Genomic DNA, 72089 nt, shown 5'->3' on the forward strand with positions numbered 1-72089 from the left:
TTGTCCATTTTATTGGCATATAGTTGCTTGTAGTAATCTCTCATGATCCTTTGTATTTCTGCAGTGTCTGTTGTTACTTCTCCTTTTTCATTTCTAATTCTATTGATTTGAGTCTTCTCCCTTTTTTTCTTGATGAGTCTGGCTAATGGTTTATCAGTTTTGTTTATCTTCTCAAAGAACAAGCTTTTAGTTTTATTGATATTTGCTATCATTTCCTTCATTTCTTTTTCATTTATTTCTCATCTGATCTTTATGATTTCTTTCCTCTGGCTAACTTTGGGTGTTTTTTGTTCTTCTTTCTCTAATTTATTTAGGTGTAAGGTTAGGTTGTTTATTTGAGATGTTTCTTGTTTCTTGAGGTAAGATTGTATTGCTATAAACTTCCCTCTTAGAACTGCTTTTGCTGCATCCCATGGGTTTTGGGTCATCGTGTTTTCATTGTCATTTTTTTCTAGGTATTTTTTGATTCCCTCTTTGATTTCTTCAGTGATCTCTTGGTTGTTAAGTAGTGTATTTTTTATGCTCCATGTTTTTGTATTTTTTACAGATTCTTTCCTGTAATTGATATCTAGTCTGATAGCATTGTGGTCGGAAAAGATACTTGATATGATTTCAATTTTCTTAAATTTACCCAGGCTTGATTTGTGACCCAAGATATGATCTATCCTGGAGAATGTTCCATGAGCACTTGAGAAGAAAGTGTATTCTGTTGTTTTTGGATGGAATGTGCTATAAATATCAATTAAATCCATCTTGTTTAATGTATCATTTAAGGCGTTTGTCCTTATTTATATTCATTTTGGATGATATGTCCCTTGGTGAAAGTGGGGTGTTAAAGTCCCCTACTATGATTGTGTTACTGTCCATTTCCCCTTTTATAGCTGTTAGTATTTGCCTTATGTATTGATGGTCTCCTATGTTGGGTGCATAAATATTTACAATTCTTGTATCTTCTTCTTGGATTGATACCTTGATCATTATGTAGTGTCCTTCTTTGTCTCTTGTAATAGTCTTTATTTTAAAGTCTATTTTGTCTGATATGAGAATTGCTACTCCAGCTTTCTTTTATTTTTTTTTAATTTATTTATTTTTGGCTGTGTTGGGTCTTCATTTCTGTGCAAGGGCTTTCTCTAGTTGCGGCGAGTGGGGGCCACTCTTCATTGCGGTGCGCAGGCCTCTCACTGTCGTGGCCTCTCCCGTTGCGGAGCACAGGCTCCAGATGCGCAGGCTCAGTAGTTGTGGCTCACAGGCCTAGTTGCTCCATGGCATGTGGGACCTTCCCGAGCCAGGGATCGAACCCATGTCCCCTGCATTGGCAGGCAGATTCTCAACCACCGTGCCACCAGGGAAGCCCTCCAGGTTTCTTTTGATTTCCATTTGCAAGGAATCTCTTTTTCCATCCCCTCACTTTCAGTCTGTATGTGTCCCTAGGTCTAAAGTGGGTCTCTTGTAGACAGCATAGATATGGGTCTTGTTTTTGTATCCATTCAGCCAGTTTATGTCTTTTGGTTAGAGCATTTAATCCATTTACATTTAAGGTAATTATTGATATTTATGTTCCTATTACCATTTTGGTAATTGTTTTGGGTTTGTTATAGTAGGTCTTTTCTTTCTCTTGTGTTTCCTGCCTAGAGAAGTTCATTTAGCAGTTGTTTTAAAGCTGGTTTGGTGGTGCTGAATTCTCTTAGCTTTTGCTTGTCTGTACAGGTTTTAATTCCTCTGTTGAATCTGAATGAGATCCTTGCTCAGTAGAGTAATCTTGGTTGTAGGTTTTTCCCTTTCATCACTTTAAAAATATCCTGCCACTCCCTTCTGGCTTGCAGAGTTTCTGCTGCAAGATCAGCTGTTAACCTTATGGGGATTCCCTTGTATGTTATTTGTTGCTTTTCCCTTGCTGCTTTTAATATTTTTTCTTTGTATTTAATTTTGATAGTTGATTAATATGTGTCTTGGCGTGTTTCTTCTTGGATTTATCATGTATGGGACTCTCTGTGCTTCCTGGACTTGATTAACTATTTCCTTTCCCATATTAGGGAAGTTTTCAACTATAATCTCTTCAAATATTCTCTCAGTCCCTTTCTTTTTCTCTTCTTCTTCTGGCACCCCTATAATTCGGATGTTCGTGCATTTAATGTTGTCCCAGAGGTCTCTGAGAGTGTCCTCAATTCTTTTCATTCTTTTTTCTTTATTCTGCTCTGCAGTAGTGATTTCCACTGTTTTGTCTTCCTGGTCACGTATCCATTCTTCTGCCTCAGTTATTCTGGTACTGATTCCTTCTAGAGAATTTTTAATTTCATTTATTGTGTTGTTCATCATTGTTTGTTTGCTCTTTAGTTCTTCTAGGTCCTTGTTAAACGTTTCTTTTATTTTCTCCATTCTATTTCCAAGTTTTGGATCATCTTTACTATCATTACTCAGAATTCCTTTTCAGGTAGACTGCCTATTTCCTCTTCATTTGTTTGGTCTGCTGGGTTTTTACATTGCTCTTTCATCTGCTGTGTGTTTCTCTGTCTTCTCATTTTGCTTATCTTACTGTGTTTGGGGTCTCCTTTTCACAGGCTGCAGGTTCATAGTTCTCATTGTTTTTGGTGTCTGCCCCCAGTGGCTAAGGTTGGTTCAGTGGGTTGTGTAGGCTTCCTGGTGGAGGGGACTGGTGCCTGTGTTCTGGTGGATGAGGCTGGATCTTGTCTTTCTGGTGGGCAGGACCATGTCTGGTGTTGTGTTTTGGGGTGTCTGTGACCATATTATGATTTCAGGCAGCCTGTCTGCTAATAAGCGGGTTGTGTTCCTGTCTTGCTATTTGTTTGGCATAGGGTGTTCAGCACTGTAGCTTGCTGGTAATTGAGTGGAGCTGGGTCTTAGTGTTGAGATGTAGATCTTTGGGAGAGCTTTTGCAATTTGATATTACATGGAGCCAGGAGGTCTCTGGTGGACCATTATCCTGAACTCAGCTCTCTTACCTCAGAGGCACAGGATGACACCCGGCCGAGCACCAAGACCCGGTAATCCACACGACTTAGAAGAAAAGGGAGAAATAAATACATAAATAAATAAAATAAAAGTTATTTAAAAAATAATTATTAAAAATTTTAAAAATTAAAAAGTAATAAAAAAATAAAAGAAAAAAGCGAGCAACCAAACCAAAAGACAAATCCACCAATGATAACAGGTGCTAAAAACTATACTAAAACAAACAAAAAACGGACAGACAGAATCCTATGACAAATGGTAAAAGCAAAGCTATACAGACAAAATCACAAAAAGAAGCATAAACATACACACTCACAAAAAGAGAAAAAGGAAAAATATATATTTATCTACATATTAAAAAAAAAAGGAGGAAGAGAGCAACCAAATCAATAAACAAATCTACCAATGATAATAAACTCTAAATACTAAACTAAGATACACATAAAGCCAGTAACAAATTAGATGCAGAAAGCAAACCCCAAGTCTACAGTTGCTCCCAAAGTCCACCGCCTCAATTTTGGGATGATTCGTTGTTTATTCAGGTATTCCACAGATGCAGGGTACATCGAGTTGATTGTGGAGATTTAATCTGCTGCTCCTGGGGCTGCTGGGAGAGATTTCCCTTTCTCTTCTTTGTTCGCACAGCTCCCGGGGTTCAGCTTTGGATTTGGCCCCGCCTCTGCGTGTAGGTCACCTGAGGGCATCTGTTCCCCGCACAGACAGGACGGGGTTAAAGGAGCAGCTGATTCGGGGGCTCTGGCTCAGTCAGGTCGGGGGGAGGGAGGGGTACGGAATGTGGGGCAAGTCTGCCGGCAGCAGAGGTCAGCGTGACATTACACCAGCCTGAGGCCGCCGTGTGTTCTCCCGGGGAAGTTGTCCCTGGATCACGGGACCCTGGCAACGGCAGGCTGCACAGGCTCCCGGGAGGGGAGGTGTGGAGAGTGACCTGTGCTTGCACACAGGCTTCTTGGTGGCGGCAGCAGCAGCCTTAGCATTTCATGCCCGTCTCTGATGTCCGTGCTGATAGCCCCGGCTCGCGCCTATCTCTGGAGCTCATTTAGGTGGTGCTCTTAATCCCCTCTCCTCACGCACCCCAAAACAACGGTCTCTTGCCTCTTAGGCAGGTCCAGACTTTTCCCCGGACTCCCTCCCGGCTAGCTGTGGCGCACTAGCCCCCTTCAGGCTGTGTTCACGCAGCCAACCCCAGCCCGCTCCCTGCGCTCCGACGGAAGCCTGAGCCTCAGCTCCCAGCCCCCGCCTGCCGCAGCGGGTGAGCAGACAAGCGTCTTGGGCTGGTGAGTGCCGGTCGGCACCGATCCTCTGTGCGGGAATCTCCATGCTTTGCCCTCTGCACCCCTGTTGCTGCGCTGTCCTCCATGGCTCCGAAGCTTCCCCCCTCCGCTACCCGCAGTCTCCCTCTGCAAAGGCGCTTCCTAGTGTGTGGAAACCTTTCCTCCTTCACAGCTCCCTCCCTGAGGTGCAGGTCCCGTCCCTATTCTTTTGTCTCTGTTTTTTCTTTTTTCTTTCATCCTACCCAGGTACGTGGGGAGTTTCTTGCCTTTTGGGAAGTCTGAGGTCTTATGCCAGTGTTCAGTGTGTTCCGTAGGAGTTGTTCCACATGTAGATGTATTTCTGACGCATTTGTGGGGAGGAAGGTGATCTCCACGTCTTACTCCTCCACCATCTTGAAGGTCTCCCTGTGCCCAGGCTTTTGACAAGGCTTTTTTCCTCAACCCTCAGGGCTCAGCTCAATTGTAGGCTCTTCAGAGAGACCTCCACAGACACCGTCCTATCTAGTTACCTGCTAAGTTGCTTTTTTCCTTCAGAGTATGCAGCATAAGCAGTATCATCTTATTTTTTTAATTTACTATTTATTGTTAGTCTCCTCCAGTCATCCAAGTGAGTTCCACAAGCGCAAAGATCTCACATGCCTTGTTCATCCTCTACCTCTAGCACCAAGCACAGCAGCTGATCCATGTAAGACCTTCTAAGTATTTGTTGAATGAATGGATGGTGTTCTGGGGGTACAAAAATGAATAAGACAGAGTCTTCCCAGTTTTCCTGACTCACTTTACCCAAGCCAGAAGCCTAAGAGCTATCCTGGACTCCTCCTCTCCATGATCCAATTTGATGAAGTCCTTTGGTCCTTATTGTTTCTCAGCTGGATTACTGTAATAGTATCTCGATCCTGATTTTTCCACATTTAGTCTTCCCCACATTTCAAACTCCAGACCATCTTCCAAACTTACATATCTATTTATAAGTGATAGGCATGTTCTCCAGCTAATCCAAGATTAGTAAAATGTGATTTCTCATGCAGATAAAAATAAACATGAGTTCCAATATTTTCCCCACGTTCCACTTTGTAGACTGCTACATTCAAAGCACCTCCAATACTGACATTTCCAAAATGCATATCTGATTATATTGCTCTGTTTTAAATTACTGCAGCAATTCTTCAGTACCTTTAAGATTTGATCGTATGAATTTTATCCTTTGTTTCGTTAATATGGTGTGGCACATTGATAGATGTGCATCTGTTGAACCATCCTTGCATCCCTGGAAAAATTCCACTTGATCATGGTGTATGATTCTTTTAATGTATTGTTGAATTTGATTGCTAATATTTTGTTGAGGATTTCCACATGTAAAAGAATGAAGTTGAACCCCCTTCCTCACACCATATACAACATTTGACTCAAAATTGACAATAGACCTAAATGATAAAACCCTTAGAAAAAACATAAGAGTAAATCTTTGTGACCTTGAGTTAGGCAAAGCCTTCTTACGCATGACAACAAAAGTGCAGTAACCGAAGAAAAAATAGGTAAGTTGGACTTCGTCAATATTAAAAACTTTCATGCTTCAAAGTCACCACCAAGAAAGTGAAAAGACAGCCCGCAGAATGGGAGCAAATATTTGTAAATCATATATCTGCTAAAGGCTTTGTATCTAGAATACAAACACTTACAAATCAATAACAAAAAGTCTACTCGATTTTAAAATGGGTCAAAGATCTGAATAAATATACAAATGGCTAATAAGCACATGAAAAGATGCTCTACATCATTAGCCATTAGGCAAGTGCAAATTAAAACCACAGTTACACTGTAGAATGGTAGTTGCCAGGGACTGGGGTGAGGGGGAAATAGGGAGTTATTATTTAATGAGAGTAGAGTTTCAGTTTTGCAAGATGAAAAATTCTGGAGGTCTATTTTGCGACAGTGTGAGGTACTTAATGCTACTAAACTATACATTTTTAAAGGGTTAGGATGGTAAACTTTATGTTATGTATTTTTTACCCAGTTAAAAAATTTTGATACCACTTCACACCCACTAGGATGGCAATAATAAAAAACATAATAACAAGTGTTGGTGAGGATGTGGGAAAACTGGAACACTATACATTGCTGGTAAGAACATAAAATGGTGCAGCTGCTTTGAAAACAGTTGGGAAGTTCCTCAAAATGTTCATTGTAGAATTTTGATATGAACCAGCACTTCCACTTGTAGGTATATACCCAAGATTAATGAAAACATAGGTCCATGTGAAAACTTGTAGCCAATGTCCACAGCAGCATTTTTCATAATAGCCAGAAAGTGAAAAAAATCTAAATGTCCATAAATTGATGAATGGATAAACACAGTGTGGGATACCTATGCAATGGAATTTTATTTGGCAATAAAAAGAAATAAAATACTGGTTTATGCTATAACATGGATGAACCTTAAAAACATTATGCTAAGTAATGTTCTGTGGCCAGTCAAAAAAGGCCACATACTGTGTGTGATTCCATTTGTGATTCTACATGTGATTCCATTCCATGTAATGTCCAGGACAGGCAAATCTATACTATAAAGAAAGTAAATCGGTGGTTGCATAGGGCTGGGGAAACATGGCAGGGATTGGGGGTGATGGCTAATGCACACAGGGTTTTTCGTGTGGGTAATCACAATGTTCTAATATTGACTGTAGGGGTGGTTGGAAAGCTTTGTGAGTACATTAAACCCTTGAATGGGGCAATTGTATTGATATGGTATTTAAACTATATCTCTATTAAGCTGTTAAAAAGAAAATAAAGGCAAAACCAAAAAAGGCCATGCAGCTTTTGCCTTGTTCACCAAAAACACTTACTCTTGGAATCCTGAGCCCCCATTTAAGAAATGACTATCCTGAGGCCACCTGGCTGTGACAAAGTCCAAGCCACATGGAGAGGCCACAAGTTGTCCTAGCTTGGCCCGGCTTTCAAGTCATCACAGCCCAGGCACCAAATACGTACATGAAGAGCCTTCAGATGATTTTAGTCCTCTGGACCTTGAGTCACTTTAGTCATTTGGGTCTTCCCAACTAAGGTCCCAGACAGGCCCATCCCTGCCATATCCGGTCCCAATACCTGACTACACAATCTGTGAGTATAATAAAAGGGTGATGCTTTTATACAACTCCATTTTGGGATGGTTTGTAAAGCCCACGCTTCTGGTTTTCCTCCTACCTCACCGTCTACTTCTCAGTGTACTTGTTCTTCCCAATCTCCCTGAATGCTGGAGTATCCCCTCAGTCCATGGACCACTTCTATTCCTGTGCTCACGTCGTCGGTGATCTCATGCAGACTCATGGCTTTAAATGCCATGCTGATGACATCGCATCAAGAAAAGATGAAATCTATCAGCCAGATCTTTCCCCTGAACTTCAGAGTACTATATTCACCTGCTTATTTGAGATCCCTACTTGGATTTCCAACTGGCATCCAAAATGGAACAAAAACAAAATTGCTCTTTTCCTCCAAACCTACCTTTTCCCAATTGTTTCCATCTCAGTAAATTGCACCTCTCAGCCTTGCAGTGGTTAAGGCGTCTTTGTCTAGATATACACAGCTCACTTCCTGGCCTTCTACAGGTCTCTATTATCCTGGTGAGGCCTTCCTTGACCATCGTATTTGAAGTAGAATCCTCACTTCCCGACTCATTCATCCCAGCTTTGATTTTCTCCATAGCACTTAATCTCCACCTGATATATGGTATTGCTTACTAATTTCTCTCTCTCTCTACTAGAATGTAAGGCCTATGAAGGCACGGGTTTTTGCCTATTTTTTTTCTACTGCCGTATTCTCATGCCCACACAACGTGTAATGTCTTTGGCACTCGTTAATTTTTCAATTACTGAATGAATAATTAAATGAGTTCAGGGAGCAAACAGAGATGAGATCAATAACACAAGCAGTGTTGGCCTCAGAAGTATCAATATATATAATATACCTCCTCTTTGGAGGAAGAGAGAAAAGAATGTCTACTGGCTTTGAACATCTAAACAAAGCAGTAATGGTAATACCTGTCACACATAGAGCTTACTATATGCTATGCCCAGGTCTAAGCACTTCACATGTATTAACTGGTATAAAACTCAACAGCCTATAGTTAGGTTCTATTATCACTATTTTTCTAGATGAGGAAACTGATCAGAGTGAGTGAGGTTAAATAATTTGTCCAAGGGACAAGTGGCAGAGCTGGGAAAAAACCCAAGATATATGACTTTGGGGGTCTATCATCTTCACGTACCTTTTTTTGTGTGTGCGGTACGCGGGCCTCTCACTGTTGTGGCCTCTCCCGTTGCGAAGCACAGGCTCCGGATGCGCAGGCTCAGCGGCCATGGCTCACGGGCCCAGCCGCTCCGCGGCACGTGGGATCTTCCCGAACCGGGGCACGAACCCGTGTCCCCTGCATCGGCAGGCGGACTCTCAACCACCGCACCACCAGCGAAGCCCTTCACCTACCTTTTGAAGGTTCTTTTCTGAAAGTGAGACAGCAGTGGTGGGGTACAAAACTTGACAAGAGTGGAAGAGAAATAGCTATTGGGAGTTCGGTAGGGGGTCCATTAGGAAAACAATAAAAGGATTGTTGAGCAGCAGTGAAGACCTGGAAGCAACTAAGCAGAGAGGCTTCATGGTGGACTCCATAAATTGGATAGACCACTTGATCTTCTGTGGTAACAGCAGGAAAGAAACATAGTTGAGGTAAGCCAAGCGTGTGGGTTGCTGGGGCAGGTAGAGTGGAGAGGCCAAGAAAGCAAGGCAACATGGTAACACATTTGAAACAGTTGAGCCAGCAACCCAGGAGCAAGTTCATGAATTATTAGAATAGACTCAGGGACCCAGGAACTAGAGGTCATGATGACAAGAGAGAAACGATTCAGGAGAAATATAATATAGGGAGATGTGAAAAGAGGGGAATTCAGTGCTCAAAATCTAGGTAATGGAGTTAGGGAATTATCCAGTGGAATAAGGGCCATCTGAGGCAGGAATGAGTAGAAGAGGCTGAAATCACCTCCACCGACCCTTCCTAAACCCCAGATTACCTATATCGATGCTACAAATTCCCACAAGCCAAGACAAAATTTCATTCCACAATTAATGAGGCTTAAAAAATACAATAGTCCCAGTGGGAGATAATTCACAATTATCTGTGATGTGATGAGATGATTTGTGTTGTGTCCTTAAGCAACAGTTTTTAAGTTCCTCCCCTAGAGCTGGTTTCGACATTAAGAACCCTCATAGGTACCAAGTTGGGAAGAAAGAGTCACTGAAGGAGGAGGTGGCTACTCACCTATCAGGTCTGCTTAATGTATCCCTGGTTGAGATTTCTGGAAAGTACCAACTACTCTACATAAAGCAAATGTTTTATCTAATGATCCATAAAATAAATAAAATGCTTTTGTAGATGTTCTCACAAGATGTCCCTTATTCACTGCTATTGGCAAATTCTGCCATAAGCCTCTAAGAGACACTATACTTGTTTTTACTTGATTACCTACCAAATTCCTCATATTTATTACTACTGAGGTCAGGAAAAACAATTCCTTTAGTTGCAGCAAGGGGAGCTAAGGGCAAATCATCTTTAAGAGTTATGAAAAATAATGGGTGAATGGATAAATGAAATGTGGTATATACATATAATGGAATATTTTTCAGTCTTAAAAAGGCAGGAAATTCTGATACATGCTGCAACACAGAGGAACCTTGAAAACACTGTACTCAATGAAATAAGCAAGACACAAAAGGACAAATATTGTATGATTCCATGTATATGAAGTACCTAGAACAGTCAAATTCATAGAGACAGAAAGTAGAATGGTGGTTGCCCAGGAGCTGAAGGGAGGGGTAATGGGGAGTTACTGTTTGATGGGTATAGAGTTTCAGTCTGGGATGATGGAAAAATTCTGAAGATGGATACTGGTGGTGGTCACATAACAATGTGAAAGTACTTAATGCCACCAAACTGTATACTTAAGAATGGTTAAATGGTAAATTTTATGTTATGTATATTTTACTACAATAAAAAAAAGTTATGAAAAACGGAATAAGATTGCAGGTGGAAGCTATCTCAGATGAGAAAGCAACCATGTATCTAGGACAGTTTAGGTACACATAGATCTGTAAAGGGAAGCAGAATGGATAGGATGGGCAAAATGATCCCTGAGTATTCCCCCAACTGACCTACAAAGTGAATTTCCCAGATGAACTGCTATACAGCTAGCCAACTGCAGCAGGGACTGTAGCATTTGACCACTCTGCTTCCAGGGACAGAATTAGAACAGGGCCTTAGGAATTACTAAGATAGGGATGTGCTTCTAATAAGCCATCAACGCTTCTGTTAGGGACAAATACTTGGAGGTCAGGAGCCTTGTCTGATTCTTTGTAGCCCAGACTCCCAAAAGGTATCTGGCCCCTAGAAGGTATTTAGTACATAGCTATTGAACATAGATGAAATTTGATTTGGTTTATAAAATGGAGAATAGGTAATGTCTTTTTGAGAGTGTTATATTTGATGGGAATGAAATAATAGTACATAAACACACTGATACAAAGATAAGGCATTATTCTTAACACAAACAGGACAAAGGAGGCTTGGAAATCTCCCTGCATGTCACAGTTTACTTGCCATGATCTAATTTCTTAGTGAGTGAGAGGTAATTTCCACTGAAGAAACAGGAAGCTCTGATTTACTATTTTCCTTCTTAGTCATCTTGGGAAAAGTGGGGAATGGGGCTTTTTTGACTATCAGGTTACTCAACTCTTAAGAGGATGTAACAAAGGATGAACAAAGTGATTTACTATTCAGAAGGACATGGGGTTTACTTAGAATAAAAAACACCCTAGAAAAAAAGAGTCACTTGTTTCTTTTAGTGATTTTTCTGGCTCTAAACCCCTTCAGTTTTGATGGGTTCGTGTGCAGGAAGAACTCTAAGGTAAGGCATTGAGAGCCTCGCAGATCTTCCCTGGTAGGTCACATCCAGCTATTCTAATCATATTGGACAATACATTTAATTATCCAATAAATTTTATTATCCATGTTTTATATATCTGCTTCCTATAAGTGAGTATCATTTAAGTCTATGATACACTGAGAACAGTCAAGAATTGTTTCTTGCATTTATGATTTAAGAAGCTATATTTAAAGATTAAGACTTGTGTTTATGTGACTATAATTATAAGGAAAATTAGAAACCGAACAGCTGGATATTTATAAAAATGGATATTTCAGGAAAGGATTTAAAGTTAGAAGCCCTTTCCAACTCTTTTGTAAACCAGAGAACATACAATTATTTTAAGAAGGATTTCATTTTTACCCAACTGCATTTTAGATTTCATCAAAGGAAAAACATTCAGAAATCTTAAGACTTTTACTTCCTCGAATTTTAGATGGATTGCTTTTCAAAATTTTTCTAATCAACATTACGTGAAATCCTCTAGCTGATAAAAGGCCAAATGTTTACATTCTTCTCAAGAGGTTGAATGAATTTTTATGCATTGACCCAGAATGGGATTCCAGTATTTGCCATACTGAACAGCAAGGAATAATTAATTTTCACCATCCACGTACCGTACAAATATGAAGTTAAAATAGAATTTTCACTGACGGTTAACACTGTAGATTCCATGTTATGATTAGTTCCAAGAACACAAGAACACCGCATCTTCAGTGGGAAGTGTACTTCTCAGTTGTAACAACATCCTCAGAGACTTTTCAGTTTGTCTTTACCTTGCTCTTTTTGACTGCAAAGTGCAAAAGATTCTCGAACAAACTGCCTGCACATTGGGCACTGCTGAAAATACTTAACACAGCCATCACACAAGCACGTGTGTCTACATGGCAAGAGCACCCAGTTCACGGTCCCATTCTGGCAAACCACGCAGTCCTTGCTATTCTCTTCTGGAGGCTCCATTTCACTTTCAGATAGTCCAGCCTTTTCCAGCAAACTTCGGTCTGTGTTTTTTTCCTCTGGAGAGGAACTGCTGGAGGGAGTGGAATTATTATTTGCTGACATGAAAAGTTGCTGAAAATCAAAGAAACACATGTAAAGATATTACAAATGACAATTACGCTTCAAATCCGGGGGTCATAAGACGTGCTAAAAATTTATGAGCTAGCAAATCCAGTAACAAATAATAGCTAACTTCTATGATAACTAACTGAAAAATATTATCTCTTTATAGATAGTCATTCTTTGAAACTCTGCAAACAAAAAAGACAGAGGATAAAGACTAGAGGGTACAACTTACCTTAAGATCATGAAATTGACCTTGAGCCAGGAGTAAATATTGATATAATATTCTACAGGAGAGTTTATAAGTCTCATCAGGAATATGAATTACTGACACCATGGAAATCTAAGATAAAAATTGAACACCAGTCAGTACACACCTCCTTATATTATTTCACAGATATGTGAAAAATACTTCTCAAATAAAAATAAGAGGTTGATAAATTAGAAAACTTACAATAAGTTCCTTAAATCACAGTCACAAAAGAGGACCCAGTTACATATTTTTACCAGGATTATTTTATTTATACTCAAATTTACAAATTCAATGTTATTTCAGCAAAAAATTCAGCAAATTCAATGTTATTTCAGCAAAAATTTCAACAAATTCAATGTTATTTCAGCAAAAACATTGAATTTCAACAAATTCAATGTTATTTCAGCAAATTCAATGTTATTTCAGCAAAAAAAAACCTGTTGTTACAACTTATACAGCTGTATAAGTTGACTAAAATTTTCATATGGAAAAATAAAACATAAGAACAGCTAGGAAAGGGGCTTCCCTGGTGGCGCAGTGGTTAAGAATCCTCCTGCTAATGCGGGACACGGGTTCGAGCCCTGGTCCAGGAAGATCCCACATGCCACAGAGCAGCTAAGCCCGTGCACCACAGCTACTGAGCCCGCGAGCCACAACTACTGAGCCTGCGCTCTAGAGCCCATGAGCCACAACTACTGAGCCCGCACACTGCAACTACTGCAGCCCACGCGCCTAGAGACTGTGCTCCGCAACAAGAGAAGCCACCGCGATGAAAAGCCCGCGCACCGCAACGAAGAGTAGCCCCTGCTCGTTTCAACGAGAGAAAGCCCATGTGGAGCAACAAAGACCCAATGCAGCCAAAAATGAATAAATAAAATTTAAAAAAAAGAATAGCTAGGGAAATATTGAAAAGAAAGCTATGAGAGGGACTAAGCTCAGTCAGATATTAAAGCATACTACAAAGCCTCTAAAATTAAAACAGTGTGGTACTGGCACATGAATAGACAGGTGGATGGAACAGAATAAACAGTCTAGAAACAGACATAACTATATATACAAATATGACAAAGGCAGCATCTCAAATCATTAAACAAAGAGAGCCTTCTTAATAAAAAGTATTGGGGCAACTGGATATCTGTTTGGAAAAATATAAAATTAGATGCATTCCTCATTCCATACATAAGAATAAACTCCAAAAGCATAAGAAATCTAATTGTGAAAAATAAAACTAAGCAAGTACTAGGAAAAACATGTGAATTTCTTTTTAGTTTCAGTGTAGAAAAAGACTTTCGAACTATGACCCAAACCCAGAGGCAGATAAATTTGACAAACCTAACTACATAAAAATATAACATTTGCATGACAAAAAGCACTATAAGCAAAGTCAAAAGACATATGACAAGCTGAAATATATATTCACAACGTATATCACAGACTAGGGGTTAATATCTCTAATTTATAAAGAACTTTTAAAAATTGAAGAAAAAGTGAATAAAAATCCTATAGAGAAATGGGCAAAAGACATGAACACATAATATACAAAAAGATAAAAACATGGTCCTTAGCCATATTAAAAGATGTTCATTTCACTCACAATATGATAAATGAAAATTAAAACTTGACTGAGATATAATTTCTTTCTCATCAGGTTAACGATAATTGAAAAGCTTGTCAGTACACTCTATGGAGAAGTCATCACTCTCATATACTGCTGGTGGAAATGTGTTAAAAAAAAAAAAAACAACTCCAAAGGTACAATTCCAATGGAGGGGAATTTGGCAGTATGTAACAGAAAGAAATGTATTTACTTAGCCTTCAACCACATAACCTCAACAATGTTAAAATACGGACACACAGGTTATTCAGTGCAAGATTATCTGTTATTGCAGAATACTGGAAACTACCTGAATGTCCAACCACAGGAGATTGGCTGAATAACTGTCATACATGGATACCCTACATACAATAAAGTGCTAGGCAGCTATAAGTGAAAAAAGCAAGAACATGTATAGTATATATAGGGTGCTACCTTTTGTGTAAGAAAGAAGGAAAAATAAGAAGAAACAGAAAGATATCTGTATTTTCTTATCATTACAATAAGAAACATAGGAAGGATAAACCAGAAAACAACTTGATCATCTGTACAAGAACTGGGGTGTATGAGAATGGGGGTAAGGGATGAAAGCAACATCTGAGTATACCACTTTATATAGTTTTTTGACTTTTGAGAGAACTAATCTGAGTAATTCATGGACACAGTTTTTGACTATAAATCCTCAGTTTGGGGCAGGAAATAAGGAAAGGGCAGTTTGAGGACCAAAATAATCATATTCAGTAATGAATTATAAACCACTGGGGGAAAAAGGAATTCATGAGGCCATGAGGATAACAAATAGATAAACAAAGAGGTAAATCGGAGGACTCTTGCTTGTAATAGAATGCTGAGGGCTGACTGGAGGGCTGGAGTTGGAAAATAATCCTTTTTTTTTTTTTTTTTTTTTTGCGGTACGCGGGCCTCTCACTGTTGTGGCCTCTCCCGTTGTGGAGCACAGACTCCGGACACGCAGGCTCAGCGGCCATGGCTCATGGGCCCAGCCACTCCACGGCATGTGGGATCTTCCCGGACCGGGGCACGAACCCATGTCCCCTGCATCGGCAGGCGGACTTTCAACCACTGCGCCACTAGGGAAGCCCTGGAAAATAATCATTTTGCAACCATCATGGTAAAGATGAAATCTGGTAAGAATCATTAATGGATATTAAATCCAGGGGGAAATTTTACTAAAGAACAGGATATTTGTATGGTCTTAAAGTGCCTCCCCACACACTGCTTATTACTTGCAAGGGAGAGAAAAAAAAGGAAACAGTGGAAAATTGGATAACACCTTGACTGAGAGATCAAAATTTACATCACCAATGAGGGAAAAGAACCTCCCATTCTTCTACAGGCGATGCCCTGAAACACACACATCATCACCTGCGTGGTACACTGGCTGAGAATGCTCAACTCCAATCTAATCATGATGAAACATCAGACAAAATGAGAAATGTTCTATTTTACAAAAACAGTGTGTGGGGCTTCCTTGGTGGCGCAGTGGTTGGGAGTCCGCCTGCCGATGCAGGGGAGACGGGTTCGTGCCCCGGTCCGGGAGGATCCCACATGCCGTGGAGCGGCTGTGCCCGTGAGCCATGGCCGCTGAGCCTGCGCGTCCGGAGCCTGTGCTCCGCAACGGGAGAGGCCACAACGGTGAGAGGCCCACGTACCGCAAAAAAATAAATAAATAAAATAATAATTTAAAAAAAACAGTGTGTGCATGTGACTCTATTCTTCAAAAATGCTAATGTCATAAAAGACAAAAGAAAGGCTATGGAAATGTTTCAGATTAAAGGAGGTTAAAGATACATGACAAATACAACATCTGACTCTAGACTAGAATCTGTACTGGAGGGGAAAATATGTTGTAAAGAATACTGTTAGACAGACTGACAAATTGGAATATATATTATAATAGATTAGATAAAATATTATATCAATGTTAGCTTTATAAAGTAGATAACCATATTGTAGTTATACAAGAGAATATCCCCATTATTAGGAAAACACACTGAAGTATTTGGGTGTAAAGAATCATCATGTATACAACTTATTCTCAATTCATTAAAAATATATATATACACATACACCCATAAATATGTATGTGGGCAAATAGTGAAAATGGTGCAAATGTTAACAATTAACAATAGGAGATCAGGGTAAAGGGTATATGGATGTTCTTCTACTTTTTTATTTTTGCAAGTTTTTGAAATTATGTCCATAAAGAAAGTTAAAAAACAACAACAACAACCCTATTATGGTTGTAAACATACAAGATCCTTTACAGCCTTATAAGGATTTATTAATTTGGCAGTGACTTCAGAGGCTTTTAATACTAAATCAAAACGACAGGACTGGTAAAAGATAGTAATGTTATCTCCCACTACTAACAATCCTGCCATTTAATTTAACATGAAAAGCCTCTGAAGCTACTATCATGCTAGTTATGAATATATATATATAGTTGTAGATTAACATTTGATATGGAAAAGATGTTTAAAACATACTATTAAATGAAAGCAGATCCCAAAATAGTATGGACAATTTGATCCCATTTTTGTTTTAAAATTACATACATAAAGGTCTAGAAAGATACAAATATTCACAGTGGTTATCTTTGGATGATAGAATACAGGTGATTTTCCTTTTTTGGCTTATCTAGATTTTCTACTTCTGTTTCCTGCCACAAACATGTATCATTTGAGTAGTACAGAAAATAAACTAGTATAATTTAGTAAAAATGAAAAAAAAAATTAAGTCAAGGTCTTGCAGTGACAATCCCTACTTTCCTTAACTACCTAAAATAACAAACTGGTTCCTAACTACACAATCTGAATGTAATTTATTACTGTTACAATAGGAGTGAGAGAGTTAAAAAATTTCTTTTTTAGATTTAGAATTTCTGACCCCAGATAAAATACTGAAAAACCAAATGCCCAATTTGCTTTTAAAATTAAGAACAGAGAACATTCATACAAAATATACTAATATGCTTTAGTGCCAGTGTTAGGCCCCACCTGAGAGATAAGAAAGCGAGAAGCAAGGATTAACAGGAAAAAAAGAAGGGAACCTACTGATAAGAACAGAAGATACAGAGAAGGACCCAGGCAGGGAGGTGTATACAAAGGACCTGAGAGCCAGGTACTTTGTCTGCCCTGTGGGAATAAGCCTCCCCCAACCACAGCCGGGCCAGTTGCATCAGGGACCTGAGAGCAAATCTTTCCCTGTTTAGAATGCCACTGAACTGTACACTGAAAAGTGGTTAAAATGGTCAACTTTATGTTATATGTATTTTACACCTCCCAACACCAAACACACACACACACACACACACACACACACACACACACACACACACACACTCACTCTCTCTCTCACACTCCTTCTCTGTTTAGACTGAGGAGGAAAGTTAGAAAATAAGGAAGAGTCTGAGTACTCACGTTGACAAAGAGCACCAGCAGCAAGAGGGAAAGGAACCACAGGGGAAGCTGAGAGGAAGGTGACAGATCTGACCCTTTCTGTTTCGAATGAAAGGAAAGAAGTAGGGGAGCGTAGAAGAGATGGGGGACACAGTGGTGAGAGAAGGGCTATCTTGCCCAGGTAGGCAGAGTGAAGGACGGAAAGGCTGGACATATCAAACACCAACTTAATAGGTGTTATTTATCTTCAGTTGAAAAGAGTGGGAGGGCCGAAGGGAGGGAGAGGGGAGACAACCAGAAGAGCTCTCCTATGGACTATTCAGGAGCTTGGCTGTGAGGCTCTATATGGCTCACTAACACTGCTTGGTATGACTTTTTTTTTCACTTATCAAATTTACTGAGCACCTATTGTGTTTCAGGCACTCTGTTAGGTTCTGGAAATACACTGCTGTTAGTATGACTTTTATTTGGAAAAAACAAACTGACTTCAGCTCAATGGAACTTCAATTTCATAAAATTAACCCCGATCCCCAAAAAACTAGAGGCATAACTTATTGAGCAGGGTCTAGATCTCCCAGTTAGGGTGTGCACCTTCCAAAGCTCAATGTGTGCTGGTTTTGGTGAGATACTCCTGTTAAAAACAAAGCATACTGCCACAGGACTACAAAGGCTCAGAATCGAGCCCTGCTTCCATCTCTTATTTCCTGAATGCCTGGGAGTTTTCTTTAGTCTCTTTCAGTGTCTATAAGACAGATGCCCTAACACACAAAGTTGTTGGAAGGAATAAATATGTTAATGGTAGCGAATGTACTTTGTATATTACAAAGTGTCATAAAAATGTTACCATATCTTTATTCATCAACATATCTATTTCATGCACTTCAGAAAAGTAGTAAATTGTGTATAAAGCCATTCTAATCATGATAGGATTTCACCAAAAGTTTATTTCACATACAAGCTTCTACCATACTTATAGGAATGTCAGGCTCAGGACCTTTTAGACGTCTAACATGCTTTTATCTTCCTAATTGGGATAAACTACCAGACTAAAGAAATAATTAGCACATAATGAGAAAAGGAGATTAAAATAATTACTGAAAATATAGGGACCAAACACATATAAGATGTAGGTGCAGCAGGGGCTATGATGGAACCAAGATGACTGCAAACATGCAAAGAAAAGAGTGGATACTGTCTTAAAATCAAGCCCTTCAGATCATTACAATGCTTATTTATTCAGTGCTAAAAATGCTAGGAATAAACATGCTTCCCAACAGACCTTTTTCTATGTGGCAAAAATGACAGAATATAGGATGATGAAATTAATGTAATTCAACTCTATCTTTCATTTTCTAAATAAAATCATATTCTTGCAATCCATATGGGAAAAAACAAGTCATGCTCTGAAGGAGCATTACACATATAAAACGCATACAAGTGTATTTCCCATGTATTCATTTTCCAAAAAAATGTGTCCAGGCCAAATGTATATCCTCAGAAATTAAAATAAACCTTTTCCTATTTCACCAAATAATTAAGACCCATCATCCAAATCACTTAAAAGTTAATGTTTCCACAATTTTAAGATTACTTACAATATCATAAATTTCTCGGTTATCTTCATCAGCTAGGGTCAACAGTGCTACCAATGGATAGCGAGATCTGGGCACTGTACCAAAGTCTTCAATTTTAGTATCTTTTGGTAACTGGCAATATATTTCTTCTTTGCTGTCCTTTTTAATACTTTTTGAAGATGTAAAGAGAAATTGCCACTATAAGCAAAAATACAATATACCAAAGGGGATAAATAATAACTTAGCAACACTATTTTATCTATAAAAAGTCTAAGGTCTAAAATTTTCATGTGCTAATGGATATATCAGATAAAAGGATACAAATACTGCTCTTGATAGAGATATTCACTATACAGAGCATCTTCTAATGCTTGAGGAGTGTTTATTCGGAAGCAATGAAAGTGCTTCTTCAGAGCTTCATATAATTTTTGGACACTGCACCCCCAGTAGCAAGTAAGGAGGCTATCTTCAAGGCAATCTGTTGTCAAAGTTATGCCAGCTGTGGAAAACAAACGAGACAAAGAGAAGAAAATTACCTAATGCTATGTCTACTACAATTATACATAGCCAGTAACAAAAGCTTCCTTTTGGTTGCTGGCCAGGCTGACGGCAGTTAAAGGAACTCATTAAAGGGTATGTGACTATAAATGAAGGAAATGGTCTCTAAAACAAAAGATATAAAAACTTCAATGTCTACACAATTTTAAAGCGCTGTCAGTAAACTCTAATTTACATTATTTCATATTTATTCTTGGAAGTTACAAAGATTTTTTTGATGACTTCAAGACTCTTCCCACATAAATTTAAAAAACTGAAATACAGTTCACTATTGATAACCTACCACTCTAATAGTGTACATAATCCTAACTACAAGAAGTAATAGAGCTGTCTCTAAAAGTGGATGCATACCACCCATGCGGTCCAGAAGATGATCAGTGGAGTAGGAAAAATATTAAGAAGAAATTGAGCCTTACTAACGTTAACATACTCATTGACAACACTGATATACTCTTGTCACACAGTTAATGTCCCATGTAATATGCAAAATATCCTAAGAAAGAGTGGAGATTCCAAAACATGGAGGGTTTAATAGTGTTGCCCTCATTCATTTGTTTGCTTTCGGCATAGTAAAATATATTACAATTTAAGTAAACCTGATTAAGTGGACATATAAGTTATAAAGTGGACATTCAAATTATCTTATATAGTTTTGCCTATTTACCTAACACTTACATAGGACTTACTATGCGCCATCTATATGATTTTTTCCCTTGCTCATTGCAGTTGTAGCAATATAAGTTCAAGGGCAGCAGCATCCAATGTCTCATACTGCTGGCAGTGCAAGCTGCAACATCTAGTGCTCAGTGGCCATGGCATACTTACCAGAGCAAAAGGGCATGGTTTTGGTCATTGTTCCTGGCTGAACAGCCTTGGTCTCTGATTATGGCTCTCCAAACCTATGGGCAATTCTGTAAGCTACTCAATGTCCTTGGAGTCATTTCTGTTGTTTGCAAATAGGAATTTTTATTGATACATTATGTATTTTTTAAAAGGTGATCAAGAGTATGAGTTGGAAGGAGATACACAAACACAAGCAGATGCTCTACAGCAGGGGTCCCCAACCCCGGGCCGTGGATGGGCAGCGGTCTGCCGTAGCCTGTTAGGAACCAGGCCGCACAGCCGGAGATGAGCAGCAGGCGAGAGACAGAAGCTTCATCTGCCGCCCCCCATCGCTCGCGTTACCGCCTGAGCCATCCCCCCAACCCTGCCCCGTGGAAAAATTGTCTTCCATGAAACGGGTCCCTGGTGCCAAAAAGGTTGGGGACTGCTGCTCTACAGGACACCAAAAATTGAGCTTTACACTTTTCTTCTCACTATTCAGTAGTATGTATACAGAGTCTCAGATTCTGAACATGTACAGTAGCAGCACGTAGAGCAATTTCTAATCATTGTTAAGCAAAAATCTTAATTGGCAGGAATTTCACATAGGTAATTGGAACAGAATTTGATTTCAAATTTTTAAATAATGCCCAACATCAGGTATTAATTCAAGAATGGAAAATTCAGTTAGTTATTTTTCTTGATTAACTATTGAAAAGCTGAAGAGGAACACTCTATTAATACAAATTATATATATATACGTATATGTATACATATATATTAAAATCACACATACTTTCCTCTATGTCACTAAAGAACCGCAAAACATGAGGAAAGGAAAAAAAGTTGGACGTAGACAGGACAGGAAAAAATATAAAAGGCATATAAAAAAAAAGTTGAAAAAGAAAAAAAAAGGAACCCAGAAAATGATTTCTTAATATTATTATATTACTGGCAAAAATGCAAAAAAATGTGAAAAGATCTATGTTTAGAGCACTAGTTATAGGAAAATGCTGGAACCCACCCAAATATCTATCAATAAGGGATTAAATGAATAAAATATGGAATACTTTATTTTTGTTTAACATCTTTATTGGAGAATAACTGCTTTACAATGGTGTGTTAGTTTCTGCTTTATAACAAAGTGAATCAGCTATACATATACATATATCCCCATATCTCCTCCCTCTTGCATCTCCCTCCCATCCTCCCTATCCCACCCCTCTAGGTGGTCACAAAGCACCAAGCTGATCTCCCTGTGCTATGCGGCTGCTTCCCAATAGCTATCTATTTTACATTTGGTAGTGTATATCTGTCCATGCTACTCTCTCACTTCGTCCCAGCTTACCTTTTCCCCTCCCCTTGTCCTCAAGCACATTCTCTATGTCTGCATCTTTATTCCTGTCCTGCTCCTAGGTTCTTCAGAACCATTTTTTTTTTAAGATTCTGTATATATGTGTTAGAATACAGTATTTGTTTTTCTCTTTCTGACTTATTTCACTCTGCGTGACAGTCTCTAGGTCCATCCACCTCACTACAAATAACTCAATTTCGTTTCTTTTTATGGCTGAGTAATATTCCATTGTATGTATGTACCACATCTTCTCTATCCATTCATCTGTCGATGGACGCTTAGGTTACTTCCATGTCCTGGCTACTGTAAATAGTGCTGCAATGAACTTTGTGGTAAATGACTGTTTTTGAATTGTGGTTTTCTCAGGGTATATGCCCAGTAGTGGGATTGCTGCATCGTATGGTAGTCCTATTTTTAGTTTTTTAAGGAACCTCCGTACTGTTCTCCATAGTGGCTGTATCAATTTACATTCCCACCAACAGTGCAAGAGGGTTCCCTTTTCTCCACACCCTCTCCAGCATTTACTGTTTGTAGATTTTTTGATGATGGCCATTCTGGAATACTTTATAATGAAGTACTGTAACTCTTAAAAAAGAATTGAGCCATATCAAAATATCTGCATGTACTATCGTGGAACAATCTTCAGAATATATTGTTACATGAAAAAAACAAGGTGAAGGGAAGTATATATAGTATGTTACTGTTTATCTCACAGGAGAGAATATCTATATATATGGGTTTACTTACACTAAAAAAAGAACAATGGAAGGATAAACGTTAAAAAAAATATATAAAAACTCAACTTACAGAACATAGAAACCTACCCAGTGTGTTTGCTTTGTAAAAAGAATCAGAGTTCCAGCGGTTCAGAGCTGCATACAAGACTTGTGTACAGACTTTGTACATCTGACTACAATAGGGAGTGTCAGAGTCTACTCACCACTGGATATTACTCATACTTTAACATAATATGTCTCTGAAATTAAATAAGTTAACAAAAAGAACTACAGAATCTATAAAATTCTACTCCCTACAATCTTTCATAAACTTTTCCATTAACAGACTGACAAGAGAATGTCTCCCTTTAGTTCTTCCCACTTCTTTGCAAATAGAATTCCCATTCTTAGATTTTCTTAATCTTCTATAATTCAGTGTGGACACAATGGCATCTTAGATCTGTTGATCTAACAGATCAATAACAGATCATTAACAATACTGGGACACAGCCATAAACCAGAAAATTCAGAAGCCAAATTAGGTGAGGCAGCATGGATGTGACTTCTCTCAACCTGCCCTTACGTGCCTAGCTGTAACAGCCAAGTAAAGCACAGCACAAGAGATAGCCTTGCAAAAAACTGGAAAAAAAAAAAGGACTACAGTCAAATGAGTTGAGCCGTTAAAAAAGGAGAAACCCTAGGGTAGAAACCCTAGGGTAGAAAAGCCACAAACCTTGAAGAAGAAGCCCTGAGAAAGAAGAACTATATACAAGGAGATCATGCATGAGGATAATAAAACCGGAGGGAGTACTGGGAGCTGAAAATTTTAGGTTGTAGGGAAGAGAGGTTCACAAATTCCTCCAAAAATGCTATGTGTGTCATCTTGCACAAGGGAGCTGTTTACAAAAGGACAGCAGAATTCCTGAACCACCACGGTTCTGCACATTTTAATCAGGAATGTTTTCTAAACAAGTTAGTTTTCTCTGTCCTATCTTGAAATTTGTTCTTCCTAAGTGCAAAATGTCAGAATGAACCCCTTATCTACCACTGGGGGAAAAAAAGGTCCTTAGTTCCCTTTAAGTCAATTCAACTCAACTAATACACCCTGAGTACTTACTTTTTTTTAAAAATAAATTTATTTATTTTATTTATTTATTTGGCTGTGTGGGGTATTTGTTGCTGTGCACAGGCTTTCTCTAGTTGCGGTGAGCGGGGGCTAGTCTTCATTGCGGTGCACGGGCTTCTCACTGTGGTGGCTTCTCTTGTTGCAGAGCACATGCTCTAGGCATGTGGGCTTCAGTAGTTGTGGCACATGGGCTCAGTAGTTGTGGCTCGCGGGCTCTAGAGCACAGGCTCAGTAGTTGTGGCGCACAGGCTTAGGTGCTCCGCGCCATGTTAGATCTTCCCAGACCAGGGCTCGAACCTGTGTCCCCTGCATTGGCAGGTTCTTTTTTTTTCTTTGTTTTGTTTTTGTTTTTCAGCAGTTTTATTATGATGTGCTTATAATGATTTTCTTTGTATTTATTCTACTTGGGGTTTGTAGTGTTTCTTGAGTCTGTGGCATCAGATCCTTTATCTGTTTTAGAAAATTCCTGGTTATTGTATTACTTTTACAACATTCTCTCTCAGCTTTCCTTCTGTAATTAATGGTGTGTGTGTGTGTGTGTGTGTGTATAATGCTCTTTTTTATCATTATTCCTGAAGTATAGTTCTTCAGAAATCCCTAACAAAAATCATCTGATACTTGTCAAATTCTCTATTCTTTGGAAGAATGGGACTCAGTACTTTGGTTCCACCTGTCCTAAGAAATTTCAAAAGCTCTGTTCAACTTCACAGCCTCTCAGCTACTGTTTTCTGCTCAGCTTCTCAGTCTCTTAATTACTCAATTATAAACAAAGAAAAACACCAAGAGTCAGGCTAATGGCAGGGGACTCTTAACCACTGAGCCAACAGGGAAGTCCCTGAGTACTTACTTTTAATGTCATTAAAGCTTCTACCCTGGGGACATGGAAGCATCATAAACCCACATATATTAAATAACAACAAAGCAATCCCAACAACCCGCACCTAGTAAACAGAGCTGAACAACTAAGATTAAAACTGATTCTCTGCTTTATTTTCAAGTAAATCAGGTCTCCAGATGTTCACCCTTCCTCCTCTATGTGCCAGGCATCTTAGGTACAGCAGTGAAAATAAAGACCTGCATTTTTAAACTACCTATCTACACATCAAATGAAATAACCTCTTACAATCTCACAATTATTGCTCAGAATATTATTTCAATGTTCTGGTTAGACACCTTCAATAACATCTGCCATTCCACAGTTTAAACAAATGAATTTTATTCTACTGAGTATAATTCCCAGCAAAACGTTCTTCTTATTTCCCCACAGAACATAGATAAAGAATGACATGCATTGCAAAACTACAATGAGGTACCACCTCACACCAGTCAGAATGGGCATCATTAAAAAGTCTACAAATAACAAATGCTAGAGAGGGTGTGGAGAAAAGGGAACCCTCTTACACTGTTGGTGGGAATGTAAGTTGCTGCAAGCACCATGGAAAACAGTATGGAGGCTCCTCAGAAAACTAAAAACAGAATTACCATATGATCCAGCAATCCCACTCCTGGGCATATATCCAGACAAACCTATAATTCAAAAAGATACATGTACCCTTATGTTCACAGCAGCACTATTCACAATAGCTAAGACATGGAAACAACTTAAATGTCCATCAACAGATGAATGGATAATGAGGATGTATAGATATAGGATGGAATACTACTCAGCCATAAAAAAGAATGAAATGCCATTTGCAGCAACATGGATGGACCTAGAGATTATGATACTAAGTAAAGTAAGTCAGAAAGAGAAAGACAAATACCATATGATATCACTTATATGTGGAATCTAAAATACGACACAAATGAACCTATCAGTGAAACAGAAACAGAATCACGGACATAGAGAACAGACTGGTGATTGCCAAGCGGGATGGGGTTGGGGGAGGGATGGAGTGGGAGGTTGCAGTTAGCAGATGTACGCTTTTATACATAGAATGGATAAACCTACTGTGCACAGAGAACTATATTCAATATCCTATGATAAACCATAATGGAAAAAAATATTTTTAAAAATGTATATATATGTATAACTGAATCACCTTGCTGTACAGCAGTAATTAATACAACATGGTAAATCAACTATACTGCAATTAAAAAAAGAGGGACTTCCATGGTGGTGTAGTGGTTAAGAATCCGCCTGCCAATGCAGGGGACACGGGTTCAATCCCTGGTCTGGGAAGATCCCACATGCCGTGGAGCAACTAAGCCACAAGCCACAACTACTGAGCCTGTGTGCTGCAACTACTGAATCCCTCACGCTTAGAGCCCGTGCTCCGCAACAAGAGAAGCCACCACAACGAGAAGCCTGCGCGCCACAACAAAGAGTAGCCCCCGCTCGCCGCAACGAGAGAAAGCCCGTGTGCAGCAACGAAGACCCAACATAGCCAAAAATAAATCAATAAAATAAAGTTTTTAAAAAAGAATGATATGCATTAGTATTTGAAAAATTAAAATACTTCAGTAAGCATGCTACAAGTCTGCACACTTAAAAATTTTTTCACATACTTCACTAATGCTACTGTTAGCATCTAGTGTGTTGGACATAGCAGAGAGGTCTTCTACTTACTGGGTATCTTTTCATTTGCTTCTAACATTTACAGGGTGGGCTCTATTTGAGACTTTTTCTGCATGAAAGACAGACTGATGGATTTCCTCACACATTCCAGCTCACAAGTGTCCTGTATTTGTTTGCTCATGATGTAACAGTTCTTCTTTTTCAGTGTTTCCAGGCTTGTGGAACTGTGCTGCAGGAAGGACAGCTTTGTGCTGGTGGATTTTTTTTATTGGCAGTCCTGCTCAAAAGCCAGATGTGACATTATAGCAGGTCTAAGTACATTTCCATAGAGGTTAGCGATCAGGAAACCACCACAGTTCTGCACATCTTAATCAGTTTAATCAACTAAACAAGTTAGTTTTCTCTGTCCTATCTTGAAATTTGTTATTCCTAAGTGCAAAATGTCAGAATGAACTGCTTATCCACCATGAGGGGGAAAAGAGGTCCTTAGTTTCCTTTAAGTCATAGGATAATCATACAATATTTATAGGTAAGGAATAGGAAAAAGAAATTTTGTACTTTTTCAACATAAATCAAGATTTACTTAAGGTTGGACTTCCCTTGTGGCACAGTGGTTAAGAATCTGCCTGCCAATGCAGGGGACACGGGTTCAAGCCCTGGTCTGGGAAGATCCCGTATGCCGTGGAGCAGCTAAGCCCATGTGCCACAACTACTGAGCCTGCGCTCTACAGCACGTGAGCCACAACTACTGAGTCCGCGTGTCACAACTCTGAAGCCTGCATGCCTAGAGCCCGTGCTCCGCAGCAAGAGAAGCCACAGCAATGAGAAGCCCACGCACCACAACGAAGAGTAGCCCCCGCTCACTGCAACTAGAGAAAGGCCCCTCACAGCAATGAAGATCCAACGCAGCCAAAAATAAAAAACAAATAAATGAATTAATTAATTAAAAAAAAAGATTTACTTAAGGTTGATAATCCCTGTTGACTATGTACACTGATGACAACTGATTCTAGAAGTTAGAGGCTGGAAGATGACTAGACAAGAAGGTCACAGGTGCCAAGGGAGAGGATGTCAAGAAGGAAGGCCTGGCCAACTCTGCTAAACACTGCAGAGAGAGCACTAACTCAGGCCAGAAATGCGTCCCCTGGATTTTACGACTGGGGGGACCAGAGGTGAGGGCTGAAGCAGTAATTAGTGACCTTGGAGAAGGCCATCTCAGTACAGGGATACAGCCAAAAATCAGACCGCAATCATCGGAGGCGTAAAAGGGAACGAGCTAAGAGGAGAAGGCAAATGCAAACCACTTTTAAGAAGCTTGGCTGCAAAGGGAGGAAGAGAAAGAGGACAGTCGTTAGAATAAGATGACAAGTTGAAGAAGTTTGGGGTTGTTTGTTTAGAAGGTACCAGAAATGTGAGCAAGTGTGAAAAATGATAGGGTCTTAGCCCAGAAATTCTTGTAGAGCTACAGAACTGTGTGGAGAACTGCCTACTCTATATCTCTACTTAACTGTCACAGAAGCATTTCAAAGTCACAATTTCAAAACTGAATTCATTACCTTTCTTCCAAACCCTGTTGCTCCTCCTGCACTCCTTACCTTGGCGATAGGATCTGTCTATGGAGGACCCACGCAAAGAACGTGAATTTTCCTTGACTATTCTCTCTTACCTGTCCCACCCTATGTTTTATACATAACAAACTACTTATTGTTTCTCTAATGTATTATTCTGTTTATATCTCATTGCTGTGCTCGTGCTTCTCTCTCTACCTAGAATTTCTCCCAATCCCCAAAGATAAACACCTACTTATCTCAAAACTCTACTCACCAAAAAAAAAAAGGGGGGGGTGAGAAAAATAAGACAGAGGGAGACACACACACAGCACACTCCTCTTTACGAAGCTTTTCCTGTATATGCTTCCCCAAACTTAACCCTTTTCCTTCTTTCTTTTACTCCAGTGGTTCCTAGATGATCTTGCAGACAATTTATTTCCCCAAGTACAGAAATAAACAACCACCATTTATTATTACCATTTAATATCAAAATACCATAATTTCAGATGAAAAGATGGCTGTTCTTCAGAAGGGTAGCAACCTTACATTAGCTATACTTATACTACACTGCCTTACTTTTCTCACTGCACTGAAGAACAATGAAAATGGCACAGTGTCCTAACAGACTTCTCTTATTAACACCTGTGATACTTAATTTACCTCATACAAATGCCTCTATTTACTAGTTGATAAGCTCCTTAGGAGCAAGGTTTGTGAATTATTAGTCTTTGTATCTCTGGTATGTAGCATAGCTCCTGGAACAGAATAGGGGCTCAATAAATGTTTGTTAAGTCTGAGGAGGAGAAAGCAGTAGAGAAAGAAAATTAAAGGGCTAAGCAGTAGAGAAAGAAAATTAAAGGGCTAATTAAAAGGCTATAGAAAGAGAGAAAAATCTTTGGAAAATAGCCACCAACTTGTAATTGAAGCTGAAGATGGACTGGTGATCTCTAAGCCAAAAGGATTCTTGACTTGTCTCATTTGCTTTTTGAAAACTCTTGTGTTGAACTGGGTCTCTTCCGAATTTCTCAGAATTACTGGAACATCCCAACCAAACCTGAAGAAAGGTAAAAATAAAATAAGACATAATTTTAATAAATATTGAAACTTTATATGTAAAGTTTGCTGTGCTTTATTAGTTATTCCTCTTAACATAAGTATCAGAAAAATAGATTCAGTTACTCAAAATTTTACATTATATTGCAGAATTAATCCAAAACTAAGAGATATTAGAGACCCCATAGAATTGCAATATAGTGTTTGGCTGGCTGAATCAACATACTCTTGAAAACAGAGAGTTCTACTGTTAATTATTGTTGATTACAAAGGAGTGCCATGATTATAGATAAAATGAACCTAACACGGTAGCAAAAAGATAGAATTATTGAATTTCTTAAATGAAATGAAAAGCAAATACATATTTAATGTGCAGACTACTTGATATTATTTATGGGACAAGAGAACTTTTAAACACCAAATATAGCCCTTCATTAATAGAACATATTCTCTACTTTTAAATTTCATGTAAAAATGTGATAATGAACAGACTTAGAGGGAAAATGGAAGGGATAAACTCAATTCCTTATAAAAGTAGAAAGCAGCTGAGTTTACTCAGTTTAAACAAAACAACTTAAAATGAAAACACATTAGTTAAACCAGGGGACTTTAGGTTAAGATAGCACAGTTAGATTCATACTTTAATGCACTCTTTTCTCTCCACACACTTAGCAGTGATAGATGAAAAAAAAAATAAAAAGAGAAATCAGAAGGACCACACTGAAATGAGTAAACAAACAGCAGGTGTGTTTAAACAAAGCAATAGTACTGCTCAGCAATGAGAAGGAGTAAATTATTACCACAACCACATGGCTAAATCTCAAAAACAACATACTGTGCAAAAGAAGCCTTACATAAAAGAGTACATGCTCTATGACTCCACAATAGGAAATTCTAGAGCAAGCAGAACTAATTTATGGTAGAAATAAAATACAGAACAATGGTTCTTCTAGGGGTGCAGGAGTATGGACTGACTGGGAAAGGGCACAAAGAAACTTTCTCTGGTGATGGTAATGCTCTTACCTTGACTGAGGTTTGAGTTGTATAGATGATATGTTGGTAACACTTAAGATTTGTACATTTCACTGTATATAAATCTTACTTCAAAAGAAAAATACAGAGAAAAACAAATATTCAACTCTAGCTAAAAATATGCAATGCTTTAGTACTTAATGGATAAAGAGTATAACTTACTTTGAAGTAATCAAGAAATTAACATGGATTGATGGTTAGATAGAGGAACAGATGGATGGACAGATATGTAATGAAGACATTACAGTGAAATGTTGATTGTAGAACTTAAGTGATGGGCATATGTGTGTTCACTATGTAATTCTTTTAAGTTTTCTGTATGTTTGAAAATTTTAATAATAAATTGTAATAAAAAAGAGACAGCTGGGTTAAAAGACAAATCTTTACGGATCTGAGAAGGAAAAGAAATACAAAGTAATGAGTAAGGCAGATGCCATGGTTTGATGGGTTCTGAGTCTGGCAGCAGGCAGTGGCAACTAAGCCTTCACACGGTAAGAGGGCTTACAGGTTGTCCACTCAAGACAAGGGCCAGAGCCAGGGTCACAACTTGAATCCAGGAGCTGGGTTAGGCTTATATCAATATGGGACAACACTTTCATTATAAGACCTACTCCCTGATGAGGGGGTCTAGAAATCTGGTTAAACAAGCAAGGATGAGGACAAAGAAGGGGGGCAGGGGACTTCCACTAAAATTTAGGTTGCAAACTAAAATTTCAAAACACATGAATAAATCTAATGCTAAGAGAAAGCGAATAAAATTAACAAATGAAATAAAATTTCACTCTAAATGATTTTAATTTTATAGAACAGTTGGATAAGCCTGTTCTGGTCCTGCTTTAAAAAGCTGAAAAGCAAGCCTCTAACAGATCAAAGCATTCCAGGTAAGTTAACTGAATCCCAAAACAAAGTTCAGGAATATTTGTATGAATACAAAAACATCCAGCACCCAATAAGGTAAAATTCACAATGTTTAGCATCCAATAAAAAATTAACAGGCATGCAAAGAAGCAGGAAAATATAACCCATAATGAGCAGAGAAATGGTACAGATACTAGAATTAGTAAATAAGGATATCAAAATAATTTTTATAACTATATTCCATATGTCAAGAAAATAAGTAAAGATCAAGCATATAATATAGAGACATGGATGATATAAAAAAGATCTGAAGATGAAAAACACAATGTTTTGGGTGAAAAATACACTGGATGGGATTAGCAGCAGGTTAGATATTACAGAACAAAAGAATAGTAAATTTGAAGACATAGCAGCAGAAAGTATCCAATAAGAAACACAAAGGAAAAAAAGGCTGCACAAAAGAACAAAACATCAGTGAGCTGAGGGACAAGTTCGAGCAGGCTAACATACATGTGACTGAAGTCTGCAGCGGAGGGGAAGAGACAATACAGGAAAATTACAATACCACTCAGGAACATAAATGTAAAAATTCTTAACAAAATTTTGGCAAATTAAATCCAACAGTATATAAAAATATGTCGAGACCCAGCAAAGTTTATCTCGGGAATGCAAGGCTGGCTTAACATTACATTAAAAATGTAATGTAATTCACCACATTAACAAACTAAAAAAGAAAAACCATACAATCTTCTCAATACATGCAGAAAAACTGCTTGCTAAAATCCAATGTCTAGTCCTGATAAAAACTGTCAGCAAACCAGGAATGTAAAAAAAGAACTTACTCAACCTGATAAAGAGAGGCAATAAAAAAAAAAAGTATAGCTAACATCATACTTAATCAAAAACTGCTTTCTTCCTAAAGTCAGAAACAAGATACTTAATAGCCATGTATCCGTAAGCAATCACTCAACCTCTCTGTAACTGTTTCCCCACCTGTAAATGTCTATAACAGGGCTTGGCACTATGTAAGTGCTTACAGTGATGATGATGATGGAGTGGACTTAGGGGTTGGAAGAGAGAAAACAGAAATCCAGTAACTTCTCCTCTTTGATTCTCAGAATCAATTACCCCACAGCTTTTGTCTCCACTGCTCACCATTGCCCCAGTGCCCTTTAGAGGTCAAGTCAGGCATACGGAGTGGTAGGACACAAGATATAACCTTCCTGTTACAGCCATAACACCTTCCCTTTCTTTCCTTCGTCCCTTGGAGTGAAAAAAAGCAAAGAAAAAAACACCACTCTACGCATACTCCTCATTATATTCCCTGGCCCTTTCCTCATTATTTAATTCTCCCTACCTCTCCCCACCCTTTTCTTTCTTTACCCATACTGCCTTACTCTTTATACCCACAGTACCAGCAGTAAAAGTTAGAAGTTAGAGCTCATGGTGTTCATTTCTACTGTAGGTTCAAGTACTGTATTTCAGGTACTTTATAATGTTGTACTTAAAAATTTCAATTAAAGAATCCTTTAAGGCAGGGGTCCCCAACCCCTGGTACCGGTCAGAGGCCTGTTAGGAACTGGGCTGCACAGCAGGAGGTGAGCTGCGGCTGAGCGAAAGAAGCTTCATCTGCCGCTCCCCATTGCTCACATTACCGCCTGAGCCATCACCCCACCCCTCCCCGTCCGTGGAAAAACTGTCTTCCACAAAACCCGTCCCTGGTGCCAAAAAGGTTGGGGACTGCTGCTTTAAGGTACAGAAGCCAGAAACCACAAAAGGCAAGGCTTTGGGGAAATTTCTGGAAGCAGTCCATCGTGAGCATAAAATTCCTTTGTAAAATGCTTTTCATACTCCATAATATATTTGGTTTTAATATAAAAATATTATTTCTCCAAATCCTTACATAAAATCAATATTGGAGGAGGATATAACATATCTGCTCTGTGGCTTTGGATACACCTCAGAGTGAAACAAATAATTTGACATGTGCAGTGCTGCTTCTCTTTAAGCGTGCTTATCCAATACTGCTTGGCCCAGCATCACATCAACAGTTGGCAAAGCACATCTATTATTAAAAGAAATTCCTCTCTCGATTTTTATTTTTTTTGTGGTATGCGGGCCTCTCACTGTTGTGGCCTCTCCCGTTGCAGATCACAGGCTCCGGACGTGCAGGCTCAGCAGTCACGGCTCACGAGCCCAGCCACTCCACAGCATGTGGGATCTTCCCGGACCAGGGCACGAACCCGTGTCCCCTGCATCGGCAGGCGGACTCTCAACCACTGCGCCACCAGGGAAGCCCTCTCTCGATTTTTAATTTCTCTGCCTCATGCTTAATCTTGGGTCTACATTTTCTAATATCCTAAGGTCCTTGATTTAACATCTTTTAAAGTTGTTATGAATCTTGCTCAATCTTTGGCCTTTTAATATTATATAACCTTTTTACTGTGAAGGATAACATACATATAAAAAGGTACACAAAGTACTTTTCTGAATAACAAAATAATTGTTATTCAGGTTAAGAACCAAAATAATATCCTCAGAAAGTCTCCTTGTGTCACCTCCCACATACTACCCCTTCCTTCTCTATCCTGATTTCAATTACTATAATTTAGTTTACCTGCTTTTGAACTTTCATATAAGTGGAAGCATGCTGTGTATACTTTTATTTCCTATTTTATCACATTATGTTGAAGATTCATTCTTGTATCTATACTTAGAGCATTTTTGTGGCTGTATAGTATTCTATTGTACAAACATGCCATAATGTGCTTACTCATTCTACTCTTAATGGACATTTAAGTTGTCCTCACATCTTGGCCATTATGAATAATGTTTATATGAACATTTTGTTCATATGCATTTCTGTTAGGAATGGAAATTCTCGGCCATAATGAATAATGTTTATATGAACATTTTCATAAGAGGCTCTCAATGCACATACATGTACATGCACTTCCGTTAGGAATGGAATTTCTCGGCCATAAGGTCTGTGCTTCTTCAACTTTGGTGGATAATCTTAACAACTGCTCTATGTGGTAGTATCAATTTACACTCCACCAGCAATGAATGAGGGTTCCCCTTGCTCCATATCCTTGTCAAAACATTATTAGATATCCTGGTAGGTGTGTGGTGGCACTGCATTATGGTTCTAATTTTTACTTTCCTGAATATTAATGAGGTTGAGCACTTTTTATGTTTATTGCTACTTGGATATCCTCTTTTGTGAAAGCCCTTTGAAATCCCTTCCCTGTTTTTCTACTGGTCTATTTTTCTTATTTATAGAAAATTCTTTATATGTTCTGAATACAAGCCCTTTATTGGATATATGTTCAGCTCTTCTACACTTTGCCTTTTCATGTACATAATAGTATGTTTTTGGTTTTTTGTTTGTTTTTTTACATAAATGGAGAATGCTTTTTTTGTGTGATTTATTTTTGGCTGTGTTGGGTCTTCGCTGCAGTGCGCGGGCTTCTCGTTGCAGTGGCTTCTCTTTGTTTCAGAGCATGGGCTCTAGGCACACGGACTTCAGTAGTTGTGGCACGAGGGCTCAGTAGTTGTGGCTTGCAGGCTCTAGAGCATAGGCTCAGTAGTTGTGGCACACGGGCTTAGTTGCTCCGCGCCATGTGGGATCTTCCCGGACCAGGGCTCAAACCCGTGTCCCCCGCATTGGCAGGCAGATTCTTAAGCACTGCGCCACCAGGGAAGTCCCATAATGGTATCTCTTGATGAACAGGGTTCTTAATTTTAACACAAAAGTTATTAACCTTTTCCTTTAAGGTTAATGTTTTTGCTCTTTGGCTTTTCATTACTGCCTTATGTGAATTATGGCCTAACACTGCTACACTTCTGAATTACCATCTCAGACATTTTTGTATTCTTGTCCTCTTAGAGGAGTCAGCCAAGCATGGCTAGTGCAGCCAGCACTCATCAAGGCTCTGGGTCCTTATTTGACTTTGCCAGCCTTGCTCCCTTGATATCCTCATGCTTTGACGGGAAAACAGGGGGTGAGGGGGATAGAGTTCACTGTGTAGCAGAGTGACATCACAGCCTGACAACACCTCTTGTCCTAAACATCACACTTAATGTAGTCTAAGATCATGTCAGCTGACACACTGATGACTCACGTTGAGCTTTCAGCCTAGAATAACCCTAAACCTTTTCACATACCTGACCCATCGTGAACTTGCTCTTTTGCACAAAAATCCACAACTTTCACAGTTTAAACGTATTTGATGTGGACCAATATTTCTATCTTTAATGTATTACCCAAAAGCCAATATGCAGAAATGATTTGGAATAAGGTTAAATGCTAGAGACTGTCTAAAGAGCAATCCATAATTGGTGCTGCCAAATGGTTCTATAAAATGTTAGTAAGTAGACTCTGTGACGTGTTTCTGGCCACCATCCTACATCTGGCCTTTTTCACATTTTTAGTCAAAAGCGTGAATAAAGACACTGATGCCCTGTGTATCAGATCATGGCTGATATGACATTAGAAGAAACAGTAAAATAGAAAACTGAGCAATTTTCTTTTCAATCAAATTCCATTTTTATCTTTTTCCACTCAAAGTCATTTTGGCAACTGTTAGCAATAGAATACCAACTAAATAAACGTTTCTTAACATTCATTACTTTCTCTTTTATATAAACTCAGCCTCCCACCCCTTTCTTTTCCATTAAGAGAATTTTCCATTCTCTTTACTGTTAAAATTTCATACTTAATCCTCCTGGAATTTTCTATAATTCTGTTTTTTTCCCATTTCTAAAGTGTTTGTTGCACTTGTTCATACTGCTTAAACTTCCGGCACAGCAGTAACCTGGAGACTTCCAATTCTGTCCAGACTTTTTCATATTGCCTGTACACTGTCTTACCCTGCACACACTTCCTAAGCTTCCACCCAGCAGCTGAATCAGAAGAACTGACCTTCTTTCCTTGTTGGAGTCTCACCGAGTCCCTCCTGAAAAAAATTTACTTTGAGGCTGAAGTGTCAAGTTCAGCAGTAAACAACTTTTATCACCCCTTCAGCCTTGAGTTCTAAAGTCAATTAGAAAACACACAGGCAGCTGTTAATCTGGGCGGGGGCGGCGATGAGGGGTAAGCTTCTCTCCTGTGCAATCTCCCAAAGTTGGGCTCACTTGGTTAGTTGGATACTGAGATTGGATCAGGATATAAAAAACATTCTTGGGGGAATCCTTGGTAGAGGAGGAGGGTTGTTTCTGGGCAAACTGATGTGCTAACAGACTTCGAGTAAATTACTCAATCTCTAAAATTCTGTGCCTTTAATTGTAAAAAAGAAGGGTTAGAATAAGTTATCTTAAGGCCCTATTAAGGTTTGAAATGCCATTTCTAAGAGCTTTGTGTTATCTTCTAGATTGTTCCAAGAAACTTCTTGCCAATAGAAGGGTCATATATTTTGTACCCTAAGCAAATACAAAATAACGCTATATTCTTTCCCTAAGAAGGAATCTGTACCTCATCACACATACACAACCTACTGCATTCGACAAGTAAGATGAGAAACAGTCAAGGTCAGTTTATCAGGAAGGGTTGGCAGGAGACAGCTATTTCAACACAAAGATTTTAACATACAGAACTATTAAAGTACTGGAGGACTGAAAAGCCAACAAGGGGACACTGAGGTACCCTAGCAAGAAGCAGTTATCCCTCCGAAGGCTAAGGAAACAAAAGGAAGAGTGGGGATTATTACAGTTTAGAAGCTGGGAGAAGGAATCCCCCAGAGCTGGACCCAGACTTTTCCAGTAGGACTGCTGGCCAGCTGGTGCTCATATTTCTGAAGGAGTGCAATAAGGCTGTTTCTAGGTATGAGGAAAAACTGTAAACTAAAATAAACTGCTGCTACTCAGGCCTACTGTCACTGCCAGGGTGATGCCAGGGCTGCAGGAACCTAGACCAGGAAAAGGAAGCAAATGGTTAACAGGAAGTCCAACCTTATTAAATACAGAGCACCTCTGAGTCCAAGTTTCAGTCAACCAAGTATGAGTTAACACTTTAGAGTTAGAAATTTTTTTAGAATACACCCAGATAAATAAATGTAATCTGCTCTACTGTTACATTCTATCCTCCTTGGCCTAACCTACTTACACTCCATTCTCACACATACTACCCAAATTCGCAATGATATAAATTAGCAAACTTTTGTAATTCTTTTAGAGGCTAGGCTATTTCTGACTAGGTCAGATTTTTGTCCCTGTCCTGAGGAACAAGAAGAGATCTGGGCCTCATGGCAAAAGGTAATAGAGGTACGTCTTGAATATAAACACCCTTTGCAAAGCAACTGCCCTGGGAGAGGTTATTACAAGATCTTCAAGCAAGAGAAGCCTAGTTTTCTCAGACACGGAAAGCAGCCTGCTTCCACCAAGAAGGAAAGCTCAGAATGACTGGGGTTTCAAGATTCTCAGCTCTGTCCATTTAGATGTTGCCATTCCTAGTTTCAGGGAACTACTCCTTTCTAGTCAGTGTCCTAAATGAGACATTGACAAGGCTACGTAATTCTAATACCAGCACAAATAAATCTGTGTTCAATTTTTAGCTTTGTGGCATGAAGTAAAGTGCTATAAAACCATAAAAACTCTTGATTCTCTAAGACTTGATCTGAGAGTTTAAAGACATGAGCTTGTCATTTCCTTTCTGTTAAGTGTTAAGGTGCTTGGTCCCCCAAGGCACTTACTTCAGAAATCATTTAATCACAATCACACAAAGGTAGTAAGTTGATTAATTATGAGGCCAACACATGCCATGGATTACTAGAATCTTATTTCCCATTGGTAAGGAGCTAAAGAAATGACCAAACCCAAATCCCATCTTTGAAGGTCCCCCCCCACCCGCCAGGATCCCATTCTGAGTAACAATTTCTTATATATCAGTCCAGTCAAGAGACCAAAACCACACCAGTATTTTAACAGATAATTTAATGTAAAAAAATTGCTAACCAGATGTTGAAGAACTGAAAAGGCAAAAAGGGGACACTAAGCATCAAAGAAGTAGTAACAGTGGGAAGCACCTATCACACCTAGGACAAGGAATAGAGCAAAGAGGATTACTACAGCTTAGAAATTTGGAGGAAAGACCCCCATGCACGTGGGACTCGGATCTGAGGAAGGGATATTGAAATCTTTGAGGGGGTTCAATAAGGCTGGTTCTAAGAGAATGGAAAACTATAAACTGCGACCAACTGTTAATGCCAGGGTGAGGCACGATCACTATGGTGAGACAGAGGAAGACAAGAATCAAACAGAAAGCAGCAAGTCCTTTTGCCTTCCTCTAGCCTTCCACTCCCCTTCCCCTATAGGCAAAGCCTCATTGAGGCAGCGAGCTAGTAAAGAAGAAACGTGGTTTAGAGGTTCTGCCCCAGATTCATAGAGCAGAGTATATAAGGGTGGTATGAAGCCTAGAGATGACACTTTAATAATCTGCAGTCCAGAGGAAGCAGAGAGTAGCTGCAGAGTTAGGTTCACTGATTATTTGAAACCTTAAAGGATGTATATGGCATTTTGGTCTCCTTTCTGCACAGTGCCTGGTAAATAGCAAGAGCTTAATAAATGTAGCTATTAGAGCTCACAGAAACCATCACACAGTTAAATAGAGATACCATACTTCCAGTTGCATGATTCTCTGCTATTGCCACTGGGATTCCAACAACCAGGTGCTCCTGTCTTTCTCCATTCCCACACAGTGCAAGTGGACAGGGGAAAAGTGGAAAGAAACGCAGAGCAGTACCAAGGTAAGAACCATGACAGAGAAAACAGATGACCAATTGAAATTATATTTGGGGAGGTTAAAAAAAATGACAAGCATAGTGAAAAAGCATAGTGGATTAATGGGTTTACCTTCTGCCTAGAGAACTATCAGATAGTTGATCTGATGAGATCTAGATGGTTTTCATTGTTTCTACTCAATGAATCTGTAGCCGTGGCTTAGGGCAGCAAATAAATACTAGTAAAAAGGTTATCTAGATGGGCAAAGCTAACCCAGATGGAGAGAATGGGTGGGTTAGGCTCAAGATAACTGGTTAGGCCCAAATCAGGATGGAAGTGAGTGGCACTTACATGGTCTTGTGTCCTCAGCAGTGCTTAGTTCAGACTTTTGAAAGTTCTACAATTACCTGGGTTTCCACCCCTTGTAAAAGTCATACTTAAATGGAGTGTTTAGATAATCATTAAGTTTTCAAACCAAGCCAGATTTGGCAGAGCCAGGATTTGAGCTCAAGTCTGTCTGACCCCAAAGTCTGTCTCTTAACCACCACAAACATGAGGTTCCTAACTACCCTTCACCCACAGATGCCACCATCATTATCAGTATGGTCTTCACTTATTTTCCTCTTACCAGTACTAAAGATGGACATCTGAGATACCTAATTAGTTGAATTAGGCCGACTGAAAATTAATTTTAAAATAATTAGGCCTATTGAAAATTAAAATTTAAGGATATAATGTAATTATCAACTAGTTACTTATTTTCCTTAATGGAGGAAAATTACACTCTTGAAGACAATAACACTAACATTATAGTCAATAAAAGTCCTGTGTTAAGACAGCTTTTCTCACTTAGGCAACATCTTCCTAACTCCAATTACAAACTTTCTTGAAATGAACAGTATCAAGAAAGTCTGATGGGTCAAGAATAACAAATTGTGTAAAACTGGTCTTATTCTTCCCCCACCAACCAACAAGGAATTTTATGATCTACTGCTGATAGGGTGGAAAGCAGTGTGAAAACATTAAAACTTCACTTAGTTCCTAAAGATGGCATATTTTTCAGAAATTGACCAGGGCTTGTGTCCTTTCTTTAACCTAATCACATATATGTGCTCAAAGGGTATTTTAAAACTCATTTTACACAGTCTGCTCTATTCGTTAGCATGTCTTCTCTGACCCTCTGGTCATGTATTCTCTGAAATGCTTTCTATTCTCTACTATACACCTTTAACTCCATTTATTTTTCAAAATACTCATTCTTCAAACTCCAGCTCATGTCTCTCTCCTCAGTGGATGAGGCCTGTAAGATGGTTTCAAATAGCTGTATTTTTAAGGCTTCCCTAAACATGATACAATGGCATCTCCTCAAGAGAGAAATTTTAGAATTTCTGAGCTAGAATTGCTATACCTTGTCTCCAATAGATAAAGTGCCCTTACCCCTTACTGTAACTTATCTCTAAGGTCTCTTCCAGCTCTAAAATTATGTCTTTATGGTTCTATCGATCTAAATACTCCTTCAAAAGGTGTGAAATATGTGTAGAAACCATTAAACTCTCAAACGGTAACAGAGTTCAGTCAGTTATAACTTATACTGTAAGATCTGAGGCCAAGTGCTCAGTTCAGGTCAGAACAACAAGGATCAACTCGGTTTACTGTCCACGTCTGTGGACGGCACCGCGGATGACGGGTTCACTCGGGCACACAGTAGGCCCCAATTCCGGACAAAAGCCTGTTGTACAACCTCTCTATCCTAACACCAAGACCTGGCCCTTACTGGCTGCTTTATCGTCTAGAAACAAAGCTGGGTAAAATACCTCAATCCGGCACCACCCTCAGATGCGCGCAGCGACGGGGACCGGACGATGATATGGAGCAGTGATGCAGGTGCGGTGTCCACCTTGTTTTCCTCCCGGAGCCAGTCGGAGCCGTCGGAGTCCTCGGCACCGGCTCTCCGACAGCCCCAGGTGCCCCAATCCAGCAGCCACCCAGCTCCTCTGCCCCCAGTTGCCCGCCGCGACCCCACTCCCTGGCTGTCCGCCCCGTCGTCCCTTGCCCCTGGCCCTGGGGCACTTACCATCCCAACACCAGGCCGGTGGTCACGATAAAGCAGGTAAAGACCACCGCGATGTAGAAAAGCGGCGAGTACTCGTAGAGCGTTACTAGAAATACCGCAGCCATCAGGGTCTCCTAAGCTGAGCCGGGCTCCAGCCGCTGAGCCCAGTCTAGCCCAGCCGGGCCCTCTCGGCCAGGGTAAAAGCCACTACGGTGCCCCGGAGCGGACAAACTTTGTAGATCCGCACTAGCCTGGAGCTCCGGCAGACTAGTTAGGGGTAGCCTCGCGGGCTGCGGGAGCCTGCGTGCCAATCACGAGGCGGCCTACAGGGCTCGTCCCGCCCCTCCCGCTCCCGTCCAGGGTTATTGGCTTCGCAGAGGGGCGGGGCCGCGACTCGCACCGCCCCCGGCTCACGGGCTTGGTGTCCAGCGAGCGTCTTATTTCGTGGTCTGCCCCAGCGGTACGCGCTTGTCTGAAGCAAAGTCTGAATAGATGTTGGTGCCAACCCCGCCCAAGACTCAGGTAGTGTTTTCTGATGCCAGAGAGAGGAGGCACAGTCCGAAATCCACGTCACAGAGTCAAAATCCTGAGATCCTGCCTATTAGATCTGAGGCGGTTGTGGGAGGAAGAGGGCGGCTGCATCTACAAAGTAAAATAACCCCACACCTACTCTTGTTTTATGTACAAAACTTACGAATAGGCACTGTACGAAACACCAAAAAGAGTCTCACAAGCAGTTTATAGGAGCCTTGTCAGCCTTTTCAAGTTGGATTTAATGCTAGAGGAAAATTAGCATTGGGTGTCAAGATTCTCAGAAATAAATCAACTGTCCTCCCATATCCCTTTCTTTTTTTCCTCCCCTATACCCCTCAAATTAGAATTCGATATTTGAATATTTTTGCATTAATTTTCACTTTAATAATAATTTTAAATATGTATTATGTGTATGTGTATATATGTGCATATATATACATATACATATATACAGTTGACCCTTGAACAAACGCAGGTTTGAACTGCACAAGGTCCATTTATAGGTGGGTATTTTTCAATAGTAAATACTATAGTACTACACAGTCTGTGGTTGGTTGAATCCGTGGTTGAGGTATCGCAGATACCAACTAAAGTTATACCCGTCTCTCTCAACGCTTCCACTGAGATCTCATGGGTTTGCCTTTGGTCCCAAGGCCACACCTAGCTGCCACGGAGTCAGGGAAACGCAGCATCCCCGCTACAGATCAGGGATTTGTTACCACGGAAGAAAGGGACAAAGGACCTAGAGATAGATAACTAGTAGTCCCTCCACACTCCCAAATCACCAGTAAAATTACTGCTGGAGGAAGATGAGCTAAATTTGTCCTGTGGCTTCACCTATCCTTTGGTGAATGACAACGTATTGGGTATTCTCTGGAGTAGTGCTGTGTGAGAAGCTTGGTTCAACAGCATAATTTTTTAAATTAATTAATTAATTTGTTTATTTTTGGCTGCATTGGGTCTTCGTTGCTGCTCACGGGCTTTCTCTAGTTGCGGCGAGTCGGGGCTACTCTTCGTTGCGGTGCGTGGGCTTCTCATTGCAGAGGCTTCTCTTGTCCAACAACGTAATTTTTTTTTTTTTTTTTTTTCTGTACGCGGGCCTCTCACTGTTGTGGCCTCTCCCGTTGCAGAGCACAGGCTCCGGACGCGCAGGCTCAGCGGCCATGTCTCACGGGCCCAGCCGCTCTGCGGCATGTGGGATCTTCCCGGACCGGGGCTCGAACCCGTGTCCCCTGCATCAGCAGGAGGACTCTCAACCACTGCGCCACCAGGGAAGCCCTGGACATTTTTTTTACTATTATTAAAAACAACACTGCAGTGATATTCTTAAAGCTAAATCATTTCCTTGGGATAAATTTCTAGAGGTGGAACTTTTGGTTCAAAAAGTATGTATGTCTTAAGCCTTTGAAGAAACACCGTTCTCCAGAAATGTTGTACCAATTTATGTTCCCTCCCTTTTATCCTCGGTTTTGTCATCATTTGATATTGTCACTTAACAAAATCTTGGCTAATGTGAAAGGCAATTTTATTTCAATAAACAATGAAGAATTTTCATAATGGAAACAAAAATGTAAGGAGTTCCAAGTGAAAGTGGTATATTAAACATATGCCTATAAGTTTGCTCTCTCCCAAAACTCCACTAAAACTACATCAAAGGGATTTTAAAAATAAATCAACAAAAACAAGAACAGGAAATAAAATAACAGCAGCAACATATTGGAAGATGGAAAACAGCTGAACAAGGATAATTCACTAGCCAGGCTATTAAAGCCAAATCCCAAACCAGCAGTGGAGAAATAGACCCAACCTGACTCACACCAAAGAATTCTCAGAAAAAAGAACAAGAACTGACACAAATTTAAGACAAGCCCTTATTTTCCACTTGGATAACTGCTACAACCATTGAAACTTGTAACTTTATTTCCAACATAGATTCTTTCTAGTACACTCTACACAGTGCTGGCAAACATTTTTTTAACACACATATATATTTTTAAACATGTCTTATTTCACTCCACTGCCAAAACTTCTTGGTTGTCATGCTATATGTCCTTGAGAATGAAGTTCCAAGTTCCTTATTTAGCATATCCATCTCTCCATGACCCAGCTCCCACTTACCTCTTACTTATTCATTCAGAAAATGTTTATTGAGGGTCAGATATGTGCCAGACACTGTAGAAAACAGTAGGGATACAATAATAAGCAAAAAGTGACACATCTCTGTTCTCATGGAGTTTATCATCTAATGGAAAAGACAAACATTAACCAAAGAATCTTGAACAAAATATAAAGGCAAAATTATAACTGCTATTAAAAATAGGTACATGGAGCTATGAGAGTAAATAATGGGGAAATGGGGAATATAAGGAAGATCAAGGAAGGCTTCCCTAAAGAACAGATGGTTGACCTGAGAGCTGATGGAAAGAGGTTTACCATGCAAAGGGACAGGATGGGACAAAAAGCATTTAGGTCAGAAGCTACAGCATGTGCAAAGGCCCTGTGGTGGGAAAATCATAGCATACCTGAGAGAATGAAAGGCCAGCATGGAAAGGGAGGAGGAACATGCTATGAGATGAAAATGGAGACATAGGTAGGGCCCAGATCATACATGATACAATGTCTTGACATAGGTAGGGCCCAGATCATACATCATACAATGTCTTGCCATTTTAACTACTCAAATAACCTAAGAGCAATGAGAAGCCTCTGATATGACTGAAGAAGAGAGTTTTATGGACTGAATTGTGTCCCCTCCTCAAAATTCGTATGTTGAGGCCTTAACCCCGCAATGTGACTGTATTTGAAGATAGGGCCTTTAAGTAAGTAATGAAGGTTAAGTGAAGTCATATGGTGGGATCCTAATCTAATAGGACTGGTGTACTTATTTAAAAAAAAAAAAAGACAAGACACCAGAGATTGCTCTCTGTGTACACGTGTGTACAGAGAAAAGGCCATATGAGAACACAGTAAGAAAGCAGCTGTCTAAAAACCATGGAAGAGAATTCTCTCCCGAAAGACTGCTGGCACCTTGATGTTGGGCTTCTGGCCTCCAGAACTATGAGAAAATTTCTATTGCTTTAGCCACCCAGTCTGTGGTATTCTATTATGGCATCCCAGGCAAACTAATATAGGGAGTGACATTCTATTTGCATTTTATTTTATTTATTTAGTTTTTTTGTGATACGTGGGCCTCTCACTGCTGTGGCCTCTCCCACTGTGGAACACAGGCTCTGGACGCGCAGGCTCAGCGGCCATGGCTTACGGGCCCAGCTGCTCCGCAGCATGTGGGATCTTCCCGGACTGGGGCACGAACCCGTGTCCCCTGCATTGGCAGGCGGACTGTCAACCACTGCGCCAACAGGGAAGCCCCTATTTGCATTTTAAATCAATTACTTTAGCTATTGTGTAGAAAACTTATTGGAAGGAGGCTGGGATGGATATAAGTGAATATGGAGATACAAATTAATAGATTCTTTCAAAAGTCCAGAGAAGAAATATTGGTAACTCTGATTAGGAAAGTGATGAGGACTTGCAGCGAAGTGGATTATTAGTTAGAAGTGATTTCAACTGTGAGTGACTAAATAAATAAATAAAAACAGTATCTTACTTGAGATAGAAGTTTATTTCTCTTTCAGGTGAAAGTCCAGAAGTAGGTAATGCAGGAGGACTGATACAGTGCTTCACAGTGCAAGGGACCCAGGCTTCTATTTTGCTCCACTATGTGTAGCCCCCATTCCTAAGGTCACCTCATGGTCCAAGATACCTGCTGCAGCTCCAGCCACCATGTCCAGATTCCTGCTATCAAGAGGGAGGAAAAAGAGGAAAAATGAGACACCATTTCAATTTAAGGAAACTCTAAGGATATACGACACATTCTGTTGGCCAAAATTTAACTGGAAGGGAGGCTGGAAAATACAGTCTTTGTTCAGGGTGGCTGTGTGTCCAGCTAAAACTAGAAGGCTCTATTACTTACAGAAGGAGGAAACAGTTTGAAGGAGAGAACTCTTGTCACAGAAGAAGTATACAGGACCTAATGATGCATTGGACATGGGGCATGAGAGTAGCAGGAGTTGAAGTTTCTGGCTTCTTCTACCAGTTGAGTGGATGTAGCTGTCATTCACTGAAATTAGACCCTAAATCTCCAATCTCTCACCACTCATCCCTGTTCCCCTTCTCTCATTCCCTCCAAATACAAATCTTAGACCTATTGAATTACCAGTCTTCTAAAATACATTAGAGATGCAGGTATGTGAGGCCTGAAGCACATACCATTTGGGGGGCCCATTCTAGGAGGGTGAATACAAAATCACAAATACAGAATTAACTGTAAGGCCTTGGAAAGGGCCTATGCAAGCAAGTGGCCCCCAAACTTAAACTTCATTCACTTTAGGGTGCTTTAAGCCTCACCTTTACTTTATGTATCACCAAGAACAAAATTGTAAGATGCCACGATTGCTAGGTGCATCCTGATTTCAGAGAAGTTAAAGTGTTGGGAGGAAATGAATTTTGAAATCAGTGAAAGAAAATATTTGCAGATTTCAGAATTGGCCATTGTATTAGTCAGGGTTCTCCAGAGAGGGAGGGAGAGAAGGAGAGGGAGAGAGGGATTCCCACAGTCAGTTCAGCCGTCTATAAGCTGGAGGGCCAGCGAAGCTGGTGGAGTAATTCCTGTCCAAGTCTGAAGGCCTGAGAACCAGGGGAGTCAATGGTCTAAATCCCAGTGCAAGGGCAGAAGACCACTGTGCCAGCTCAAGCAGGCAATCAGGAAGAAAAAGGGGGCGGGATGGGGGGCGATATCCTTCCTCTGCCTTTTGTTCTCTTCAGGCCCTCAACGGATTGGATGATGCCCACCCACATTGGGGAGGGATATCTACTCTGCCAAGTGCACTGATTCAGTGCTCTTCTCATCCAGAGACACCCTCACAGACACACCCAGGAGTAATGTTTAACCTGAGCAATGCGTGGAGAAGTCAACACATCAAATTAGTCATCGCAGCTCCGTACATACGCTCTTCCCTTTGCCTGAAAAGCCCTTCTTCTTTCCTCTTCCCTCTCCTGGCGAACTTTTAGCCATTCTTTTTTTTTTTTTTTTTTTTTTTTGCGGTACGTGGGCCTCTCACTCTTGTGGCCTCTCCCGTTGTGGAGCACAGGCTCCGGATGCGCAGGCTCAGCGGCCATGGCTCACGGGCCCAGCCGCTCCGCGGCATCTGGGATCCTCCCGGACCGGGGCACGAACCCGTGTCCCCTGCATCGGCAGGCGGACTCTCAACCACTGCGCCACCGGGGAAGCCCCTAACTGCCCCCTTTTGAGTAGCTGGTCTCTTTCAGGAAAATTCTTAGTCTCTCCTCCCTCTTCTCTTGCTTCTCCCTAAGATGGTATTCAATTGTACAGGGTATTCGTGTGATCTCACGGTAGGGCTGGGAAAACAAGGCCTCACTTTGCACACCTTTGAGTCCTCAGTAAGGTGATGCAGGTTTCATCTGGCCTTTTGTGGCAATGGGCTAGCAACCACTCCTGAGATCCAGGGTTCTAGCCCTTTATCTCTGGTTGTAAAGCCCTCAAGCACTAGCTTAGCAGTCACCAGACTGTTCACCATTTCCAGTGGTACTTCCTTAGGGAACTATGAATGTGTAGCTCCTCCAGCTTGTACCCTGCAGGCCACTGAGAACCTCAAGATACCAAACTAGGCCCCCTCTGCCATTGAACACTGTTGCTCCTGAGTCATATTCAAGGAGGCGCAAAGCTAAATGCAAGGCCTCTCCTCCTTTCTCATAGGAAAAGTGGACTGCCCATACCAATCTCCTCCTGCTTTCCTACAACCCCTCCCCACCCCCCATTCTGAAACTTCAGTCGTGGAGCCCTGCCAGAATAGGCTGGCTATGGCTGCCTGTCATACTTCCCCAAGCCCTTTCTTTTTTTTAATTTTATTTATTTTTGGCCGCGTTGGGTCTTCGTTGCTGTGCACAGGCTTTCTCTAGTTGTGGCGAACGGGGGCTACTCTCCGTTGCAGTGCGCGGGCTTCTCATTGCGGTGGCTTCTCTTGTTGTGGCGCATGGGCTCTAGGCATGCGGGCTTCAGTAGTTGTGGCTCGTGGGATTCAGTAGTTGTGGCGCACGGGCTCTAAAGTACAGGCTCAGTAGTTGTGGCACACGGGCTCTAAAGTACAGGCTCAGTAGTTGTGGCTCACGGGCTTAGTTGCTCTGTGGCATGTGGGATCTTCCCGGACCAGGGCTCGAACCCATGTCCCCTGCATTGGCAGGCAGATTCTTAACCACTGCACCACCAGGGAAGCCCCCCCAACCCCCTTCTTCTTCCCACGCTGCTCCAGATCAGAAGGGAGACTTTCTCTCCTTCCTACCCTCAGCAGGTACTTTCCTTATGTCATAGCCTCAGTTTTCTCTACCATATGGCGTATATCAAATGCCACTTTTAATTTTGCCAGGGTCTGGATTTTCAAATGTTAATGGAGCTTTACAATTTTATAAAACCTTTCTCCCTTGGTAGTGTCTGGCTTTTTCAAGACTACTGTGTTTCTTCGGATTCAAAAATCCTATCTTAGTAGTCAAAAGCTGCTTGCTTTCTTTTGCATTCCTGACATCACGGTTCTGTTTATCCTTTGAGGCTAGTAGATACTTCTGGGTGACCAAGGAGAAGGTCTCATTAGAAATGCTAAAAATATTAACATGTTTTTTAAAATTATTTCTTTTATACATTTTTCTTGGAGCTGCCAATCCCTTCATTCATTTTATATGGACTTTGTATCTCCCACATTATTTCCTGGAAGGTCAAATTTATCTCTGTTTTGGAGACACCAAGAGGAATGATAAGCATCATGACTTTGTGTTTCAAACTTTGAGACAATCACTGCACAACAGAATGGAATGAATGTGCCATTTGGGTATGATCTCATAGATGACAGGAACTGTGAAACATCTTATAGTCCTTTGGCAGAACCTAACCTTTTGTAGCCCATCGAACTTCCAAGTCCCTCTAGTAAAAAAAACTTTCACGGTCTTCGATGTCGGGCTTTTGGCATCTGTATGTACTAAGTGTTAGGAGCCCACCTGAAGCCTGCTCCAACTGAGCCGACACTGATGACTAACATGGTGCTCAGTCTGTGGCCCAAACCTTAAGGCATTCACCTAGAACAGCCATTCTCAACGGGGGGTGAATCCTCACCTTTGGGCCCTGACACCATTTGACAATGTCTGGCCACATTTTGGTTGAGGGGCTACTAGTGTCTAGTGGGTAGAGGACAGGGTTGCTGCCAAACATTGCCCAATGCCCAGCACAGCCTACCCACCACAGGGAATTATCCAACTCCATATGTCAATATTTCTGAAGCTGAGAAACCCTTATACAGAAAATTCTTAGTAGTTCTGGGCACTTCTCACCAAATCACTGTTTCCACTTTGGTCCAGGCCATGTATTCCCTGGATTACTACAATAGTCTCCTGGCTGGTTTCCTTGCTTCTCTATTTCCCACAGTTGGTTCTTTTTTTTTTTTTTACTTTTTAAAAATTCAATTTTTAATTTAAATACAGAAAAATTCATGATGTCCGGTGTACAGTTCCTATCACCACAACCAGGATACAGAATGGCAGCTCAATTTTCAACATCTTTACTATGCTGTTTGGGTCTGTTCGTCACATGAGCCACTCTGGATTTAATCTGAGTCTCGGCAGTGGTTTATATGGTAGTTAAGCTCTCAGAGTCTTTGCCGTGCTCCTGTGGGTGTGTTCTGCACATGTGGAACTTGGGTATGTGCCCAGTGTCAATCCCAGTCTCTCCTCTTCAGGATTTCCTCTACACCTTCTGACTCCCAGAGACCCCTTTCTCCGTTCTTCTGGCCTGAAAGATGGGGAGCTTCCAGAATATTTGCCCTCTACACTGCTGGGTCAGTCTGCATGACTGAGCCTGTCCTTCAGCTAAAGTGACAAAAGAAAAGGGAGAAAAAAAATAACTGGGATACCGCCATCAATTTTTGTAAAACAGGGACCTTTTTCCAAATTCCTCTATGCAGAAAAATGGATTTTCTCTCCTGGTTTTAGGTGCTTGAGCCCCTGCCCTGCTGTAACAGTGCCAACTTGATTGGTGTTGCCCTCAGGGCAGGGCTAGGAGAAAAAAAAGGGAGTTTCCTTCCACACTCTCCTTTCCCAGGGACCCCTTTTCGCCATCCCCAGGCTAGAAGGAAGGGTTCCTTTTGGAGGTTTTGCTGTCTCTGCTTCGCTGATTCAGACCACTCTCAAGTCAGGCAGTAAAGGAGGAAAAAGAACTAGAAACTTACCAGCACATTACCAGTCATTTGTTAAGTTCTGAGTTCCTGCTGTGTAAGGCCTAAAATTAAGGTGTAATATTATGTGTTGCCTTGATATCTGGTGAAATCGGGAATGACCTAACTGTGAGTTTCTATCTCCACTCCTCTCCCACGGACAAGGTCCCCTACCCAAACAACCCTCCTTATCAAGGGGACCAGGCACAGTGCCTGCGTATCCCTGAGTACCGGGTTTCAGTTTCCTTCCAGCTCCTGGAATTATTCAAATAAGCCAGTCACATCCTCCCGCAGGACCAGGGGGCACCTCACCCTCTTGATGCTACAAAGCCTGCCTCCCACAGCCTCTAGTTGTTCACTCTGTTCCCCAGGGCATGGCATTTGGTGTTCCCCTCCCCCAGACTGTGAGTGTATGTGACTAAAAAACTGCTGTCAATTTCACCTGTCCAGTATTGGGTGTTGTGTGTTCAGTCATCTCCATAATCCTAGGGAGAGAATCCCTCCCTCACAAACAGGATAAAGAAGAGGTGATCAAAACACTTCCTTTCTCAATCCACTAGCTATTTTGCTATTATTTACTCTTCAGAGTCCTCTGGTAGTTGTTTTTCATATTCTCTCCAGAGCTTTTAGTTGTAATCAGTGGGAGAGAAAGACTGCAACTTACTTACTCCATCTTGGCTGGCTCTGGAAGTCACTTTATCCCTACAGTCTAACACAACAGAAGGATCCTTTTAGAAGGACACTGAAATCAGAATGGTTCTGCTAGGGGCTTCCCTGGTGGCACAGTGCTTAAGAATCCGCCTGCCAATGCAGGGGACACGGGTTCGAGCTCTGGTCCGGGAAGATCCCACATGCCACGGAGCAGCTAAACCCGCGCGCCACAACTACTGACCCTGTGCTCTAGAGCCCGCAAGCCACAACTACTGAGCCCGCGTGCCACACCTACTGAAGCCTGCGTGCCTCAAGCCCGTGCTCTGCAACAAGAGAAGCCACCGCAACGAAGACTAGCCCCAGCTCACCGCAACTAGAGAAAGCCCGCGCGCAGCAACGAAGACCCAAAGCAGCCAAAAATAAATAGATTAAAAATATAAATTAATTAAAAAAAATTGTTAAAAAGAATGATTCTGCTAAAATGCATAACAGGTCACGTCACTCCCCTGCTCAGTCTCTCCAAGGGCACGTCCTTGTGATGATTTACAAGGCTGTACAGAATCCAGCCCTCTAATCCCCCTGACCACACCTACAACTCACTCCAGTTATTGGACTGCTGTTTTGTCCCCTGTAACAACATGCATGCTTCTGCCTCAGGGCCTTTACAGTGCTATTCCCTCTGTGTGGGATGTTCCTCCAGATAGCAACATGCTTAATCCCCACAGTTTCAAATCTTTGTTCAGACACGACCTTCCTAGTGAAGAGTAGGGCGACTTCCCTATTTAAAATAAAAATCCCTCATACACTGCACTCCCAATCTCCCTTTTCCAATTCTTTCCCCCAGCACAGATCACCTTCTAACTTATAATATTTACTAATTTACTGTGCTATTGTCTGTTACCTCCCCCCCCCCCCATTAGAATGTTAGTTCTAGAATGGTAGGGATTTTAGTCTGTTTTGGATCTTGGCACCAGGACAGAGCCAATGGGTCCTCAATAACTATTTGTTGCATGAATGAATATGTAAATAATAGAAACACTTTAGCATGGCTGCCAATACAGAGAATGGAGGACTTAGAAAAATTCAGACCAGAAAAGATTATTCTAATTCTGATCTTCCCTCGATTTTTAATTAGAATACTCCTTTCCTTTCGACCCTGATCTTGTCTTGACATCAAATGCTTCCCTGAGATAAAACACATTTCAGTGACCTCAACACAGCTTAGTATTTATAGGTTCTTGAGTTTTTACTAGGGGCTACCCAGGCAGAAAAGTGCTAGAATACAGTTTGAACTTTTCCCCCTCAGAATAACCCAAGCCCGAACAGCATTCCCAAACCTCATTTAAAATAGATGTAATTTTTTTTTCCTGGTTCAAAGAATATTCTACACACTGAGTTCAAGTAAAATTTCTATACATAGTCTATATTCATTTTACACCTCCCACATAATAAAATAAATCATATTTTCATCACTGTCCTTTTCTTGTCAGTGTACTACTCTGCCCAACCTCTCTGGGTCTAACATGAGACCAGCCCATTTCATAGCCATTAACATTTAGGAAACATTAAAAGAACAACATAAGGGCTTCCCTGGTGACGCAGTGGTTCAGAGTCCGCCTGCCGATGCAGGGGACACGGGTTCGTGCCCGGGTCCGGGAAGATTCCACATGCCGCGGAGCGGCTGGGCCCGTGAGCCATGGCCGCTGAACCCGCGCGTCCGGAGTCTGTGCTCCACCACGGGAGAGGCCACAGCAGTGAGAGGCCCGCGTACCGCAAAAGAACAACATGAAAGAGGAAAACAATGGCTTTACTATTTACCAGGCGAAATGTCATGTATCTAAATGTTAATTTTCTCACTTTTTTCTCCAATTCCTCCTGTAGGTGGAGAGAAGTGATGGGAAAAGATGGGGGTGGGGGAGAATCTTTGTTACAGTCTAATATAACGGCGCTTCCCTGGTGGCGCAGTGGTTGAGAATCTGCCTGCCAATGCAGGGGACACAGGTTCGAGCCCTGGTCTGGGAGGATCCCACATGCTGGGGAGCAACTGGGCCCATGAGACACAACTACTGAGCCTGCGCGTCTGGAGCCTGTGCTCTGCAACAAGAGAGGCCGCGACAGTGAGAGGCCCGCGCACCGCGATGAAGAGTGGTTCCCGCTCGCCGCAAAAGTCTAAAATACCTGTTCATGGACCAGTAAAAATCATTTTCTCTTCCACCATTTCTTATATGGTACTACATGTCAAATTTACCAGTTCCCTTGTCATGGTAAAAAGTATTGGGGCTGGGGGGCAGATCACTAAGAGAATGTAGTTGAGCTGTGGAACTTCTTATAGCTAATCCTTCTAGTTTTCTAACTTATGAGAAAACATAGGTATTGTATCAAATTAATTTATATATTTTGAATTCTGATTTAATGCTACTTATTAACATGCTAACAGTTCATTAAATTTAATATTAAACACAAACTTTAAAAATTCTAGTAATTCAGTCTAATACTAATGAAGAAGGATGTAAGTGGGAGCATGTTCTGGAACTTTCTTTTTCTTTGCTTCTTTCACTCTTTCGGTATGAATTGAGCATCTACTATGGATGGGGCATCATGCTAGCAGCTGGGGATAAGCTGTAAACACCGTGAGATCTTGCCTCAGGCAGCTTCTTTCATTGAAGGCACCTGTGTGCATTCTGAGTTCGAACCTTACTTCTTCTCAACTACTTTCCCCACTACATTCAAAAGTCAACTTGCTCCAGTAAGTCGGCACCTCCTACAGAAACTTCTTAATGTGCGATTAGACAACGGCTCTAGATGAGAGCACTCATCTAGACATCAATCATCATTCAATCATACTTCAATAAATAAACACCACTGAGAAAAGAAATGTATTAATCAAGTCCCAGAAGCTGGTGGGAGTCTGGGGTAGGGTTCCGGAAAGGGTGGGAGGGAAGCCAGGGTTAACGCACACATTTACCACTGAAATCGTTGACTTAATCATGTCACCAGGAAATTGATCTCAGAGGAAAGTTAAAAGGAAGCAAAAACTGGCTTGAGTTTTAAGAGTGTATTTTGGCACGCTCGCCCACTCCCAATCAGACAGGGCATCCTCCCTTACGGTGGCTGAAGAGCAAGCGCGCGCTCGCGTTTCGGCTAATTTTGAGCCGCGCAGCCCGCCGTCCACCGTCACGTGCCGGCCTGCCGCTGCCGCGTAGCTTGGTGGGGGCGGCTCTGCCTGGCGCCGGGCAGGAAGGGAGGCGGCTGTCGTGCCATTCTTAAAGGGACCCGAGGGAAGGCGAAAGGCTGCTGACGGCCGGAAGGAAAATGGTGAGTTGCTGCCGGGGAGGGTGGGGGCCGGCCGGAGGGCTGGGCCAGCCCGCCGGGCTTTCCTGTTTGCCAGAACCGGTCTCGGCGGGCAGCGCCCGGGGTGGGTCGGCGCCGCTTCCGGCCCGGCTGCTGGTGGGTACCCCCAGTCTGAGTCTTGGCCTCCGCCCGCGGACGCTGCCGCCTCGCCTAAGGGCAGCATCCTCCTGTCGGGCCCGGGGTCGAATCGCCCAGCGGGCTTGGCGACTAGGGTGCGACCAGCGCGGGTGGGTGATTCTCACCGGGTCCTTCTGGATGGAAGGTTTTAGCTGCTGCTGCGCTGAAGGGTCGGAGGGGCCGTGGGTCTGGCCCAGCCGAGGGCTCCCCCAAACGCCGGCTTTTCTCCAGGGCCCGGGCCAGGCCCAAAGGGCCGGCGGACGCCGAGCACTTTCGGCCTGGCCGCCTTTGCGGGGAAGGGCTCGAATTCTTACTCCATTCTCTCGGCCTCGCCTTAGTTTCTTTTTCCTCCTTCCCCTGGCCTGCCTCTAAGGATTTCTCTTTATCCATGCTTTTTCGAGTTATGGCAGTTGGAAATCTTTTGACCCAGTGCTTTGACCCTTGGCCTTAAAGTAACTGTCAAAAGCTTAGTTTCGCGCGGTCTGGGGGTTTTGGCTTCCGTCTCGTATGGGTTAGACCCCGTGCTCAAAAATAAAGTGTAGAATTAAATTAGTTACCCAACGAGGATCTCCTGCATCTTTCCCATCGGGTTTTAAAATATGCTTCTCGTGTCTTTAATTACAAGCAAAACACAGAACTCCCACTGTTCTATTCTCTGACCTCCCACTCATTGCTCAACCCACTTCCATCGAATAGATCTTGTCTTGGTCACTAAATCCAAGGGACTCACTCTTCAATTCTCACGTTTCCTGACCTTTCAGCTGCATTCTGGGTGTTGATCACGCTCCCCTCTTTGAAGCATTTTCTTCCCTTATGCTTCCCCCTTGGCTTCTAGGATACAGAACTGGTTTTTCTCCTACATCGTCTCCTGTTGTTGGTCTGTCTGTGTCCCATGCATTTCTCCTATCCTGTAGATCACAAGTAGGAGTCCTAGGCGCCATCCTAATGCTTCATTTAACATTCTGTATTTTTTTCTCCTTCGTTTCTTACCTGCACTCATAGCTTCAATTACCACTTACCTATATGTAGATGACTTGTGAATTTGTAGTGCAGACCTTGCTTCTGAGATCCAGCACAGATATTTATATCCCACTATTTAGTTAACATCCCCTGGGAAGCTTTTCCCCTCTTGAGTGCCTCAAAGCCCCCTCAGTTTGTCCAAAATAGAACTCATCTCTTTCCCCTCAAACCTGGTGTTCCTCAATGTTCCTTAACTTAGTGAAAGGTAGCACTGTTTAAGTCTTACACAAGCCAAAAAGCTTAGGAGTCACCTTTTTTACCGATCCACCCCTCCCAGTATTGTCTGTCACCAGCTCCTTTGTGGTGGTTAAGTGTGGGCTAAAGTCAGGCTGTCTGGCTTGAGTCCTGGCTCCCCTAGTTGCATAACTTTGGGGAATATACTTAACCTCTCTAAATCTTATTAATAAGTTTATTGCAAATTGGGTATACTATAATACCCATCTAATGGGATTGTTTTGAGGATGAAGAGAGATCCATGTAAATTACATAGCACAGTGTTTTCTCATAGCCTTTAATACATGTTAACAATTATTAACAGAATTCACCTGCTTCTCTTTATCCTCATCAGTCTGTCTAAGCTACTTTTCGTCTCTCACCTGGACTAGGCTTGTCAGTTAACTAGTCTTGGTCTATTCATCCAGGTGCACTGCCTGTTTCCTGCATGCAATCTGATCACTTTCCCTGTCACCACCTACTTAAAACACCTTAGTGGCTTCCCTTTGCTCATAGGATAGAGACCAAAATACTTAGTATAACCCACTGGGCCCTATGTGGTCCAGCCCCTGCCAGCCTCCTCTTGTACGTGTTACAGCTCGTTCTCTGTGCTTGAGTCACACTGGCCTTTCGTTATCTTAGATGTGCTGTGCTCACTTTAATCAAAGGGCCTTTACATAGGCAGTTTTGGTCCTTTAGATGCCTTTTTCAGGCAAGTCTCCTGTAACCATGCTGTTGTCCACTAGTCATAAGTTCTCATAGCATCAAGTTTCTCTCCTTTCCCGCTCTTATCCTAGGTACAAACAAATGTATATTTTTTTACCTGATGATTTTTATGTACGTCTGTTTTCTAATAGACTTTATAAGCTCCTTGAGGGGCCCATAGTTTTAATCTGTTTATCTTATATCATTGTATCCCTAGCACTTAGCACGTGCTAACACTCATTAAATGTTCATTGTGTGGATTATCCAGTAGATGACCACTTGAGTTCAACTCTCCACTTTGTATGTTAATATTTACCATACAGTGTTGTTTTCAGGGTGTTATACTGATTTTTAAATGCTTCTGTTGACTGGAAGCATTAGAGTTGGCTGAGCCGTGGTCCTTTTTCTTGTAGGAAGGAATTTTTGGCCTTATTAAGGTATTGGGAGGGGTGAAAATGAAAAAAAAAGCAATATAGATTAAATCACAGCATGTTTTTCACTTGGTTTACTATTCTTAGAGTGTCAGGATTGCACAGGCAGCTCTGGGTATCAGAACTGTAAGATAAGACTCATGACAAATTGCTCTTTGCCTACAAAAATCTAAAGTATTTATTAGTTTCTACTAAAGGGTTCTATCTTTGGTTGATGAAAGATTGGAAATTCTAGTTTTCTGATTTATATCTCTTTCTTGAAAGATAGGAAAAAATAGACTAGGCTTGAATACTGCATTCAGGAAGCTCCATATGACTTAGCATTTCTTTCTCTAAAGAGAAGTAAAAGGATGGACATACATGACTCCTACAGGAACCTAATTTATTGGATAATATGTATTGGTGGGATGTACTTTCTAATTGTATAAATAGCACATCCTATAGTATATCATAACTTATATGTTACCAGTGTTATGAATTTAAAGGACAACTTAAAATTGATAGCTATTTACTGTTGTGACATATGCTCTTATTTACCCAACACAGGATGAAAAAGCAGGCTTTTCTTAAATTTTCCTTTTAACTTAAAATTTGAAGCCTTAATTCTTTCGGATTGTAATGAGACATGTATTTGGCATTGGTCTCAAAACACTTACAATTTTCTGAAGAAGTGGGTGGTGGGGGGAGACCCATATATGAAGAGACCAAAGAATGTGGACCTTGTTTGGAACCTGACTCAATCAAACTCACTGTTAAAAAAGAAAAAAAAAAAAATTAAAACAATAGGGAAATTTGAACTTTGAACTCTACTTGAATAATTCACTGGAATTATTATTAGTTTTTTTTTAGGTGAGATAATGTTATTGTCATTATGTTTTTAATGGCACATACTGTCATTTTATTAATACATATTAAAATATTTATAGTTAAAATGACTTTGGGCCTTTCCTATATGACGGTCCATGGGGGCAGTATTGAGGTTTTTGGATGAAATAAGATTAGCTATGTGTTGATTATGGTTGAAGCTGAGTGTTAAGTGCATAGGATTTCACTATACTATTCTCTACTTTTGTATGTGTTCAAAGTTTACACATTAAAGAAAAAGATTTCCATCCACATGCTTGCAATCAATAGTGCATTTGTACCACTAAAAGAAGAGTGCTTTTGATAATTTCCTTGCCAGATTTCTGGAGAAGAGTTTCTAATATTTATTCATAATTTATAAAAGGTTCTTTGAGTGTTTATATTTGTTTCATCTGGTTTTGCTTTCATAATTCTTAATAGCTCCTTTTTTTTGATCCGTGTAGTCATTTAATTAAGATATAAAATGTAATCGGTCTTTACTCTTACGGTTTATTTTTCATAACTTTTGCTTCTTTTTATTTTTTCATAGTTGTGAGACTCAAAAATGAACTAAGGCCTTATTAACTCTAAGTGTAATAAGATGATTTTCCTGTTCTTGCTGCATAGTGCAAAAATATTATACTTTCTAACAGCAATGATCCTTGACTTTTCCCTTATTCTTCCCTTCCTCTGTGCAAGTTCTGATGAAATTGCACATTATTATGTGTCTAGTTCTTTGAGATATTTAGTAGCCAAAGAGAAAGTATACCCTACATATAAGATGAACAAATGTGTATAATTTAATAACGTAGATACAAAGCTTGGTAGATTTAAAAGCTCTTTAAGTGTTCATGTGTTTCACAGTAATACTTTCACATAATTATGACATTTGTAGGTGTCAGTATACCTTCATAAAGGTATTAGGTTTTATAACTTTAATATGTACATATGTATATTGAAGTCATGGCATTTGATAACATGATTTTTGTCTTTTCTAGAGTGAGTCTTTGGTAGTTTGTGATGTTGCTGAAGATTTAGTGGAAAAGCTGAGAAAGTTTCGTTTTCGCAAAGAGACGAACAATGCTGCCATTATAAGTAAGCTAAAAACGATTGTCTCCGTTACATGGTCTTAGTTTGGAGTTTGGCTTTATCCTATAGCTACATCGAATAACCTGAACCTTTAGAAAGTTACCTCCTCCAGTTTTAATTCCCCCCCCCCCACCAGCCCCCATCTGTTAGGTCACTTTAAAAAGTAGCAGCTACTGTAACAGAACAGAGGCAGAGTGTCCTGCCTCTGCCCTCAGCTGCCTACACAGCTCTGGAGAAGATGATCATCTTCTTGGTCACTTGCTCATTTGTAGTGACCCATCCAACTCCATCCTTTAACTTCTCAGGGGACTAAAAATAGCCTGGCCATTAATCCTCAGACAGACATCTTTGCCTACACCTAAAGTGGTACAGTTCAGCATTATGTTCAAAGTGATTTGAGGTCTTAATTCAATTGTAGACTTGAACTCTAGTTTCATGGAGAGTACTTTTAAGTGTCACTGACTTTTGACAGTAGAAAGAATGATTTGTATATTGCCTCTTCCACTGTGAACTGTATGTGATGTTATGCAGATTTCTTTTATATTCTTAGGTAATATTTAATATGTGGGTAGTGATTTAGAAAGATAAAGGAAGAATGAGGGGGTGAGAATGTAAAACTCTATATACTGTTAACAGATGCATCTGGCAGATGTGAATTAATGAGGTGGTGACAGCTTGTTGAATTATGGTTCTTTTACAAACAAATACTACAACGTAGGCATACAGTTCTTTAAAGTGACAATGTGCGTCAGTGCCACTTTGCCACAAAGAGTAAAGCTATTTGAGATCATATTGTGTCTCACAGGATTTACTATGAAATTAGTGCAAAATAAAAAATTAGGTAACTTTTCAGAGTAATGGAAAACAATATAGGCATAGATTATCTAAACGTATTTCAGTTTGGCTTTGGGCTCTGTTGCATGTATTTTAATAGAGATATCACTACTATTTGGTAATTCACTTTCTCAGAATACTCATACTGCACCATGAAATCCTGACTCTGGAGAAGCTGGGAATCTGGCTGTTGTTCTGTCTTGACCCTTGGTCCACGTTTTGCTTGCAATTCTAACCATGTGCAATAAACCAGTCTCAGTCACAATGACCTTTTCAGACCTTTTCTTATCATCTAGGAAGTGCATTTGAGTTACGAAGTTCTTCATATACACAGTAAATGTAAGGAGTTGACATAAAGTTCTAAATTAGCAAATTAGGTGCTGGGAATTCTGGGTAAAAGCTTTTAAATGCTGACTGCTTGTAGAGTCAAGCTTGTGTTTTATGCTTGTGTTTCTTCCTGTTTTAATTTTGGATGCCAAAAAAAGGGCTAGGACTCTGCGGGTTGGGTAGATCAAGTCACATCAGAATCACAGTTTACTCATACTATATTTTTATTTTAGTGAAAATTGATAAGGATAAACGCCTGGTGGTGCTGGATGAAGAGCTTGAGGTTTGTTGGATCAGCTAAATACAGTTTTATCATTAAGCAATTATTATTGCCCAAAAGATGCTATATTAGTTACAGTTACTTCTAAAGCGAGTTCTAAACCTTTAGACATGATCATTATGCATGAAAAGCATGTGCTAATTATTGTGTAGTGCATTGTCTTGGTAATATAATCACCTTCCATAAAACATTAATGAAATCCAGGGTAATAAGTAGTAGAAGTTAGGGCTATATGTCTGGTAAAAACTGAATCAACTTTTTTTTTTGTTGTACGCGGGCCTCTCACTGCTGCGGCCTCTCCCGTCGCAGAGCACAGGCTCCGGACGCGCAGGCTCAGCGGCCATGGCTCACGGGCCCAGCCGCTCCGCGGCATGTGGGATCCTCCCGGACCGGGGCACGAACCCATGTCCCCTGCATCGGCAGGTGGACTCCCAACCACTGCGCCACCAGGGAAGCCCCAAAACTGAATCAGCTTTATAACTTGCTTCTAAATTGGTTGGCCAGTAATTAAAAAGTAAAGCCCTTTAACCTAAGTATTTAGTTTGTCAAGTAAGTAATTTAGAGTGAAAAGAAATTAACTTTTTTCCCCTAAATCAGATATTGTTGTTGCTCTGAGGAGTTGGCTTATCTCACTCAGTATTTCCTGACAATTGGAACATGAGCATAGACTACTCTGCCTCTCAGCCCCATGTTTAGTTAATACACAGAGCTAAACTGAGTGGGCTGGAGTAGGCTTTCATTGCACTGAGGTTTTAATAACCTCAGCTTATGTACAATTTAGTAAAATAAAATTTTATGTTGTGGTATAAGGTTATGAATTTATACCTATTAGTAGAATAGGTGCTTGGTATATCTCTTAAGAATTTATGGGTAAGAAAATGTTTAAAAGTTGTTTTCTTTATGGTTCCAGGGCATTTCACCAGATGAACTTAAAGATGAACTACCTGAACGACAACCTCGATATCCTTTTCTTAGTGCTTTAGAAAGATTTGTTTTTTTAAGTGGTCACCATTTTATTTATGAAGTTCATTTGTTCAACTTTTAAAAGACATATTTTACAAAATTTTCTTCTACACCATGATCATGACCAAATTATTCAATAAAATGTATGCTCATATTGGAAAAGAACCAAAAAATTAATATTATTTTTTAAAAGTTCCTTTTATTATTACATGTTTATAATAAAAATTGAGAAAGAGAAAAAAATCCATATTAAATCTATACTTTTAATAAATTTATTTGTGAGAGAGTATAAGATGTTATAACTTTTGGCGGGGGGCCCATTTATAATTTTGTGGAAAGATAATGAATAATGAAGGTGTGGCCTAAATGGATAGGATAGAAATTTGCCACCCACTAGCTCCCCTGGTGCGTGTTTTCTTTCAGAACTTTGTTGATAAGTACTTGTCTCAAACAGAGCAGTAATTTTAGTTTCCTTAACTTGAGAAAAACCTTCATTGTATATAGTTATAAGTATCAGCATGATGATGGAAGAGTTTCATACCCTCTGTGCTTTATTTTCTCCAGTCCTGTTGGTAAGTGAATTTCTTTAAGTAGTGCATATTTGGCTCTGATCAAATTAAACCATTTTTATACTAGACAAATTTTATGCTCGTTTTAAGGAGGAAAAGTGTTGAATAACCTAAATTGCAGTATGTGCGCACGCCCATACACACATGAATGCATCCCTAAAAGGATGTTACTATAAAGCATCATCTCTTAGAACTTGCTTTTCTTAGGATAGATTCCTAGAAGTGTAGTTAGGTCAAATTGTACAGATGTTTTAAGGAATTGATTTTAAGGAAAATGTAATGACATTTTAAAATATCAAAAGTACATTTTCTTCTGTATTTTAATTTTATTTATAAGTATGTGAACTATGTGTATGATTATGATGTATATTTGGTGTTTATTTTTAAAATAGTAGTTACCAGTGATATGCCTATAATCTTGAAAATAGTCCCAGAGTAGCTTACATTGGATATTAAAATGGCTTATTGGTATTTAAAGTATCCATTATCACCAGAACTCCCACTGCCACCACCATTCAAGCCCACAATAAAGTTTCTGCTCACTGAACTCCCTGAACTTTATTATTTGTATCATTTATGTAGCACTTAAAATATACTGCAGTCTATTTTTTAATTAATATGTAAACAGACCGTAACCTTTTTTCAGAGTCAGTCTCCTGACACTACTGACCCAACAGCATCCCCAAACCTATATGTATTAGGCCTTTGTAAAATTCATCTTGATATTTACCGTCAAAACTAAGTGCTGAAAAGTTTTAAAGTATTTGCAAGGCTCTAAAAGTCAAGATCTTTAGAGATCTAGCCTCATTTATTTTTGCTGACCTAAAGCCTTGTTCATTAGTAATATAGCTGTTTCTCTTTGTGCAGGCAGTATGCAGTGTAAGACTCAAAATACAGCCTTTACACATTTAGACAGAAGTTTTTGTAAACTTGATAGCATAGGAAATCCTAAATGTGTCATTTTTATAAAGTAAATAATGAAAACTCATCACTCTTTCAAAATTTAAGTCTCATTTCTACTCTGATCTGTCTCTTCCAGGATGTAAGCCTGAACAACAGATGATGTATGCTGGGAGTAAGAATAAGCTAGTCCAAACAGCTGAACTCACCAAGGTGGCATTTATATTTGACTAACTTGTTGAGACAATTTTTTCCCTTTGTAAATAGAGCAATACCCAAGTAATCTGAAGAGTTAAGTATTTCTTTATGTAGGTGAAAGTTATTTAGAACAGAGCAGTAAACTAGAGCTTTTTATTAGTTGGAAATAGAATGATAGAAGTCTTTAACCAAAAGTGTGTTTTTGGAATGAAAATTAGAAGTTGATTACAAGAACTCATATTCAAAATATAGGCAGCTTTAGAAAACTACTCAATCTATTGAGAATTTTTCATCTTCCATAATGTAATTTCTATTAGATAAATGCAGCATTTGAAGCTTCTCTGGGCCCTTTACCATAGACTAAATGAACCAAATTCTGTGCAGGAATTCCATGCTATGCAGTTAACTGTATTGTTTCCAAATCTAAAATTAAAATTTTAAGAATACGTATTAGCTTTATTAAGTTAGAACATTCTGTTTCATATGAGACACCTGCTTCAAGATTTAACATGTTCCCATTGTTTTATGGCATTTTTGAAGGTTAAAGGTAAGAGTGGTACTTGCTTTCAAACTTTATTTAACTTCCATGCATTAGTTTGAGTTGAAAAAGTATATACACTTAACATTGTGAAATAGAATTTTACATCACTGGAATGGTATTAAATAATATTTCCTTTCAGTTTTTATTTTAAGGAGAGCAGGGTTTTCCCCTTGGGTGCTTAATTATCAACCCAGGTGATGTTTTTAAGTGCCCTCTGCTTTTTCCCTTTAGCCCACATGATTGTCATTGATACCACCAACTTATAGACACTACGTATCCTCATTTGTACCACGGGAATATGCTGGAGTTGCTCTAAGGGGATTGGGTGGTTAGGAAGGAGCTCTGTTAACAGGCTCATGTCTGCTCTAATCCTAGGCCTGCCCTAAAGTGCTGGAATTGAGGCATTACAATTTACAAGTTACTTTTACAAATAATCTGATTGAATCCTCACCACAGCTCTGTAAGTTGATGGTGAAACTCCTGTTCTTATCTGGGAAAACTGAGGTTCAGAGGATGAATGACTTGCCTAGGGTTGTATATTAGTACATTTCAGAGCTAGGATTCAAACTTTCATCTGGCCTCAAATGCCATCCTTTCTGCTCTATTACATTGTCTTACACAAATTGTCTTTTTATAGCCGTTATACTTTCTGGGCCTGTGTGTGTTCAGATTCTGGCTAGAGATTTGTGGCTGTGGACCACTAATCTATCCTTATAAAAAGAGCTGTATTCCCTCCACCTGTGAAGGATCAGCACCTGCTCTTCCAGTTCCTAACTGGATTGATTTTAAGTGTGTATACTTGGCTCTCTCTTTTAGTGGATACTATTTACAGAACTACTCTTTTAGAACATTTGTAGATTTGTGCTTTTAAGAGTTTTGATTTTATGCTGTCTTGATTGCTAAACTTTGGTAACTGAGGCCCTAGCACTTAAAGAAACGTAAAGGTATATCTAATTTACACAGATTAAGTCATGACCAACATGAAAGGAAGGAGAATTTGGTATTTAATACTCAAATATACAAAATATTTGATTTTTTTCTTAAGGTATTTGAAATAAGAAATACCGAAGACCTAACTGAAGAATGGTTACGTGAGAAACTTGGATTTTTCCACTAATGTGAACTTCTGTGTTTCTAAAGTATTTATGTATTAACCTGACCATACTGGAACCAGACATAAATACTTATTTATGCCTAAAAATGCACTGTTATTTACAGTCTGTTACCTGCAGTAAAGAAAAATTCTTCATTTGTTCAAAGTTTGAACAAAGGGGAAATCATCTTCATAGTAATGAAACTTTGTAAAGTGTTTCCTTATATTTGTAATTGTTAGGTGGACTACTTCTCTCCAGGGACTTTTTGCACTCTTGTGACTAATTTCTACAACTTATGGTTCAGAATTTGTTACTATTTACAGACACCATTGGAAAGTGGGTATTAGATTGTGATAGACAACAGTTGCCTCCTTTTGACAAATACTGGATATTAGCAGTTTATATATGAAAATAGCATATTATCACTTGTCAAATCTTTGAAATCAATTTGGGATAAAAGACTTGAGTGACCCAATTTTGAGCCATGAATAATAACTTACTATAGTATAATCTGCATTACAAGCATTTTTTTCATCAATTCCATGCCTTCTTAATTTTCTGTATCCTTTTAATCAAGTCCAGAAACTTTTCATCAATTGCTTGTTCTTAAGGTCTGGAAGTTAGATTTTATAATAAAGTTATGACTATTAGGTTCTCTTCTTATGGAAAATAGCATTTTAGTCTTAGAAATTGATGGATTGTAACTAATTAAGGGCCTCATTCCTGGTTGTGTCATTTCTAGATAGTTTTGAATCTACGTTAATAACACTTTATTTATAAAGCACCTCTTAATGTCGTCCTGTGAATGCTCGTTATTTTACATGTGTTAATACTGTGCCTTTGTTAGCTTTACATTTAGTTTAAGACTTCTACGCTCTGCCAGTATTCCAGATTTGGTGAAATTAATACTTTTGTGACGGGTCCAAGTAAAACAATTTTCTAATATGTGTATCTGGAATTTGTAATAAAATCAACTTGATATTTTAAAAATTCCAACTATCTACTTGCATTGGTGAATATATGGCAGTTGAGAGTTATAATTTGGGGCATATTTGTGATTAGTTTTGTGCCATAGGAAAAAAAATGGTTATCTTAAAACCTTGGCCATAGTTAATAACATTAACACATCAATAGAAATCTCATCTTACATCCTAAATGTCAGAAGATACTCTAAACTGCACACCTGTCTTGTTAGATGATGGCATCCTTGGCATTATTAAAGCAAGGATTCTGATATATAGTGTACTTTAAAAACATATGAGTAACTGTTTAAGATTATCTTGACATTAATTTGACAAAAGGTCTTGAGACTCTAAAGACTACCCAGATTTGGTGAGTGAATTCTTTTATTAAGAATATCTTAATCATTTCAAAACTAGCAAAGGCTTTTTTTTTAATGTTGGCGTATCTCCCATTCATATGTGCTTTGCATTTTTTTAAGCTTTCTGTGCCAACTTTAATAAAGAGGTGAAGATAGTTGGAATTTTCACAATATTGAATCTTCTATTCCAACACTGTTTGGCTTCACTAATGTAAAAAACAGGAAGCAATAGGAAGTTAGTTGGAGATGAGGAAGTGCTAGAGGGGGTATTTGTTTTGGTTAATGAATGGGAAGTGTTCTTTATTCCAATTTCCTGAGAGAGAGAACTCTTTAAACAGCTATTTTGATATTGGAGAATAATGCTTATAATTCTGCAGAAATGCAAATGTAATCCAAGTGACTGGACACTTCTTCTAATGTTTTTGAATGAAGGAAATGAGATTTTGTTTCATCAGGTTCGCAGCAATAAGAGAATCTAGGGCTGCAAGAATGTATTTTTTAGTGAGGTTCCTTATTTTGTCTTGCATGTTTTAGGTGTTTTTTTAAAAATTTAATTGGAAGGTCCTCCATAATGTCAGATAATATTGACCTCCATACACAGAACTCTTAGCTCCCCTGTTCTCTAACAGGGACAAAGAGCTGTGATAAACCATGCTTTTTTGAGCTTGTCTGACTCCTTATCGATAACATGTATTTTTGCAAGACAATAGATGAGGTTAGGGGATCAGTAGAACATTTTTTTCACTTCCTTGGTCCTATAGGGAGAGTTATAGATTCCTTGTCCTAGAGTGTTCTCTGTTTTTTATATATATTTCCCTTTCATCTAACCAAATTTTGCATTGTTCTTTTTGAGTATATTTCCTATTCAATCTCTCTTTCTGCCTTCTCCCTAATAGTAACTCCAGATTTTGTAATTCCAGTTTTTACATTCCATTTCTGGTACAGCCATTCCCATTCAGCCTTCAAACTTCATCTTTCCTTTTTGGCAGCAGCTTTTTTCCTGGGAACCTCCTTCATGGTCTTCTAAGTCACCATTAGTTTTGAAATTGTTGGCCTTGTATAAGTTCTGCATAGCATCTAATGTTGTCAAAATAGAACTGACTCGTAATCACAGCATGTTTTTTAGTATGATTTTTGTGGCAACATAAATGACATATGAAGAAAACTGTTCTCAGGTGACTATGCTGAAATTCCAAAATGTCAAAGAGTTTTGAATAGTATTCACTTTGTTCTGGTATTGAAGCAATTATGTTAGGAAAAAAGTTGTTTGGCTGTTTTTGTTTAATTGACTTCTAAAATAAATGTTCAAATTGTCTATTTCTAAAAAGTTTACTAAATGCCTAGTGCAGTTAAACATACTCTTGTTTAAGAGGGTGTTGCTGAATTTTGTATTGTCATTACTAAATGATCTTTGTAGCAAAATGTCAGCACTTTTCTCTCCCTTTTTGTCTCCTATTTTCAGGAGTCGAACGTAGCCATAAACTGTATCCTGGTCTGACACTTTAAAAATTTTCCAGTTAAAGGAGTTTATTGCCAAATTAAATTTGGCTGTCTTTGTTCCCCACTCATATAGATAGTAAGGAAGGGGTTCTTAAAAATATGTCTGGACTACCTTAAAACACGAGCAATGTCATTAATCCATAATGTGGACTAGTGATGAAAAGATATTTTCATAAGAGTTTAAATGCTGACATTTGGTGGAAGGTAGAGAGTAACTCGTAATCTATCAATTCAAATATTCTTAGTATGGTTGCTTTCCCTGTTTGTTCAATAGACTGATAATACTGGAATCTACAGAATTTGAGCCTTTACAACTTATGTGAAGAAGTGTCTCAAACATTTCTGGACGAATTTTATTTTGTATTTCTGGAACAATGTAACTCTTTTAGGCCACTTAACATCAGTGCTCCCAAGTTGAATATTTTTGAGAAATTTGTTTCTTATTATGCCATTTGACATTTCAAATCAGTGATCATCTCCCTATGATATTTAAAACAACTACATTAAGGTTGTGATAGAAACTGTGTTTTCTTGCTTTTTGGAGTATAGTTCATACACGTGTAATTACTTGAATATTGTTTGAGATCACTAACATGCCAGGGTAGTTCCCACTGATTTAGGTGGTCCAATGTAATCGCATTCAGGAGGCTTGAAACATTAATGGTTTAGTCTTGTGAATTTTAACAGTTTCCTGTCATCGTTTAACAAAATCAACAGCTGGCACAACTTCTGAAGCTGTGGTTTCAGTCTGTGCGAGTTCATATTGCATGTTTATTTTGGACAGTCTTCTGTTAAGCATGGTGCTTGTACTGGTTTAAATAAAATGTTAACATGAAAGGACTTATAGCTTTTCATTGTTTACTTGCCTCCTTTCCCTTTTGTTGTTATTTAATATTACCTGCCTGGCTCACTTGTGGCATCTGTGTGAACCACACAGATTCAGTTGTTTACTTTATCTGGAAAAACCGAGAGGCAAAATAAGTGGATCAGTTGGCCAAAGTAGGAACGGGGGAGGGAAAATATAACGAGATTATGAAAATTTCTAAAACTTGGTCTGATACTAAAATGGTTTGTTTGTAGGGGCAGAGGGCATTATTTCAAATGATGAACACTTGCTTTCAAAGGGAAGACTAAGTTAGAGGGTCTGTATTTTGTAAGAAATCAAATTAAATTGAAGGATCTTTTATTGAATATAGTTTATCACCATTTATTAAACGTCCGTTAAAGACCCATTCTGCCTGTATCACAGACTGTTGTCCGTGGTTTGTGTGTCGTGGGTATCTATTGAATGAATACAAGTCAACAGTACTTAACATAGTATTTAGACTTTACCATATACTTCTTGTGATTGACTATGTAGTAGTCACAGTTGGTTTACCATTGTGAAGGGAGCTGTTTTTGCCTTCCTATATTCAAGAATCTCACAAGGAGAATTGGCCAGAGGAAACATCTTCCTTATTTCTCAAATTTAGCCACTTAGCTACTCAGACGGCCAGCTCCTAAGTTTTTTCACCTTCATTGTCTTTTTGTCCTTTTCAGTTTTCAGCATCAAAAAGCATTTCTAATCACTTACCCTCACAGTGAGGGCCCACTCTCATTTGCATGAGGGCGCACCCTGAGTGGATGCTCTCTCCTTGTGCGGTATATTTTTAGCTATGTTGGGAAGCCAGTTAGAGGAAAGATCTTATCGCTGAGCATCAGGGAGTTCTCTCATCCTTCGCTTGAGATCTGCGCCTAGGCTACATGAAAAGCTCCCTGCTGAGGTAACCCTCTCTTCCAATTACAGGAAAGAAAAAGCGGAATGTCTAGGTTGCATCCAAAAGCCACCTTGTGCTGCCCCGACAAAGCAGGGGGAAGGCCGTGTGTGTGTGTGTGTGTGTGTGTGTGTGTGTGTGTGTGTGTGTGTGTGTGTGTGTGTGTGTGAGCGAGTGGGGGTAGGAGTGGGGATGGGGACGTGGCGGGGGGCGGTGGATTCTAGACACTGTTACCTACACAATTAAGTATAGATTCTGTTACCCTGGAATTAAGTCCTGCCGTATTGTGACCTATTCCTTACCTGTAATGGATGGCGGATCCCAATACACCACAGACCTTTGTTAGGTAGAAATACCCCTGCCACTGCTCCTTGCTGAAGGGGCAAGCCTTTAGGCAGCCATGGTTTGTCCCACATGGCTGTACTCCTGTCTGCAGCTCCCTCCCATCGTCAGTACACACAGGATCTCTCCCAAGGGCCACCAGCCTCTAAGATGTTGCCTAACTGGTACCAAACACTGAGCTGGGCCAATTGCTTTCCCGGTGTCAGTCTTGTTACTTTATAAAGAGGTACAATTCAATTATAGTTCAATTCCTGATATTGGGACGATGATCTCATTCTCTTGAATGAGGCCATTAGTAGTGGGAGCTGAACTTGGAAGAACGCTGTTAGATGGAGAAGAGGCCAAGTGCAACCTACAGAGCAGAGGGAAAGAAGATGCCAGCTGGGGAGGTATAGAATGAAGCAGGTGTGCAGTGAGCAGCTGAATCATGTTAAAGATGGAGCCCTGAATTGAAGGGCCACCCTCCTGGCTTCTAGGTTCCTAGGGCCTCCTTTGATCCAGTCTTCAGAGTCCTCCTCGTTCTGAGGCCTGGTTGGTTGGTCAGCTTTTTCTGGGTTCCTCTGCGTGTCTATCCTTACTAGAAACCCTCCATTACTTAAGTCAATATGGACATGTCTGTTCACTTGCATAAAGTACCTAACCCCAGTGCTACCTCTGGTTTCATCTGCCCCTATTCCCTACATTTACACCATCTCCAGCCCAACTTTTATACAAACATACCCTGGCCCTGTCCCCCACCAACAGAAACACCTCTTCCCCATGCTGCTGCTGCCTGCCAAAACCAGTGATCTTCAAAAAGCATCTCAAATGCCATTTAAACAATGAAGTCTGCTGTTTGTTGGACTAAATATAGCATCTTCTTAAAACACACACACACACACACACAAACTTTACGGCCAGGAGCCCATTGCCGAGGTGCACCCTCAGGACAAAACAACCAACCCCGCCGACCCCCCGCAGTCCCCATGGGGCCAGTTCCTTCCAGCCCTGTGGCTGTCTCCATCCCTTGAGACCTGGTAACTGGCTTTGACTGAAACAATCTCTGCTCGATCGCAGTATGGCTCCATAAATGCCAACTAAGTGCCTAACCCTAAGCAAAAGGTAGAAAAGTTCTACCACTCAGAGAAATCCTGTGACATTTTTGGTTATCTCTTCTCTTGTCTCTGGAGGAATTCTCTGGCTCCATAGCTTTTCTGGTCGCTCTTAAGAATTATGGAATTATGCTCAGTTTTTCACGTAGTACAAATTCCAGTCTAGCCTAATGTCAGAACTTCAATATCTTACTTTCTTTAAAGCTCCCTCCCTCCCTCCCATCTCCCTTTCCTCTACTCTGCCTCCTTCAAGCTTGTTCCAGGCTGGGAAACCCACCGTGTGACGTAGGGTGTGGCCTGTCCCGCATTATTGCCCTGCTTCGCTCCTCCATTCACTAGGTGTTTTTGGGCCCTTGGAGACTGGAGGAAATGGGCAACATAAGGGAGAAGGAAAAGACTTATTAACCTGGTACAGATGTAACCTGGAGTTGGCGCCCTCTGGCGTGGTCAGTGTCAAATACCACCTTTTTTCCCCCATGGAATGATTTCATGGGTTTCTTGCCAATTCCCCCAGTGGGGGCTTTGGCTGCAAGACCCTTGACTCGGGTCATGCCCCCTATGGCTGGTGACTTTACAACCATCCCTCCCAGCTCTTGGCTTCTAGCAGTCAACTCTGGTACCCTCCCTTTGTTTCTCCAGTCTGGCATTTTGAGCAGGGCCTGCAAGAAACACGTGTCTTTGCCTTGCTGTCGTCAGGGACTGTACAACTCTCTCATTCTGCCATCAGGGTCAGCTCTCAGATCTAGCCCTGCGTACCTCTCTGATCTCATTTTGTCCTATTCTAGCCCACTACACCTGAGCCAAGCTGCCTTATTTTTGTTCCTCCAACAGCAAGCTCAGTCTTTCTCACTAGCTGTAGCTTCTTCCTGGGAAGATTGCCTGCTCTCCCCTCTGCACACCCCTCATCCCTTCCCCTGCAATATTCCTGTGGCTGGCTCCTGTATTCTGAACTGAGCTTAAATGGTGCCGCTCAGAGGCTTTCCTATCATCCTTCCTAAGGTGGCAACACATTGATACTCACGTCCCATCTGTTCTCATTCTCTGCATAGCACTTAACCACCATCTGATATTTTTCTAATTTATGTAACTGGTCTGATGAAGGATTCTCAAACGGAATATTATAACAAATTTTGGGTTGTTTTTTAAAAAACTGTTACCTCTGTTCCCTGTCAAACCTCTCTTTTTCCCTCTGGTTAGAAAGCTTCCTTAATGATATATTTCCATAACATGTCAGTCGCTTAGTTGTTAAAAGTGCCTTTTCTGTTACTAAGATTCCGTTCTGTTCCTTTTAAAAATTCCGTCTCAGATTTGATTCAGACCTTTTCTCCCCATCAGCACAGGCTGAACTTGTGGCTGGCGGTGGTGGGGAGCACCCGTCCTCAGTCCCCTTGCACTGCCTTTCTCACTTATCCCCCTGGCTTGGGGATGGGGGAGAAGGAGACAGAAAAGGTGTTAGCTAATGCACCTGCCCAGGGCAAGCGGCCTCTGTTCTCCTGGGGGTTTCTTTCTTTGAGCATCCATCCCGTGCTGCTGGTGAGTAGGTTGCTTACTTCTGGTTGTCATTGCTTCTTTATTTAACACCAACTGGCTGTGGTTCCAAGAGTGGGACAAGTATTCAAACAATGATTCTTTCCTAGGGGTCATCTTTCGGATTTTAGATGTCTTTTGGGGGTTTCTTCATGATCACTCTTTCTACAAATTTTGTTTTACTGGATTAATAAGTATCATTTCCCCCCATTTTCTTAGTTTTAATGTATTCATTGCTATTTTTTGCCCGAATACCCCAAGAGATTAATAAAATGCCTAGAGCAATTCTTCCCAATACTTCAGCATATAGGAAAAGCTGTCAGTTCCCTTCTTCTCCTTGGAGCCCTACTTCCCCGCCTCCCATCTTCCCTCTAGATCTGCACACACACTGGATGCTCTATAGGTATGAGGCCAGATGTCATCCTGAAGTTTCCCCCTCTTGCTTCTTAGCTGGAGCCCCTCGGTTGGATCCCATGTATTCCCTGTCTTGTTAACTCATTACGTTGAGGCTCATGGCACATGGGAGGAGAGCTTTTGTGTTTCTGAAAATGTTTTTCCTCCATACTTACAGTGAATTTGTGGTTTGGCTGGTGTGCCAGATAGTTTTGGTTTGCTTCTCCAGACCCACTCTCTGCCCTTCTCCACCCTGGTCTGTGCCCTCAAGGAGGCTGATGTTTAGAAACTATATCAACTGGCTCCTTTGCCTTCTGATTTCTTTCTGATTTCAGCCAATCTCTAAGAAGGATAGGGGGTGAGGATAGGGTATTCATTCCCTCCATCACTCCATTAGGGCTTCCTCCACAGGCTATGGCCCTCCACTGAAAGTCATTCCTGCACTCAAGGTAGTTCTCTCTACATGATCTGCTTTTTCTGAATCCTGGTAACCACCACCTCCTCTTCATCCTTGGGCCTGGTGATGGGAACAGCAAAGCTTTGAGGACTCCAGCATCCCTTCCCACTCTTCAGTATTAGCCCTTTTTCAAAACCTCCTCAAATTATTTGAATTTAGAGTGGCATCTCTTTTCTGGGTATTAAATTCTAAGATGGATCAATTTCCCTCCGAATTTTAAGGTCATTGCTCCTCTACCTTCTACCTTCAATGTGCTGTTAAGAAGTCTGATGGGGCTTCCCTG

At 40.3% G+C, this 72089-nt stretch overlaps 2 protein-coding genes across 2 annotated transcripts; one reads left to right on the forward strand and one right to left on the reverse strand.

The window, feature by feature from the left end:
• Positions 1 to 10797: 10797 nt before the first annotated feature.
• On the reverse strand, positions 10798 to 40657 carry CGRRF1 (cell growth regulator with ring finger domain 1). Its single transcript, XM_082845214.1, has 6 exons — positions 40510 to 40657; positions 28691 to 28830; positions 19454 to 19631; positions 19154 to 19301; positions 12528 to 12635; positions 10798 to 12301 (listed from the first exon to the last, which is right to left on the reverse strand). Exons 1-6 carry the CDS (start codon positions 40611 to 40613, stop codon positions 11981 to 11983), a joined length of 999 nt encoding a protein of 332 aa, XP_082701340.1. The 5' UTR covers positions 40614 to 40657; the 3' UTR covers positions 10798 to 11980.
• Positions 40658 to 53176: 12519 nt separating this feature from the next.
• On the forward strand, positions 53177 to 64685 carry GMFB (glia maturation factor beta). Its single transcript, XM_082842104.1, has 7 exons — positions 53177 to 53261; positions 57625 to 57721; positions 59110 to 59159; positions 60067 to 60116; positions 60609 to 60691; positions 61728 to 61801; positions 63373 to 64685. Exons 1-7 carry the CDS (start codon positions 53259 to 53261, stop codon positions 63442 to 63444), a joined length of 429 nt encoding a protein of 142 aa, XP_082698230.1. The 5' UTR covers positions 53177 to 53258; the 3' UTR covers positions 63445 to 64685.
• The last annotated feature ends 7404 nt before the right edge of the window (positions 64686 to 72089 follow it).

Source organism: Leucopleurus acutus (genome assembly GCF_964270905.1).
Source record: "Leucopleurus acutus genome assembly, chromosome: 1".
NCBI classification, from domain to species: domain Eukaryota; kingdom Metazoa; phylum Chordata; class Mammalia; order Artiodactyla; family Delphinidae; genus Leucopleurus; species Leucopleurus acutus.

What these genes read in the sequence shown, in the direction of transcription:
- GMFB (XM_082842104.1), top strand. An exon ending in CTACCTGAACGACAACCTCG is followed by an intron (nt 60,117 to 60,608) that starts ATATCCTTTTCT and finishes CTTGAGAAAAAC; the next exon opens with CTTCATTGTATATAGTTATA. An exon ending in AAACAGCTGAACTCACCAAG is followed by an intron (nt 61,802 to 63,372) that starts GTGGCATTTATA and finishes TTTTTTCTTAAG; the next exon opens with GTATTTGAAATAAGAAATAC.
- CGRRF1 (XM_082845214.1), bottom strand. Translation starts at nt 40,613, where the DNA reads ATGGCTGCGGTATTTCTAGTAACGCTCTACGAGTACTCGCCGCTTTTC. An exon ending in ACCGGCCTGGTGTTGGGATG is followed by an intron (nt 28,831 to 40,509) that starts GTAAGTGCCCCA and finishes ACCTTTCTTCAG; the next exon opens with GTTTGGTTGGGATGTTCCAG. An exon ending in GTCAATTTCATGATCTTAAG is followed by an intron (nt 12,302 to 12,527) that starts GTAAGTTGTACC and finishes TTTGATTTTCAG; the next exon opens with CAACTTTTCATGTCAGCAAA.